Raw genomic sequence first — 52,922 nt, forward strand, 5'->3', positions numbered from 1 at the left:
AAAAGGAATGTGTTGCTTTGACGACAATGCTTGGCTATTTGCGAGGTTTGCTTCACTTTCCAGATGAGTAACATCTTTTTCCCCCCTTTTTTTGTTCTCAGGTTTCATATCAGTTTAAATATATTGTGCAAAAAGGTTATGGCCAGTGTATTTCTCAGCCAAACAAAGAAACTGCATTTCCACTTCATTACAAGTATAAAGAGTCGCAGCGGGTCATTTAAAACAAACTTTTAATGGTTTCATTATTTTAAAACACCCATATTGGTAACTCTTATACAACTGGGAGACTATTAGTACAACCAATTACAATTATACTCCATTTTCAATATACATGTTCATTGAAAATTATACACCTTTAGTTAACCCATACATCAAGCAGCTATAAGGCATGATGGTGTCTTCACAAAAACTAATGCCATTTGTTGGTTAGAGTTGATTTTAGTGTGTACATTCCACCATGTCCATTTGAATCTTACTTGCCATCAAGCCTTTAGCAATACACTTTTGAAAGTTGAACTACAAAAGTTAACGTGATAAACTCAAAAGTGAAGTTGGTGTTGCTCAACAGCACTTGAAACAATTGCCGTTTTATTGCCACACTCTGACTCTACTGTACAATGCCTCAGTTTTGTCACAAAGGTTTGCTGCTGACCAGTACTACAGTAGCAAGCATAAAAACTGGCTTTCCTGTTCAGTGCAAAACAGAGAACCATCTTTAAAACACAGAATAAATGTGCTGGTGTGATAATAATGGTATGTTCAGAAAAGTCTAAATTAATCTAGTTTATGGAACCCATACAAATGGAGAAGCTATACTTTCACTGCATTGTATCAAACAAGGATCAGGCGTTATTCTGGACTTGTCAGGTCCCACAGCTATTGCAATTTTAAAAAATGAGGCAACTCATCCCAGTTAATCAAGACTTCAGAAAATCCTTTAATTGTGCACACACTGTATAGGATTCAAACATTTCATGAACAATTAAAACTGTACTAGACATGGATGACCCACACCCCACCTGCCAAATATTGAAGCATTTTAGAAAAACCTTGAAGTAAAGCTCCGACCCACCTTTCAAAACACCCCCCCCCCCCCCAACCCAGAAAAGGCACAGTATAACAGCAGCAGGTTACCCAGCGTGCCAGCCTCCTAGATGCAAATACAGCAAACAGTACTAACCTGCATCTTAGCTAACAAGCCCGGGTTTAAAAAATATGCTGTTCCCACCATAACTATTAGCTATAGCAAAACCATAAACTTTGATTGAACTCATGCCAGCATGTTCGATACTAACCGAAGTACCTGCAGCAGCTACAAGCAGTTGCTTCACCCCAAAACAAACAGTGCAAAATGAAATGCTGCATATGGTTATTTTAGGTGTAAATCTGTACGCAGTAAAGTGTTGTGTTGCAGAATCCTTGTGCTGTACCATTTGAGTTCTCTTGTAGCAGGTCCAATTCCAGGGTTTCCTTGCAGTTACCCTGGAAATGTCATTGGGGCGAGCCTTTGGGAAAGTTGTGTGTGATCAGGTGTTGGATAGGAGGCCTTTTCAGTTAGGAGAGGAGAACGGTTTGCCACTTGTTAAAATTGAGGTAGTTGTTAAGTTACCCTGCTGCTGTGCCTCTCCCCAACCCCGGCTGCAGTCAGAGTGTGTGCACACCACCCCACTGCCGCCCTCTTCATGCTTGGTAAGAGCTGCTGTGGTCACAACAGTCCCAGTCCACCAGCTCCCGACGGTCGAACCACAGCTGAATCTCGCGCTGGGCTCCCTCCACAGAGTCACTGGCGTGGATCACATTCCTGCAAGAGCAAGGAAAACTTTACTGGGAAAGGAGCGCAGCGGTAACACTTAACCTAAAGAAAACCTTTTTTTGGGGGGGGGGGAACCCAGCAGCAAAATCTGAATCTGTCAAAAACATACACTACCGGTCAAAAGTTTTAGAACACCTCCATTTTTTCAGTTTTTATTGAAATTTACGCAGTTTGATGTCTCAATGTACTCTGAAATTAAAGCATAGAACAAACAAACAATTGGAGATAAAAAAAAAAAAAAGAAATCATGGAATCATTCTGTTTAACAAAATTTTATCTAAACTGTTTACTCAAAGTAGCCACCTTTTGCAGATATAACAGCCGAACACACTCGTGGCATTCTTTCTACAATGGAAATCAAATATTGTTCGGAATGTTCTTCCGAACACTGTTGCAGAATTTCCCACAAATGTGTTGCACTTGTAGGTTGCTTTGCTTTCACCCTTCGGTCCAGTTCATCCCAAACCAGCTTGATGGGGTTTAAGTCTGGAGACTGTGCTGGCCATTCCATGATTTGAAGCCTACCGTCTTTCTTTTCTTCTAAGGTAGTTCTGATATAGCCTGGAGGTATGTTTTGGGTCATTATCTTGCTGTAGGATGAACCCCTGACCAACTAAGCATATACCAGAGGGTACTGCATGGCGCTACAAAATGCTGTGGTAGCCGTTTTGGTTCAGGGTGCCACTCACTCATGTTTGACAGTTGGTGTCACACACCGAGGAACCATCCTTTCACCTGATCGACGGTGTACAAAAACCCTGAGTGATGAACTGAAGATTTCAAATTTTGATTCATCGGTCCATAAAACCTCCTTCCAGTCTTCAGTAGTTCACTGGCGGTGCTTCATGGCCCAGGCAAGCCTCTCTTTTATTTTGCCATCTTAGCAATGGCTTTCTTACTGCCACTCGACCTGTCAAACCTGCAGCTCGAAGTCTTCTCTTCACAGTTGAAACTGAGACTTGCTTACTTTGACCAGTGTTAAGCTGTGCTTAAAGCTGTTGTCCTGTGAGCCGCCTATCACGCAAGCTGTTGACTCTCAGAAACTGGTCTTCTGATTCTGTTGTAGCTTTGGGTCTGCCAGACCTCTTCCTGTCAGAGTTTCCTCCAGTTTCCAAGTGCCTTTTGATGGTGTAGGAAACTGTACTCACTGACACCTTGGCTTTCTTTGCAATTTCTCTAAAGGAAAGACCTACACTTCTAAGGGTTATAATGGTCTGGCTGTCTTCCTTTAATTGCCTTTTTCTCGCCATTATGATAGTAATATACTACTTCCAGCAGTACAATACTGTCCAAATAATGCTTAAGAGGGTGTAGTAACACAGTCTGTTCCAACACTGCTTTTATACAGACAGAGGGTTTGTAAGTAATCAACAAAAGTTGGGACACCTGTAGGAATTGTTAGCATCAACTTTCAAGGCTTAATTTACTTTCATTGCTGCAGAACAGCTGTAAGTTGTTAACCCATTACTGCTTACCTTTGTACCATTTCAGGTTATTCACTGGACTTGTACTGCTTAAATTTCAATAAAAACTGGAAAAATGGGGGTGTTCTAAAACTTTTGACCGGTAGTGTATAATTTAAACATTTTTTTTTATTTTCCAACAAAACGTTAACATTATTTTATGATGACTGTGAACAAGACAGCAATCAATCAAGAAACAGCATATCCAAACACTTATAATGTAACAATTACTCAGTGTTTAATAACTTGATTTAATTCATACTGAAACCTATTATAATCTTCAAATGTCACAAAAACATATCAATAGGCATTAATTGGATTTTTAAATGAATGTCATCAAGTACAAAAGTTAGCATGAAAACATTTATTAAAAGAAACAGGTCTGCATCTCAAAACTTAGCCCACAATACAAGTGTATTCAACACAACTCGAAGTAAAAACAGCATGTACTCATGAATGCGGTAACTATTAATGCAAAAAGTCCCCACAATAGGTTTGCTTCAGTTATTCAACATATCCATAACTAATTTGATTTCATTTTTTAATCAACTTACATTCAAAAGATACATTTTTTTCATTTTCTTAACGTAAATGTCACATGGCAGACTAACTAATGCAAATTTTTCGATCACACCAAAAAAGTTTACTTGTCTTGGAAGTCTACGCTCAGTTGACAGTACAACCAATGCAGACAATCTTTTCTGTTTTGCTGACTGTAGGTCATTTTTTTTTTTTTTAATCAAGACAGTTTACTGAAGGATCGCACTAGCAACTATAATTGGAATTGTATGCAATGCTTTGTTTGTCTTCAGCAAGCTCTCCTGGCAGGCGTTTTTTTGGGTTAGCACCTTTACTTCCTGCAATACTCCACTGAAGCCAGTGTATTCAAAAAGTCATTGCCACCGACCATAAAATTCAAATAAAACTGGTAAGAGCAACACCATTTTCTTTAGTTCTTACATAAAAAAAAAAAGAGAAGAACTCTGGCATTTTGGCCAGCTTTAAATACTCCAATTACAAGGAATCTCTTATTTTTTTATAATAAAATACAGAAATACTTTCTTAAAGCAGACTTTTTAGAACTAGGCCAGATGTTTTACATACAGGGGTATCTTAGAAGTGCTCTAAAAATGTGAGCAAGGAATGAAGAAATGAAACACTGTTGTGGAAGCTGATTTACACGATTCCTTCAAAAAACGGCTTGAGGTTCTTGCTTAGATCAATTAACCAAATGAGCAAGATTGGTCAAATGGACCTCCTCTTGTTTGTAACATTTCTTATGTTCCTAAAAAGTCACTACAACATAAAACACATCCATGAATCTATACCTTTCAAATATTTGAAAAAGTAAAACAAGTAAACATAATATAATGCTAAACTAGCCTGACTGGCACTATAAAGCATTTCTTTTTAAACACACACAGTAAAATGTTGCATTGGGGAATACACACAAATGCTGTATTCTTTCATTTTAAACACTGCGTTCGTTTTACAATTTTATAGTGTTACGTATTTAGAAAATCACCACTTACCAAATAATACAATTAGTTCAGCAGGATTAAAAAAAAATTCTTAATTCTGGCAAATTGCATTACTAAAAACACTGCTAACATGCGCAATTCAAGAGTGAAAAATTTAACGTTAAGCATTATATTTAAATGCTACATTTCCAAAACAAAATGGGCCACTAATGTAGATACTTTCCTCCTACATGGTACTAGAACAATTTTGCTTCAAGCCAAATGTCTCCTTCAAAACAACACCCCACTGCACATTAAATAAGAACAGAAGACATTTACTAGCGAGAGGACTCCATTCAACACATGCTTGTTTGGTTGTTAAAAATCTTGCAAAGGAAGTAAATTAGACAAAAGACTACCACTATACTTATAATAAACTGAAAGTATCTTTTACTGTAGCCATCTGCATGGGCAAACTTTTGTTTTGTGACTCGGAACCTCTGCAGGTGAGGAGTCACATTGATCCTGTTATTTGTAGGCTAACTGATATGCTGGCAGTGAAGTCTGTATTCATTCTGGTCTTTCCACCGCTCATGCATGCAACTCAAAACACAGAATTTTTCACAAAATATGGATTAACACAAAATCCAAAACATTTGACATGCGGTAGAGTTTTAATGACATGTCGGCAAATTTAATTTTTGCACTTTCTTGCAAATGCACTGTAATGACGAAGTAAACAAGCATCAATGAACTCCCTTTTGATCAGCTTCTAGCGCACTCCTGTTTTGTGTGTTATTTTTTTTGTTTTAAGTAACATGCACTGGAATTCACTTAAACTAAAATAATAACGGAAGAAACTATTGTCAAAGTAAACTTATTCCAGTTCTGAGGACAGCAAGGCATGTACACGGCCCGTTCATTCACCTGTTGTACTCTCCCTTGAACTCCTTGATGGTGTAGGATATATTCCCTGAATATGATAATACATGAACGTGTATTAGAAATGTAACTGAATTCATTAATGAAACTGGGTGTCTTGAGAAACAGGGCAAACTGCTGTATCTTGAAAGGGGCCTCTGGTTTGCAGACATACTGAAACTACATCACCTAGTGATTAGAGGACTGGCGCCTGAAGTGGATTAGGCTGAGCGGACAGTTGAATTATGTATAGGTAATTCACACATGTAACAACAATCGTTTTAATGCAAGGAAGACAAACTAGCGATGTCTCAGTGGAAAAGTACATTAAAACATCAAAGGACTTGGAGCTTAAAGAGGTAAGATACACAAATGACCTCATGAAAGTAGCCAATCAGCAAAGTGAAAAATCAAAGTGGAATTGAACATTTTGCGCTCCACATCGAATGCAAAACAAGGTGCTGTCACTCTGCTAAGTAAAGCTGCAACTCCAGGCCTCTGCCTTAACACGGAATCAAGACGGGACTCTGACTAAGAACGGACCCAAAGACGAGGAAGCAAGCTGCAAGCGAGTCAACTAGGACAGGCAACGAGACAGACGCCCGGCTGCAGGACTGCTGTAAAACTTAGAGACTTATCAGACAAACCAGTCTGGGTCTGCTGTACACCTAAAACCACAGTATCCAAAAGAAACTGTGCCCTGCTACCGGAGTAGCTAAAGATTCAGAAAAGAGGGCAGAGCGGACGGGAGCCGTTGTGGATCCTATACCGAGGACTGGAGACTTCGCTGCAGCTGTTTGTGATTCTATCGAGAACTGAAAGCTTTGTTGCCGAGTTTGATCCAAAAATGAAATTGAAGACTTCGTTGCTGAGAGGAGAGTTTTGTACTGGACACTTCAATAAATTGAGTTTCCAAACCAGAGGACCAAAAGTCTAAGCTTCAAAAGGAACCGTTGAGTATAATTCCAGTTGCATTTTCCTTTCATGGAACTAAATTAATTGTAATGCATTCATATAGAATTGAACTGTTAATTTAGTTTGCACACCTTGCGTGAGAAATAACTTTTAGTAAAACTTGATGAAGTATGTGACAAAGTGCCCACCCCTGTGTGTATTTTCTGTTATGTTGCGTGTTAAATGTTGTGTATAGGTATTGGTACACGGGATATAAACGGGTCTGTGTTTCACGTGTGTTTAGAAATGTATAATTGTATTTAGACACGGGATTGTACATCACTTCACGTGCATTTAAAGTAGTTAATATGTGAGCACGAGGTTGCACATAATTAATTCACGTGCTGGGATTCAAATGAATAATTAATTAGTAATTGAATCCCAGCACAAAAGTATATATAGATGCACGTTTTACTCACTAGGGGGTGGGTGTTCGGTGAGTAGGGAACGGGAGAGAGAGGAGGAGTAGAGCTTATTATCAATTGCTATTGCGTACTGGTGGGACCAGCATGATACTTGTTAGTCTGTCTACCAGCTCACCGTGTTTGTCTAGTATTGTCCGTTTTGTGTGTCTATTTATTGTGGCGTAAAGTGCCGTGTCCTGTTTTTCTGTTTGTTTAAACCTTTTATTTACAATAAACCGGTGCAAGCAAGCGTCTCATCATTTCAATTCACTGTCCTGTCTTTGTGTTCATTCCTTCCTGGTTCTGACGTCATCCACTCGGCCGTCTTTGTGACAAGCAACTATAAGTAATCTACCTCATTGTTTTATAAAGAATTTCTTTAAAAAGAAACTTGCCATATACTTAATCTATATACCATTAATAAGCTTAAAGTGATATATTCTTTAGATTGTCTATCTTAACACTGCCCCCTGCTGTTTTCAATTTTGATTGCATTTTTTTGAAGTCAATTTAGCAATCATTCAGCCAAAGACTCCTGCTGTATTTTCAACAGAGAAACTTCAGAAAGCACTCCTGCACTTCAACTTGGCCGCCATTGATTGCAACACAGCGAATCACTACTGATAATTGCTCCTTGTGAGAAATATCTGGAGTGCAATCCATCACCGTACTGTAGTAATCAAGCGTTCAGTACTTTGTCTCGAGTCTTTCTAGTCACAGCCAGCGTTGTAACCAGAGCAGACATTCTACGAAGGTCAAACTTAACTTTCAAGCTCTAGCTGACAGTATTTATGACTGCTTGGTATTTACTATTCAACCTCCAGACCTATGTAACCCAGCAAACCAGAGAAAATTAAGGAGTCTTTTGTACTTTACCAGAATTTTGACATGAGATTCAGCGTTGATGATGCCAAAAAAAAAAAACACACAACAACAACCGAGGACATGACCTGTGTGTCCTCATAGCTAGTTACGGCCAAGGTCACAGCTTCAGCTAACACCTGCAGAAATCTGTTCTGCTATCCCTGCTTAAATAATGAACATTGGCCCCTCTCTGAACACATTGCAAATGATCAGCCATAATAGGGTCATAGTTTGACAACTGTTCCAGCAATTAAAAACAAATCCCATTGTTTTCCCACTTAGCGACTGTCTACTGATCCACAGAAGACTAAGTTTTGTTCTGCTAAGTATAAAACACAGTCCAAAATTCTACAAAGCACAGCATGCCATCGCTCCTTTTCCTTATTTAGCTTTTACTGCAAACTCTTGTCTATTGTAGTCTCGTTCTATAACCCTAGTTCTAGATGTTTCCACTTAAAGAAATTCTCCATGTGTGCTGGGTATGCTTCATGCTGAGACAGCCTTTGACTTCTGCCAATTGGAGAAACCTTGTGTAAAACACCCCTCTATCGTCTCCAAATAAACTTACAGCAGAAACAAAATACAGCATCTGAAGATTTGGAGTAAAGTAACCAAACTGTGGATAAACTATCTGTTTTTGGGAATTCAACATCAGTTTCTTTCAGCTGCATGGGTTTATGCTTCACAGTTTCAACTCAAAGCTCTTTAAAGTAACAATTTCAGGCCAAGTAGCTGGGTCAGAATAAAAAATAAAAAAAATAATAAAATAAAAAAAATCGCACAATGGTGGCTGTGGCTGACTGGGTTCAGGGTTTATGTTACAACAGCATGACTCAATGCCTTGTATTTGTTGTTGCTGTACATTTTCAGAGTGTGTCAGATTCATGCTCCTCCTTCACTGCTGTAGCCATATCGTGCGAGGAGGTTGACAGTTGCCCGTTGCCCACTAGTACTTCCAGCGGCTGATAACAGTGTCTTTGCCGGCTCACTCAAGCCATTTAAAATATAACTTTAGCATTTTCTGCTTCTTTCTGACACAGCTGTTGCTGTCTTTTTTGCTCTTTCCACAACCCGACAACTTATTCGGCAGCGGATTCACATTTTTTAAAATACTGAATTTTTACCAGCCGTTACAAAGTCTCAAATATGCAAAGAACAAATCACGTGACCTTGACACTGACCTATTGCCAGACAGTTCTCACTCTTAGTCCCACCTACAGACAGACAATACGTTAGTTTTGGATTTGTGTTTTGATTGGACAGTCCGCAAATACTACATTGCTGACAGCACCTAATATTTGTTTAGTCAAAAAAAAGGGCTAGGGCTTTCATTTAATTCCCTTCATATATTTTCTCAGCAGTACACTTCCTAAGGACAGACCCAAGTATTTAAGTATTTCTGTGCATTCTGCTTTCTCATTTCTTAAAATGGTCAGTTTGAGAAATAAAGTTTCCCTGCAACAGCTCACCCAGCTTCAGCACAACTCACGACATGCTGTTTTACATGATGGAAACGGTACTCTTCAATTATCGTGCCTGCTTCGTGTATTTTTATTTTTTTTATTTTTCACTGTTTTTGTTCTACATTTCTTAAATGCAACTTCAATTTTTTTTTTTTTTTTTTTTTTTTTAATACAACAGTACTCACACACGTTTGGTCACCATCACATCTGTTGCAGAAACAGTGGCTCCTGTGATCTGCTGATGCTAATACAGCACCTCACTGCACTTAAGCATTTGTATTCAATCAAACTGTGAACATCCTTCTCACACTTCAGGTTTATTAAAACATACGAGATGTGTTTTTTTGTTTGTTTTTTTAAACACAGACCGAAGTCAGAAATACTGACGCATACTTTTAAAAAGGGAGAAGCAGCATTTTTGTGCTGAACCAGCTGCAAGCCTGTGGTGTCACAGTACTGGCACGCATACCACAGACTGAAAACCACTCACCTTTTCAATGCCCGACTTGAGGGACACCCAGTATAATAATGTGTGTTATATACCGACTGCCTGACTAACTATCTATCATGGAGAGAAAGAGAGAGAGAGAATTATTCTATATATATATACATATTTATATATATATATATATATATATATATATATATATATATATATATATATCTATATTATATATATATATATCACACACACACAGCTCTGGAAAAAATTGAGACCACTGCAAAATTATCAGTTTCTCTGGTTTTACTATTTATAGGTATGTGTTTGGGTAAAATGAACATTTTTGTTTTATTCTATAAACTATTGACAACATTTCTCCCAAATTCCAAATAAAAATATTGTCATTTAGAGCATTTATTTGCAGAAAATGACAACTGGTCAAAATAACAAAAAAAGACGCAGTGTTGTCAGACCTCAAATAATGCAAAGAAAATAAGTTCAGATTCATTTTTAAACACAATACTAATGTTTTAACTTAGGAAGAGTTCAGAAATCAATATTTGGTGGAATAACCCTGATTTTCAAGCACAGCTTTCATGCATCTTGGCATGCTCTCCACCAGTCTTTCACATTGATGTTGGGTGACTTTATGCCACTCCTGGCGCAAAAATTCAAGCAGCTCGGCTTTGTTTGACGGCTAGTGACCATCCATCTTCCTCTTGATCACATTCCAGAGGTTTTCAATGGGGTTCAGGTCTGGAGATTGGGCTGGCCATGACAGGGACTTGATCTGGTGGTCCTCCATCCACACCTTGATTGACCTGGCTGTGTGGCATGGAACATTGTCCTGCTGGAAAAACCAATCCTCAGAGTTGGGGAACATTGTCAGAGCAGAAGGAAGCAAGTTTTCTTCCAGCTCAACCTTGTACTTGGCTTGATTCATGCGTCCTTCACAAAGACAAATCTGCCTGATTCCAGCCTTGCTGAAGCACCCCCAGATGAGTCCAATTTTCAGCTTTGCCCAGCACCTGGTCGTTTAATGGTTAGATGGAGACCTGGAGAGGCCTACAAGCCACAGTGTCTTGCACCCACTGTGAAATGTGGTGGAGGATCAGTGATGATCTGGGGGAGCTTCAGCAAGGCTGGGATCGGGCAGCTTTGCCAAGTACAGGGTTGTCCTGGAAGAAAACTTGCTTCCTTCTACTCTGACAATGTTCCCCAACTCTGAGGATTGGTTTTTCCAGCAGGACAATGTTCCATGCCACACAGCCAGGTCAATCAAGGTGTGGATGGAGGACCACCAGATCAAGACCCTGTCATGGCCAGCCCAATCTCCAGACCTGAACCCCATTGAAAACCTCTGGAATGTGATCAAGAGGAAGATGGATGGTCACTAGCCGTCAAACAAAGCCGAGCTGCTTGAATTTTTGCGCCAGGAGTGGCATAAAGTCACCCAACATCAATGTGAAAGATAAATATTGATTTCTGAACTCTTCCTAAGTTAAAACATTAGTATTGTGTTTAAAAATGAATCTGAACTTATTTTCTTTGCATTATTCGAGGTCTGACAACACTGCATCTTTTTTTGTTATTTTGACCAGTTGTCATTTTCTGCAAATAAATGCTCTAAATGACAATATTTTTATTTGGAATTTGGGAGAAATGTTATCAGTAGTTTATAGAATAAAACAAAAATGTTCATTTTACCCAAACACATACCTATAAATAGTAAAACCAGAGAAACTGATAATTTTGCAGTGGTCGCTTAATTTTTTCCAGAGCTGTATATACAGACAGACACACACACAGGTCAGATTTACAAAGCTTTTGGTCAGCTGGAATTAACATTTTATAAACAGAGTTAATTCCAAAAGACAGACTGACTCCTCAATCACATCCCCATCCGGGCTCAATAAAATTAGACGGATCCCATGCAGGCCTCGAGTACACAGAGCTATCCTCACACAAAGCCCCACTCACCTGCTGATGTGCACACTGTAGTCTCCTCGGATGGTGCCCGGGTATGCCTCAGCTGGGTTTGTATTTCCCACCATCAGACGAGATGTACGAACCACATTGTGCCCTTCCCACACCTGCCACAGAGAGATGGGGGACCAGAGATCAGTCACATACCAACACCAAGCGCCAGCTTGGGTATCGACATTCACACAAGACTAGCATACGTAAAACTACAAGATTACACTGTTGAATTGGTAGCTAGTTTTATTCCATACATACATCATGGAATTTATTATAATTAGCAGCATGTCTAATATTCAGAATTGAACTTAATGAACTTAATTTTAGAGTTTAAAGAACCCAAACTTACACAAAAACCTGTGTGAGTGAACTGTAATGCTAAGCTCTGTCTAGGAGGATGTTGTGGCACAGAAGGTAAAATTACTGAAATGTTGTAAACTTTCCCACATTCAAAATGTGATTATAAATCTGAAAGTCACGTGGGACTTGGTGTTCGTAACTAAAAAAACGCAACTCCATTCATACTGTTATGTGCTTCCATTCATTATATAGTTCTCAAATGAGCTGTGTTACAGAAACAATAGTAAACCAGGGTTTTCATTTGAAAACATGGTATCTGGTCTACATTAAGTTAAAGAAATCTAATCTTTCGCTTCACTGGTCATTTCACATGGAGAGTGACATTCCTCAACCCTTCAGGGGCTTCTTTCCTGTCATTAACCAACAAGCTGCAGCAGGAACAGACTTCTTGCAAGTAGGCAAACAAACCGGGAACTTTCTTTAGCCTGTTAAAATGGAAATTCATATGTGCTAGAATGTGTGTTTCTTTCAAAACAAGCAGCTACAGTCACTTGGAGTCCCAATGTTAAGGCTGTGTGTGGCGTGGCGTGGCGTGGCCCCCCCGTAACAGAGCAGTGCTCACCATGGCGACCACAGGCCCCGAGCTCATGTAGCGAAGCAGGTTGGGGTAGAAGGGTTTCTTGTGCAAGTCATGGTAGTGCTGGGACAGGATGTCCTCCTGAGCCTGGGAAGAGAGGCAGACAGGAATCACGTCCAGGACATTGTACCCAGTCACAGCCCAGGGAAGAGAGGCAGACAGTCAGGACATCCAGGGCATTGTACCCAATGACACCCCAGGGAAGAGGGCAGACTGGCATGGCCCTGGACATGCCGACTGTCTCCTCCAATAGACCAGGTTCAAAAGAGCCAATTTTAACCATTTAACTACTTTTGTCAAGGGAAAATGTGTTTGAAAAACAAAAAAAGTGAAGGTACTTCTAGGCTTCTGAAGCCATGGCAACTATACTCGCTTATTTAATTTTAAAGTGTGTGAAATATGTATGCTAAAAGAAATTTTATATATATATATATATATATATATATATATATATATATATATATATATATATATATATATAAATAAATATGCCAACGGGTGCATGTGGGGGACAGCTAGGATTTAATATTTAACAATTTACCGTCAATGGGATGCATACTTGTTATATGGGCTACATATACCCATCAAGTCAATCTTGTGCAGTAGAATTAATGCAGCACCACTACCAGCCACAAGAGGGAGATAGCATACTCGCAGACAATTCATTTTGCATAAAGCTGCCCTCAAGTGTCAATCAGATTTCAAATGCCTCCTTTCTCACCTGCAGTAGCTTTATGCCGACCAGTTTGAAGCCCCTTTGCTCAAATCGCTGGACAATCTGACCGACGAGTCTCCGCTGGACACCGTCCGGCTTGACCGCAATCAGGGTGCGCTCGGACACCCCTGCAATCACTGCAGAGACACAGACAGAGTTCACAACACACAGCCAGGGCTTGCAAACTATGAGCAGAAAGTGGCATCCACAAAGTTTCACAATTTTTATCTCTGTGGCAAGAAGTTCATAACATTCTTGCAATTCCCTAATCGTCCTATAGGCTTATAAATTTTTTTTTATTTTTTTTTTTTTAAACTTAAAGTCCTCTCATCCTACAGCCACCACGCTGTAGATTCACACCTTGTGCAGCAGATAATTACATGAAACAATATAGAGTTATGAAAGTAAATTTAAGGTGAATGTTATGTTTTGTAATTTTGGCAGTCAAGAAAATGGTAAATTAATTCGTCCCAGCTCTGTTTCAAACAAAGAAACCAAAATTTCTCTTATCAGGCATGCCAATTTAATTGAGTAGCAGATTTCCATTACATGGGAGTAGATGTTGAACTTCATGCTGATTTGAACAAGGCTCTCACCAAGACAAGCTCCAACTAAGACGTAGCTTTGCAGTAAACTAACACTCCAGAATATGTGAAGGCTTTACTTTCCTCCACTGAATTAACTATAAAGCAGAGAATGTCAAACTTAATAATACACTTTCTTTCATGTGTGTATTTCAGGCAGAAACAAAAGCAGTAAATTGTTTTTTTTTTATCCCTGCCATTTTAGTTCCTTCACAATAAACAATGGCAAATAACACATTTTCATGAAGTAATAGTGTTGGAGGTTTTTATTTTTTTTTTTAAAGCTGTGCACACAAGTGAAAACTGTCAAATTTAACTTAACTCGTCAAGAAATAAATGTGGTTGCGCAAAGAAAACCAAAATGGTGTCATCCCTGCCACTACTCTCCTCATAAGAGAAAATAGGATCACAACAAAACAAAACGTTGATCCCATTTACGTAACATTTCCCTTGCTAGTTTGGCCAGTATCTGGAAAGTGATGTGCACTACATTGCACTCAATCTTGAGTAGCAGTAATTTCAGCTTTTGTAATGAAGGCCAGCTGACGCTCAAGGGGAAAAAGGAAGGCACCATTAGTAACATTCCCTGCAGCACCACCTTTTAAAATCATTTATTTACAAACACAAAGGTAAAAGCTGCTGACATTCAGCTCCTGTGCTTTGTTTCAAACTGTAAATGCAATGAGAATATAAACATTTAAAATTGGTTATTGCTTTTATCGTATATACATGTTTTGGAGTCAGAGCTGCAAGTGACAGTCTTGTAACCAAGGACTCTCTTGTTAAGCTACTCTGCAGGCTGCGATAACTATAAAAGACAGTACAGCAACCAGGCTGCGTGAGAAGCAGATAAGAGATAAGAGCCGACATACATCCAGCGAACTGAACCCATCTTACTGAACACACTACGCTGAACAGCGTTCCCTCTAAGCTTTTTAGATAATGAGAAGCTTGCAGTTTTGACTGAGAAAGGGTACATTATCAGTGAGAAACCTTCAGCCACGCATTACCCCTTTTAATATATTATATTTGTTGCATTATACAATTTTGAAACAATATTCCAGTACAAGTATCAAATGACACTTTTAAAGAGCTGTGTCTGTGACCTAGAGAGATGCTGCAGTGCTTCCACACAACTCTTCTTTATTTAATGCATTTATACAACAGTATTGCAAAACACTGTACAGTACATAGCAGAAAAAAGAAAACACAATAAATTTGCATAGCATGTCACACATACAACTGCCACAGTTATATAACTATATACAATACGAAAGCAGCAATTTTAAAGTTACATTAAAAAATACTAAGATAAGTGCGTTTTTAGTCTTGACTTAAACTAACGGTCCCAGCTTCACTGACAAGTTAAAGCAGAGCATTACATAATTTCGGAGCGCTACAGGAAAAAGCCCTACCTCTCATGTTGCTTTTGTTGACCCTAGGAGTAACTCCTGCAAATAACTAGGTGCTAATCCATTCAGGGCCTTGTAAGTTAACAGCAAAATCTTAAATCAATTCTTTACTGCACTACACTTTTAGTCAGAATTCTAGTGGTGGTATTCTCAACAAGCTTCAAGCGGGATACCACACGTTTTGGGACACCAGAAAAAAGTGTATTACAATAATCAAGTCTAGATGAAAAAGTCATGCATTAGTCTCTTGGCATCAGATACAGAAATAATTGGTCTAAGTTTGGCTACATTTCTCAAATAGTGAAAAAGATACATTAGAACTTCCCTAATATTAGTCTCAAATGATAGATCAGGATCAAAGATGACAAAGAAGTTTTGATGAGAGACTGCAATCCCACATTTCCATTTAGTTGGTTCTGTGAGCCCACTAGCATGACCACTTATCTGAAGTCCACATTAGAAAATTCTGTGACATCCAATGCTTGATGTCTGTAAGGCAAGTAGCTAATAACACCCAGGCAGATGAAATCCCTGGCTTTAGGGACAAATGTAGCTGGGTATCATCAGCACAACAATGGAAGTTCATTCCGTGTCTGTGGATAATGTCACCCAATGGTAGCATACATAATGACAACAAAAAGGGATCTTGAGATCCACAGACAACTTCTGACAATGCAAATTTTACCTCCCCAAAAAGAGGCAAACTGAAACCTATCAGAAAGAGATTTGAACCAGGATAGGACAAGGCCAGACAGTCCCACTGTGCTTTCAAGATGATTCAGTGGGATGGAATGGTCTACAGTTCAAAGGCAGCACTTAGATCTATAAGAATTAAAACTGATGGAAAGCCAGTCAGAGCTTATCAGTAGATGATTCACAACTCTAGCAAGAGCCGACTCTGTGCTATATGCAGCACGAAAACCAGACTGAAACTTCAAATATACCATTAAGAGTTAGACATTTTTGTAATTGAATTTAAACAACTCTCTAGAACCTTATCTAAGAATTGTAGGTTGGAGATTGGCCTGTAGTTATTGAGGACTTCAGGGTCCAAATTCTGTTTAAGCTTTACCACAGCTACCTTAAGTGCTGAGGGAACTTTACCAGAGAAAGTTATTGGCATATGCTACTAAGACAGTATCAGATTCTGGGGGATAAGAGGCTTTCTGTTTGCCCATGCATTAGTTCCAGTATAAATATCTGAATAAATGCTTATTAAAACTGTAAAATTGTTATTCATTAAAAGTAAAAATAATGGGAGTATGAGACTGTGGGGGTATTTGGAGGTGTCAGTGTCTCTACATCCATCCACGTCACACATTTTTATGCATTTTGGGAATACACGTTTTTACCTAAAGTATTTTTTTTTTTTTTTTTTTATTTACTCATTGCCAATGATTTTTACCTCATTTTTCACCCCAATTTAAAATTGCCAGTTGTGTTAGTATTAATTCTGGTTCACCGCTGCACCCCGGTGTCTCGGGGAATGGCGGCTGACACACACATTTCCTCCAAAATACGTCCCTGTCTAGCTGTCCTTTTTCGCACTGCGAATCCATAACAAAACCATCAGACCTATGGTCCTGGAGGACAACAAAGATATATCAGCCACAGGAGTCGCTGGTCGGCGGTGAATCATGGATTTCCCTGCCGCCCTAAGCCATCCCTACCCGGGCAGCGCTCAGCCAACTGTGTGCCGCCCCCTGGGGACTCCTGGTCATGGTTGGCAATGACATAGCCTGGATTTGAACCAGCGATCTCCAGGCTATAGGGTGCATCCTGCACTCCACACTGACTTCTTTACTGGATGCGCCACTCTGCAGCCCCTAAAAATCAGTCATTTTAATAAAATGTTACCATTATACTTCCTGACAAACTTGTATTTCAGCATTGACTAAATGCATGAGATTTAGAAAACTTAGTGGCAGTGGAGGCGGCACTATTGTTGTAAACAGTTACAAGCAATATTTGATTTGGAAGCAATTCCCTTACACACTACAAAAAGTATAATCTTTCAGTGTACAAATTCAAAATAAATGCCCCTTAAATTGCTCTTTATGGAAATTGAACTCCAAGCCCCGATACTGTAAGATGATGAAAGCATATAGTCCTGCTAATATAAGTGCACATGTTCAGACAGTCAACCTATCACACAACGTTTCAGCAACGTGACAACATAAAGCCAACAATTAAAGTTCATTCCACTCTATTCCGATTGGCTGACACAACCCACTGCACAAGCTGCCCCTCTTGCACCACCTGGTTGACCAAACATAAGTGGAACAACAAAGGATGACTTTGGACATTTCACTGCCACAGTCACCAGGCATTCAGTCGCTTCCCAACGTTAAACTGACATAAGTATATTTGAAAACCAAATGTTTTGTATTTAACTTCTGTATCATAACCACAGATTTCTACAAGAGATATTTGATTTCATTCTTACCTCTCATTAGATAAACAATATCAGTCCACTTCCTGTGTTAGAGAAATAGAACCCACCTGAGCTATCAATGCTGCACTGCATTTGTTTTTTTACCCTGAGACAATTATGCCACACAAGACGGAGAGTAGTCTTAATTCTAGGAGTTTCTTTTCAGAACTACTGCCACAAAAGAACTTGGATACAGACTGTTCCAAAATAAATAAACACACACACTGCACAAACTGGCAACTGTACTTATTGTGCTGGTCTCAAAAGGTTTACAACAACTTTGCTTTCAAAATGTCCCCAAAAGTTAGATGTTTTACAGTGTATCCAACACAGAGGCTGGAACTGTATCTTAACTCCATAGGTATTAAATAGTTTACCGGGTCATTCCATGACGAATCGCCCAACAGGTTACACCACCTCATCTCCGACTTACACTAAACCTGCCTCTGGGGTTGTTTCAGGCAAATGAGCTCACATTCTAACTGATCAGGTTATACAACCTTTTACTCAAAAACATTTTGTGCTACAGACTTGAGGGAGGAAAATAATAATAAAAACAACATTTGAAAAAAGACAAAAGGAAGTTACACCTTAACAATATTTTTCAACTTTGGCCTTTGGGTGAAACACAAAATACAAATCTCAAATTACCAAAAAAAAGGTCAAAGGTCTCAGCTTCAGCTGTCAAATTAAGGTACAGTAATATTTTTGGTTTGCTTAAAAAAAAAAAGAAAAAAAAAAATCCAAACCTAATCTGCCCCCCATCCCATTTCTAAGAAACCTCAATAATCTTCAGGCAACAAAACGTTTAATTTGAATCAGATGACCCGAGTAAATGAATAGCACAGCATCATGGGAAAAAAAGTCAGCACTTTTCATTCCATGTAAAAAACTTATTTTTTCTAACAAAGGTGAAACAATCAGTTTCTGGACAGCGATACTGCTGTTATTTCCCAACAGGGTGTATGAAACTGCATCATCTTCCTCAGCTTTGGATTCATCAGAGCCATCCCAGGAGATGCTTACAGTTTCTGAGTCACTTATGGACAGGGAAGAGACTTGAAGCTGTGCTATGCAGTGTCTGCATTCAAACCATATCTACATACACACACTCTCTATATTACACTCTGATGTATACTGACAGCCAAAGAGCCCCTAAATAAGCAAATAATGTTTTAAGACAACTACAAAAGAAAAAAAAAAAAAAACCCACACACCGAAGTATATATTCAATCAAACAACGGATGTAAATTAAAGTTGTCAGTGGAGATAGACCCATATACATTCAACACATTTTCAGATAGTATGTTTTTAGAATAGTTTGTTTGCAAAGGTTCACTTAAAAAAAAAAAAAAAAAAAGCAGGAAACTATTCAGTTTTTTTTTTTTTATTATTTATAATTAACTTTGCCCAAAATTATATGGCAGTTATTTTATTTTTTTTAAATCAATAATAACAAAAAAAGATGAACATGATCAAGCTCTTCACCAACGTCACCCACGTGCACAGCGCTAATGCAAAATGGCTACAGGAAAGCGAAAGCGAGTTGTACTTACAACTGAAAAAAAGCAAGGTAATTACCATGGATAAAATAGCACAAGATTTTAGAATTGTAAAGAGAAAAAGAGCACTCTGGAGCTCTGGGAAAACTGGAGAATGGGGTACACGAGTCTGGTAAATAGATACTTTTTCTACCTTTCAAAGTTGTGTATGAACAGCTGGTAGCACAACTAAGTTTTTCCAGCCTCGCTGTCATTGTTTTACGCATTGGCACAGTATGGCTCAACAAATTTTATCACATCTCGAAAGCCATCACCTTCTACAAAATGAAGTAGAGAAATTCAGTGGCCTGTCAAAAACAAACAAAATCCGCTTATAAAAATATTATACTTTTGTGCCAAATGTAATCTAGGTGAATTGTACAATCCAAAGAATTATATTTTGTGAGATTTATATATTTGAGAAATTACTTGTAATGACAGGTTTCATTGTCTTTCGCGAGATGCAGTAACTTTAGAGCACTGTAAACATAAAACTACTCAAAACATGCCTACATATTGCAAGATATATGTGTAATGGACAAAACATTGTATTAAATATATTCTACAATTGATAATTAGTCAGATAATCTTGCATAATTTTCAAAACTGCTGCATTCAATTCACACGCATTCTCCTCATAGGGGATAATGTATCATGCCCTGTTCCACCCACTCTACAGTAAATGTTCTGCATGCTTGCTTTTCACTGCCATCAGAAGCTCCACCCTCAGCCATTTCTGAATGTTTTCCTTTCAAATGGTGAAGCACTGAACTTGTGTTTTTGTGGTACACCAAGTTTGTTTGATATGCAAGAGATACTGTATATGATGACACATTACTATCATGGTGAAATGAGGAGTTTGGACTGAAAGAATTCCTGGCACCTATTATACCCGAAATCAATGGGAAGTTCAAATTCTGAACTTAACATCTCCATGTCACATAAAAGTCATTGTTCACCTGGAATAAAAGGGTTACTCATTTTTACACGTTACTTGTACTTTGCACAAGACTGTCTAATCTCTCAGTAGATGGAATCATTACTATTGTACAATGTATTAGATTTTTTTCCATAGTCCAACTGTTCACCAGTATCTATAGCCTACTGTATAAACTATCAGGAACAGAAGGAAAATGTTGACTAATACAGTAAGATTTATTTGTAGTTGTTGAAGGGCGTATGGGCATTACATAAGCAAATTAGATGTTCCTTTTTTTGGAATACCGTGTTACTTTTCAAAAATGTGTTTTAATATTAGCCTTTAATAAAGGAAAACATCTGCTTTAATGTGGATATATCCATTTCAGTGCAGGGTAGTTTCTTCATTGGAATAAGAAATATGTTTTTTTTAACATTTACATTTTATTTCTGTTTCTCCATATAAATTGTTTTTTCTGGGGACAGTAAAACAATACATTAACTTTGATTCATTTGGCTGTCAGATATGAGAATTCCCTTAAATATATTTCTGGAAACGCTGAGATTTAAATTTAAATTGAGATACAAGATACGTAAGATAAATACAGTTTGCTATTAAAATGCTACTAGTACTGTACTGGTAATTAAAAAAAATATTTTTAAAAAATTTACTTTGAAAGTTTGTTTCCATCACTTAAAATATGTAGATGTTGATTGAACGTCAAACTGCAGCAGGGCACAGATGATAATGTAATCAACACCGAGCTGCAGCGAGTTCCAAACTTAAAACGTTTGCTCCTTGTTTACGCAAGTGCTTTGATCAGTTCAGCAATCAAGAAAGTTGTGGAAGGTTGCAAAAGTGATGAAGAGTTAAAAAACTTGCTAGCACTCCAAAAATGGGCCAAATGTTTCGACAGGTCCAAAAACATTTAATGTCACTCAGCACTGTGAAAGACTGGAGAGTTCTTTTCTGTTCCCTCTCTCAATGCAAATGTAGAGCGAGTTATTTCACTGATGCAAAGCCAGTTTACAAAGGAAAGGGGCAGCTTGACTGGCGAGTCACTGAAAGGGATCCTGCTCGTACACCACAACTCCAGGAAAGCATCTTGAGCTACTTCACTGCTAAGAAAGTTACGCTCTGCAGAGAAATATGCATGGGCACGAAAAGAAGCAGCACAGTAGGACTGGGATGTTTAATGCACAGATTTGACAGTTATCTTGCAAAGACTTTTTTTGATTGCTAAGCAATAGATTACTGGCTGTAAAAAGTAACATGTGTGTTTGATGCAGGCCATTACACTTTTAAGAAAATAATTTTCAAATGTTCAAAGTAGAAATAAACTTTACAGTTTAAATGTAGTTTTTCCGTGTTGCACAATGAAAGATTAATCTTAAATAAAAATTGGTCCTGCCAGTCAGCAAACCCCTGGGTAGTGTCCTCTTCGAGGATCAGAAATATGGTAACCCTACTAGTGTTATTCAATGGAAATACAGAAAACAGATCGCTTCATTGATGCCCAGCCACCGAAATTAGGGCCGTCTGGCTCAATATAAGCATTTTCATTACGAAAAAAATAGTAAATGTTCTTAGTTAATTCTTAAGTCAAGATTCTGCCTATAGAAAAAAAAAAAAAGTACTGGAACGTTTTTAAGGAGCGTTTCGGCTGGAGTATGGCAACGGTGGTACTCTCCCTTCTTGTCCCTTCTTGTAAAGGTAAACAGTTCTGTATTTTGACGTTTCTGTTGTAGGGAGAGGAGACTAGCGGTAAATTATGTACGTTTCAAACTGAAATCTTATTCAGGGATATATTTCCATTTGGTAATAAAAATACTATTAACTAAAAGGCTCCCCACCCCCACCCCCATGAGACAGAAGGAACAAATCACAACAGCCGTGAAACCAGTTTGACTATGTAAAATCACATGGGATGGATGCCTGTGTGCACATTTATTACAAACCTCAAGATTAGTAATTTATATCTTTTATATACCATGTGCATGAAAACATATTGGTGAGAATTTACATTTTCGGTCTGCAAATTAGCGATATAGAAACAATAGGCACTTTGTGCTTTAACTTATGAACCTTAAACAACTTCTAAAATCTCTCGTTTTCCCATCTGCGGCGCTGTATTCCTTTTCTGTTGCAATCAATAATTTGGCTATTGTGAATCTTGGTTTGATTTCATATCCACATACAGTGGTATGCTTTCATATGCACAACAAATCAAAACCGGAGCAATGGGTATTTCAATACATTACTGTACAGATTAGCTCGGCTACATTGTTAACCTTAATTCTTTATTCTTTTTTTTAAGATCGGTACTTCGAAAGAATGTTCATTAATTTTAAAATTCTGCGTGCACTAACTTTTTTTTAGTGTGTTTATTTAAACAATATTGCTTTACCACACTCTTGAGATTAGTTGTTAATGTACAACTAAGCGTCTTGCGAGTGAGTTTATAGCTGTTAATAAAGAACAGGAACCCATTCAGAAAACACTCAGAGGACGTTATTGTGTTTGTTCGCAGACACGATAGGCTTTAAGAAATAAAAAAAACGTTCTATTGTTGTTGCAAAACGGGAAAATGCTTGAAATTAGAAAAAATAAGAGTGTCCATCGAAATAGCAACAAAAAACTTGTATAGGACTAGTCTTTACGAAATAAGTTTAGCAAATTTTGAAGGCAAATGCACTTTGCATTTGTATGTTTTACATACATTAATTTGCTACATTCTGTTTACAAATTACATAATATTCAACACATCGTGCAGCTTATGCGGTTCTCCGTTTGTGCACTAACCTGATGTGGTGTAGCACCCGAGTCTGTTGATTCGGTGGCGGCTCCTTGCTGAACACCACGCCGGAACAGAGCTCTCATTCCCAGAAAGCGGTGCACAGAGGCTCAGTTGGCCCTGTACCAGGCTTCTAATTAGACTACGCCGGAACAGAACCATGTTCAGATATAAAATTTAAAACAACCTAAAAGTAAACGAATATATTTAAAAGTGCTGAGATCTCTTCGTTTTGGCTAATAAGGCTCAGTTCTCAGACGGCAACCGAAAACTTTTTGTACTTCTACTTTTTATTTTCAGCGCTCCCAGCCAACCTTTATTTAAAGAGAACAGCTTGCTTTTCAGAAGCAGTGACCCTCCTCTCGAGTGAAACGTTAATGGTGTGGGTGTGGGGGTTTGTATTAACCCTTTCCCTCCCCGCGTTAGCAACCCCCCTCCGTGCGCCATTTTCACATTACCAAAACAAACTACTCCAACAAATTCATCGAACCACGCCCGGCACGCACAATAGAAAGTTTCAACGAAACCATCCAAACCGGTGCTGCGTTAATGTGTTGTACGAGTTAAAAAGCGGTACACCGTGTACGTGATTTCCGCTCGAAAAACAAGGAAACACCCAACTGAAACTGGTACGATGCACTGAGTTTTGCCCTTAAAGTTATTTTTAATGTAATTAGTTTCACAATTAAGTAAATGTATGTGACTTTAACGGATGTGCAACAAATTGGATTCACTAAAAGTGTAAACATATAAGATTTTGTGGGTGAATTACAGTCTTGTTTGTTGCGCAGTTGTCAATCTGCGAAAGAGCCCTAAATCCATGCGAAAAAATATATATATATATATATATATATATATATATATATATATATATATATATATATATATATAAACTCGAAATTTCGACATTTACATACCAGCTGGGTCTGGGGAAAAGCCGCAACTCTTGCTGACAGCACTGCTGCCTGAAGTCTCAAATTTACTTCCGTTGCATAGGTTTTAATAAAGTGTAAAAACTGTATTTTCTAGTATAGATTTATTTCCCCACATATATTATACAACCATCTCTGTTTGAAAAATCACATTAAGTTTGGAGTACGCATGTTTTACACGGGATTGATCAATAATTAATCAATGTTTCTCTTTGGGCAATATACAGTTTTTAATTGTCTGTTTCATCAATAAAGAGCGCCTTGCCATATTGATAGTTTTTATATTGCATACATGTCTTTTATGCACACATACAGTGTGCCTATTCGGCCACTAGGGGTCCAAATTTGGACATCTTCGTACAGCAAGCAAAAAGCAGTCATTATGTGCTCCCTCTGTCCTTTAAATAAAACGCCATCCTCCCTGTGTCATGAGCCATGCTCCTTCCACATTATTATGCTAGTTTGAAGAAATCAGCCAATAAAGAACAGTTTCCAACCTTTAGGCGTTTTCATTGGTTAGATTAAATGCCAGCCATTTTACCCGGGAAACTAGCAACCTAATGGAATGGGGCGTATCTAACTGAACATATTCAACCTTTGAAAGCTGAAAAAAAAAACTAATAATAATAATAATATATCTAAAGCCGAATAATTATCGTTTTCGTTAATTATTGTACATTTTACAATTGTACATTTTAATGCAAGTAAAGCAAGCCCCAAAAAGCACGTTAAAAAATACACATACTCGTCGCAATGTTATTTTGCGCTAAGGAGGAATATAGGAATTACACCTTTAATGACACTATAGTCATCTTTGGTGATGTAATTATAGTAATAGAAATACATCATTTGCATCGTTCCAAACATTGAAGAGCCCAGCTAGCCGCATCACAAATCTCAGCCATGGAGGCATCTCTAAAGATGGCCCACGACGTAGCTATACCTCTCGTGGAAAGTGCAGCTACCCGCCCAGGTGGGGGTAAGCCAGCACCATCATGCGCAGTCGAGACTGTGTCCACAATCCAATGCAACAGCGCTGCTTCGAAAGGGGCTGTCCCAGGGTTCGTGTCTCCTGGCAGACAAAGAGCTGGTCAGAATGAGCAACACTCTTGTCCTATCCACATAACATCTCAATGCCCGAACCAGGCAGAGGAAATTCTACTCTTTATCCTCCTCTGAAGTAAACGGTGGTGAATGAAAAGACTCCAGTTCCAGAGATTGATTCATGTGGAAGGATGTAACCACCTTGGGGAGAAAAGCAGGGTTTGCACACAGTGACACTCTGCTACCATCAACCCAAATATGCATGCAGGAGCTATGCACAGACAGCACCTGCAGCTCACTAACCCGCTTTGCGGAGGTGATAGCCAACAGGAAGGCTGTCTTCATGGACAGATACTTCAACTCAAAGGAGTATATAGGCTCAAACGGGGCCTGCGTGAGAGCTTCCAGTACAATCTGAAGGCTCTACTCGGGGAGAGTAGAGAGTAAACAGTAATGCGCACCCAGGGACACTCAGTCAATGGGGGCATGGCAAGCAGAAATTGCTGCTAGGTATACCTTCAGTGTGGAAGGTGATCAACCAGCCTCAATCAGATTTTGCAGAAACTGCAAGATGACAGGCATGGGACAAGAGATTGGCTCATGACTGTTAGTACGGCGCCAATCCTGGAAATATTTCCACTTATAGACGTACAGCGACCTAGTGGAATGCGCCCTAGCATTCTGCAAGGTACCCACAACCGCGTCTGACAGCCCTAAGGCTGACCAGTGGTCCCTTTCAGGGGCCAAACCCATAGTTGGAGCCTGCCCAGCTCCGAGTATCAAAGCATGCCTCTCGTCTGACTGAGGAGATCAGGCAAAGCAGGATGTCCCAAGGTGGGCCGTTCAATAGCCGGAACAGGGTCGAGAACCAGATTCTCCTGGGCCACCTGTGGGTCACTAGGAGAACTGACACCTTCTCTAACCGGACCTTTTTGAGAAAGGCCGGGAGTAATGGCAGAGGTGGGAATGTGTAAAGGAGTGTTCTGGGCCATACGTGGGCTAGGGCGTCAATGCCGAGTGGACCGCCTAAGCGGTGGAGGGAGTACCACAGGGGGCAATGTGTTGTCTCCGCCGAGGCGAAGAGATCAACCTACACTTTCCTGAACTGTTCCCAAATGTGCTCCACCACCTGAGGGTGGAGCCACCACTGCGACGGATGCAGACCCTCCCTCGAGAGGAGGTCCACCACCCGATTGTCAACACCCGGGACATGCGTTGCCCGAAGGGACAGCAGGTTCCTTTGGCCCAAGTCAAAAGTCTGAAGGCGAGGCAATGCACCCCCCGGGACCATCCTGGTGGTTGACATGATGTGTTTTCCGTGCAGATCAACACATGCTTGTTGCACACCACGGGTAGGACACGCTGGAGGGTAAGGAAAACCACCTGCAGCTCCAGGATATTGATATGCAGGGGATGTCCAGTGGCCCAACCAGGGCCCGCTGACTCCTTTGCCTTCTCAGACTGCGCCCCAACCTGAGTTGGAGGCGTCCATTGTCACTACCTTGCGATTGGAGACTACTCCCATTCGAACCCCTTAGCTCAGGTGAGAGGTCGTCCTCCACCAGCACAGGGCCACCGAGCATGCAAGACACACTGTCAGTTGATGGTGTCTGTCGCGCTTGGGATGCAGATGAAATGCATTGAGCCACGCTTGCAGCGGGCTCATGCACAATAAGCCCAGCTCGATGGCTGATATCGCTGCAGCCGTCAGACCCAGTAATTTCTGGCACAAGACAAGGGACACCCTCGGTCTTTGTCAAAACAGGAAGAGGTGGTGCTGGAGAGCTGCTACTCTGTCGTCCAACAGGTATGCGCGCATCATAGTGGAGTCCAGCAGGAGCCCCACGTACATTGCGCACTGCACTGGCGTCAACCGACTCTTGGCATCGTTGATGGTGAGGCCCAGCCTCACCAGATACTCCGTCACAAGTGCCTTGTGGGCCACCGCTCCCTCCCACGACTGGGAACAGATCAACCAGTCGTCGTGGTAATTCATCACTCTGACTCCTTGTAGTAGCAAGGGGGCGAGGATAGCATGTACGCACTTTGAGAACATACGGGGAGCCAGGGAGAGGCCGAATGGCAGCATGGTAAACGCTGCCTTAAAAGGCTAAGTGGAGATATTTCCTGTTCTGTGGACGAATGGGTACATGAAAATACGCGTTCTGCAAGTCCACCGTGGTAAACCAGTCGCCGGGCCGGACAGACTGGAGTGTGTGACGATGAGTCAGTATGTGGAACCTCCTCTGTTTCAAAAACCAGTTGAGCAACCACAGGTTCAGGATGGGGCGAAAGTCGCCATCCTTCTTCAGCACCAGAAAGGTGCAGTGGAGTGGAACCCTTCCCTGTGAGAGTTTGGGTCTACGAGATAAATGGCACGCTTGCCCAGCAAGGCTGCCACTTCCTTCTGGAGCATCGAGGCCTGAAGCAGATCCATCCGTCATGAACGTAGTCATGACGCCGTGAAAAGGGGGGGGTCCCAAGCGAAACTGAAGCATGTAACCGTATTGTAGGGTTGCGAGCATCCACACATCAGAGGTGCAAACACACCAGTAGTGTAGCTGTTCTGCCATAAACTGAGTCTGAGGCCGCAAGCCTTCAGAGGCCCTGCTTTGGCTGTTGAGGCTGAGGCGGGGCTGACTGAGGGGGCTGCCTAGGGCGATTGCCCTGGAACCGCCTTCCAGGGTGCTGCTGCGTGAACTGACCACGGCCTGCGCACCTTCCACGTTAAGGGAGAACCCTGTCCTTTGCCTGAGGTGAAGCCTGTAGGCGATGCCTAAGGTCACCCAGAGAGGTTTTGGGGACTGGCACCGTCCTGGTGACCGTCCGCATCGGAGGTGTGTGCCAGCACCTCGACCTACCCTGCAACGGTGCGGGGGGAGGGAGCAACATGGCCACCTGCCTAGATGCCTCGCGTTCTCGTAAAGACCGCTGCAGGATCTCCTCCACTGCTGGATCAAAGGTATGGCCTGGCGATACAGGCACATCCAAAAGTGCAGCCTTATCGGCATCAGTCACCTGCAACAGCCACAGCTGTCTGCGCGCGACCACCAGGCCAAACAGGCTTCGACCCAGGGCCTATACCCTTGCAGGCCAGAGATCTGGAGCAACATGTGCGATAATAATCGCAACTCCGTGGCCATGGGCTCTGGGAGCGGGGTGTCACTTAAAACGCCATCCAGGTATGCGACCAGCATACGGGATGTTTTCGCCAGATGGGTACTCTGGGCCCTTGCCACGTAAGCCCTATGGACATGTATCTCCATAACAGGTTTGGGCACATAGGGTCCTTGGACAGACCTCCCACTGGTGGAGCCTTCACTAAGGTTGCGATGGTGAGTCTGCAAGGGGAAACCCCACCAGGCTCAGCTTTTATGCCCCCTCCAGCAAGGCCAGTTAAGAACCATGCCTCAACTGAGTAAGCACTGTGGCTGGGCGGTCCCAAGAGGAGCGGACCTCCTCCATAAAATCTTGGAAAATGGGGAAGGGCTGGGGCCAAGGAGCCATTCATGAGGCCGAAAGACAGAGAAACATGGCTCTGCCGCTGTGGCCCTGGGAACCTGCAGTTACGCCGCCGCGCACCCCATGAGCGCGGGCTCCCCAGGGAACTCAGGCTCTGCTTCGAACTCCATATCCAGAGGGAAAGCGGACTCCCCCCCACAAGGGCAAGATAGAAAGCGCGTCCTCGTCTGAACATAGTGCCCGGTCTTCCTGCTCGCCTTGTTCTCATGGGGAGATCAGGGGGCGGTACAGCAACTCTAAGTTGCACTGGAGATGAGGGCGGAGCCACACATGGGGCCGCGGCTGGAGCCGTTGGGACCTGCTGCCTCTCCAAAACCTCCATGATCTGACCGATCTGGGCTTTCATGTCCATAGTGTTCCGTGCCTGCCGAGACTTCTTCACCCGTTTTGCCATAGGTGACGGGAAATGGCTGCGGGTGGACACAGACACCTGCGCATAAAGAATCTGCCCAGAGGGGCTCTGTGACAGTGTCGAGGCGTGGGCTGGGAAGAACCCACTACTTGGGATAAAGAACACCTCCGTGTGACTCTCTCCAGACGATTGGCAAGCACTCAGGGCTGAAAAGCCGAGCAGATGCTGCAAGAGCCTTCTAGGGCTAAAGAGGCATGTTCAGAGCCTAAGCACCGAGCACACATGATATACCTGTCTTCCTGCAGGATGTTAGTCCCACAGGCCTCACAGGCATGAAACCCAGCCCTGCCCGTCATTGCTGGGTTGCACAGTGTGTAAGGGGTGCCTACAGTGGAAGTGCGTGAAACGGAGAGTGCGTGCAATACTTGCACCGACTACCGTGGTACTAACGCACCGCATGCACCATGAACCGACAGCACCACTTGCATTGAGTACCTTGTAGTGCTGCATACCGTGCGCACTGTGTGCACCGAGCACCATGAGCGCTGCGTGCACCGAGCATATCGCTTGCACCAAGTACCGCGTGCACACCTGCACCGAGTACCACGTGCACCGAGTACCGCGCACTGCCTGTATCGAGTACTGTGAGTCAGTGAGCACCGTGCACACTGTGGTACCAAAATAGCACAGGCCGAGCACGCACCGAGTTATTTAGAAAATACCGGGGGCAGCTATGCAACAGTGCCTACCCTGATTGCGTGGTTACACACCTGGGCAGTGCGTAGCGTACAACAGGGGGACAGGGCCAAAGCGGGACTTTAGCAATACAGTAAACCCAATCCAATAATACAATAATAATAATACAGCAGTACAGAAGGGGGAGAGCACACTGTCTGTTCGATTGTAAGGCCCAACATAGTGGTAGGCCAACAAAGGCTAAAGTGTATCTCAACTTAACAATAGGGCAGGCCCTGGTGAGGAGTACACAGCTGGTTCGGCTGTAAGCAGCCACGCTGCAGCTAGTCCTCTGTGCAAGCACGGTGACGCACAGCACAATCAAAACAACAAGGCCAAACCGGCAGCCCGCAGGGGACAAGGCAGGCCTAGCCCCACGTGGAGTAACAGCGCTCTAAAAGTAAAAAATGGGGTGAAAAACACACACTCTTAAAAATACTGCTTACTGGCAGTCGACTCACAGATGACAGACACAAAGAGAAGCAGCCTGACACACGTAGCGACCAGTAATAGAAAAAAGGGCTACAATTTAGGAGCTACTGATTCCGTGAAAGCAGCAAGCCAGCTTTCAGCACTAGGTGCAGGGGAACTAGCAGCAAGCTCAACACAACGCTTAAGTAATAAAAAGGGCTCAATGCAACACAGAAGGTCTTACTTTACCAACTTGAGAAGCGAAAAGAGACAGATCCTTCCCTGCGTGATGATTCTATCCCCTTGGTAGGCGGGACCGAGGAGGTCATCGAGGGAAGGGGGCCTATCAGCTTGAAATATTTATAGTAAGAATAGAATAACCGCTCATTAACATTTACATGTGAAATGCGGGTTTCCATGCAAAACTGAGAGTGGATTTCCCGTGTGTTTCTTCATTTACACGAATAAATGAGATTTACCCTATCCCTCTCTTTGACCTTTTTTTCGGCCACAAACCTGATTTCTCCCAAACGTGCATGCGCATTGCCATTTCACGTGTAAATTGACCCTGCATGGAAGCCCTGTGATTGTGAACGGAGAGAGGGACAGATACCTGCTTTCCAGAGCCTTTCAATTAAAATATAATATGGTTGTGGCATGCTGGCGAGTGGAAAGAGGCCCAGAGACAGACTGCAGTTCAAAAAAATTACTAATTTTATTATAAATAACACAAAATAAACATGCACAAGGGCAAAATAAAAATCTTTAAACACAAAAAGAAAGACAAGAAAACAAAAATTACAAAATTCCAGTTTCCAGGCTGGGCAATGCCTTCACTGGATTCACACAACACCAACACCAACACCAACACCAACACCAACACCAACACCAACACCAACACCAACACCAACACCAACACCAACACCAACACCAACACAACACCAACACCAACACCAACACCAACACCAACACCAACACCAACACCAACACCAACACCAACACCAACACCAACACCAACCTGATTCCTCAGCTCCCTCCGCCTCAATGAGAAGCAGAGGCCTCCTTTTATGTCAGGTGGCTGGGTGCTGATTGATCTTTAATTAACCTAATCAACTAATCAACCCCAGCCACCTGAACATAATAAACCCAGGCAGGTAGGGGAAATTAACCCCATCCCTGCCAATTTAAAAAGGACAGAGCTTTGCTCTGCCACAATGGTATTTTGCTGTACTAATATAACAAACTATGACTTACTATTACTTGATATAAATGATGATGTTATGCACCAATGTAAAAATTGGTTTTCTCTAGAGATGTACTTGTTTCTTTCAAATACAATAGCATATATCTACAATCTTTTGCGTGATTTATCTTAATTGCAAATATATATCCTGTCCCATTATTACAGTTTTGTTATAGGATACATTAATTTATCTGTAATGTAATCGCAGCCTCTGACAGACAAGGACCAATCAAAACGCAAGACTCTTACCGAAAACGGAGCATGTGTCATACCTCCCTTGCTGTCAGTAAGAATTCCGAGTTCTGGTTTCCGGCTTTTATGTAGACCCAGCTGGTATGTAGAATGTCAAAATTCCGGGTTAAAGACAACATTTTTTTCTCACATGGCCCTAGGGCTCTTCCATATCAATCACAACATTGACAGCGTAGCATTTACTGACGTTACATATGTCAAGTTTTGAGCACTTTCTGGCCCTACATCGGTTCACCAAGTTGTTCTTTATCCACGTAAAATGTATGTGTGCTAAGCTCTCGCTTTCACTTTTTTGTTTCTGTTCACCCTCTGACATACCGTCTTATATTTCAATTTCTGTTTGAAAGAATATGATGTTTCATCTACAATATGTACTTAAAATTGGTGAAGCATAATTAAGTGGCCCGTGTAAATCACTGTATGGAAAGTAGAGAAGGGTTGCCATGACAATTATTTTAACCAGGCATACACGTACCCCTGGGGGTACTTTTAAGGGTCATAGGGAATCGCAGGACAACTCAGAAATGCAAAAAGTAAAAATGAAAGTAAAAGAAAATAATGATCTTGAATAATAGTATTATATATTATTTTGATTGAGCTGACGGTGGGTGAAGCAGGCACAAGCCCCCACACTCTCATCCCCTATATGCACCATTTTGTCACATGAGTGATTTACCATGGAAAAAAAGCCTAATTGATGTGGTCTGAAATGTCACAAGAGTTTGCATGTCACAAGAGTTTGGAATGGTGATTATACATGAAAGTCAGCCATATCCAATCGGCAGATTTGCTAGAGTTTGCTTCAAAAACTAATACTAGCGAATTTTAAACTCACCACAACAGTACACAAGCTTGTTCATGTACTGCTGTTACGCACAGGCTCCATAAAAAGGACCCCAGCGGTTCCCTGTTTAGCCGGACGAAATTAAAAAGTAAGTAATGGGGTTCTGAAAAATATAGTGTTATAATATGTCTCCATGTGTTTCTATTACTGTTTAAATAACTTCCCTGTAATTTTTCGTTTTATTGTTAACATCCTGACAATGTTTTACACTTATAGCTTTAAAGTCGGTTTCAAAGCTGTTTTCAAAATGCTAGCTCTAGTGCACTGGGGTTTGAGATCTGTCCTCCAAATCACTGCAGGAAGAGCTTAAAAAAAAAAAAAAAAAAAAAGAAAAAAACCCAAAGCATAACAAGTGCCCTGGCTTTTCTGTTCCGTACCACATCATGGATCGTTATTGCTGTGTCACCTGTTTGATTGTGGGAAATAATCCTGACACTATCAGTGCACTAGAGTGGACATTTTGAATAAAAAGCTTTGACTAAAGCTGTAAGTGTAAAATGCTGTCATGATGTTAACAGCGAAAAAAACATTACAGGTACATTATTTAAACAATTCAAGCAACACGTGTGAACATGTAACGCTATATTTTTTAGAACCCTGCTACTTACTCTTTAACAAAAAAAATAATAAAACACAACATTTTATTGCAAAAAAAGGCAACGAAAATTTTATTTTTAAGCTGCTTCTACCAGTAGACTACAGCTTCAGTAAATGCATTTATAACAGCCAGAGTTTTATTAACACACAAAAAGTACAAATTAACCGGTGTATTCCCTTTCAGAAAATTATTTAACACTGTTGTAAATCCTCTGAATGGCCCTTGTTACCCCAATCACAACAGAAATTGGAGAGTGCGTCAGTGTCAGGTATTAAAAGTCTACATATTGCTGTTTATAGAAGATTCCTGTGCAGACTGAAAAACATTTATTTAGATAAAATGGCGAGCCTATTCCAAAGTTTACAAACTGATAGGAGTATCGATTTTGTTGTTTAATGTTCTTTCTGTTGAAAGCCAAAACTAGTTTAAAACTAACAAACAAGCAGTAAAGTAAATGAAGGAGCAGGACTCTCAAGGCCTCCATTAACAGTAAACAAGGCAATGAGGTTACAGTACTTCTTTCTGCAACACACACTTAAAATACTTTAAACACATTCTGTGTGGATATACCGCAAGCCAAGGACTTCTTTTAGTTGGTTTTCATGTCTTCAAAAATACTGGTATCACATTGCCACAACTGAGCTGCTTGGCTGAGAGCTCTGATCCAAACCTGTGACAGCTTCATGATGGAAACTGGAAACTCAAGGTTAGGTTAGGGACCCTAAAGTCCATTCAAGTTGTTTCATACTCATTTTTCAGTATTACAGAGTTCTCCCCTTTTTATTTAAATGGTGTTATTACACCTGGAGTAAACAAATGAAGGACCGTTGTATCAATCTGGTATCAACGTCAATGCATGTAGCACAGCATTCACTTTTTGTGTCACTGGTAATATGAACCTTCCATCTTACCCCACATAAATTCATATGGACAGCATAGAACAAGTGTATGCATTGCATGGAGTCATAGTATCTGTAAGGAAGAAACAAAAGATATATATATATATATATATATATATATATATATATATATATATATATATATATATATATATATATATATATATACAGTGCCTATAGAAAGTCTACACCCCCTTTCAAAATGTTCACTTTTTGTTGCCTTATAGCCTGGAATTAAAATGCATTAAAATAGTTTTGTTTGTTTGTTTCATTTATCTACACATCCTCTTCCACAACTTCCAAGTGAAAAAAAAAATCTAGAAATTTGCAGAAAATTAATTAAAAATAAAAACTGAAATAATTTGATTGGTTAAGTGTCCTAAATTAGTTTAGGTGTTACCAATCACCTTCAAAATCACACACCAAGTTCTGCCCTCCACCTGTGTTAAATTGTAGTGATTCACATGATTTCAGGATAAATTCAGCAGTTCCTGTAGGTTCCCTCTGCTGGGTAGTGCATTTCAAAGCAAAGACTCAACCATGAGCACCAAGGCACTTTCAAAAGAACTCTGGGACAAAGTTGTTGAAAGGCACAGATCAGGGTATGGGTATAAAAAAATATCAAAGGCCTTGAATATCCCTTGGAGCACAGTGATGACGATTATTAACCAAGACTCTGCCTAGATCAGGCCGTCCCTCCAAACTGGATGACCGAGCAAGAAGGAGACTGATCAGAGAGGCTACCAAGAGGCCAATGGCAACTTTGTAAGAGCTACAGGCTTTTATGGCCAAGACTGGTCAAAGTGTGCATGTGACAATATAAAATATTAATTTATTATATATTAATATATATATTTTTTTTATCAATAAAAACTTTACATTTAACAGTGTGAAGTATGGTGTGTAGATAAGTGGAAAAAATCATCATTTAAATGCATGAAACTGAGGCACTGACAAGAAAATGATGACCTTTAAAACATTACTGTTAGAAGACACAGTTCCCTGCTTTCAGAGAGAACAGTAAAGCTTATAAGTATTCATCTACAAAAACGTCACATGCATGTTGAGCACCAAGGCACTTTCAAAAGATCTCCTGGACAAAGTTGTTGAAAGGCACAGATCAGGGGATGGGTATAAAAAAATATCAAAGGCCTTGAATATCCCTTGGCGCATGGTCAAGAAGATTATTAAGAAGTGGAAGGTGTATGGCGCCACCAAGACCCTGCCTAGATCACAAACCCAACATAGAGCATCACCCAAAGAACACCATCCCTACTGTGAACCATGGTGGTGGCAGCATCATGTTATGGGGATGCTTCTCATCGGCAGGGACTGATGCACTTGTCAGGATAGAAGGGAAAATGAATGAAGCAAAGTACAGAGAAGTCCTTGAGGAAAACTTGCTGCCCGCTGCAAGAAAGCTGAAACTGGGATGGAAGTTCACCTTTCAGCATGACAATGACCCAAAGCACACAGCCAAAGCTACACTGGAGTGGCTAAGTAACAAAATGGTAAATGTCCTTGAGTGGCCCAGTCAGAGCCCTGACCTAAATCCGGTTGAAAATTTGTGGCATGACTTTAAGATTGCTGTCCATCAACGCTCCCCAAGGAACTTGACAGAGCTTGAACAGTTTTGTAAAGAATGGTCAAATACTGCCAAATCTAGGTGTGCAAAGTTGGTAGAGACCTATCCCAACAGACTCACAGCTGTATTTGCTGCCAAAGATGCTTCCACCAAGTATTAACAAAGGGGATGGAGATCTATCCAATTATGATCTTTCTTATGACTGGGCCACTCAAGAACATTAATTATCTTCTTGTTCAACAACTCCAGTGTATCTTTGGTTTTGTGCTTCAGGTCATTGTCCTGCTGAAATGTGAATTTCCTCCCCAGTTTCAGAGTCTTGGCTGACTCAAGCAGGTTTTCCTCAAGGATTTGCCTGTACTTTGCACCATCCATGACAAGCTTCCCAGTCCCTGCTGAAGAGAAGCATCCCCATAACATGATGCTGCCACCACCATGCTTGACAGTTGGGATGGTGTTGACTGGGTGATGTGCAGTGTTGGGCTTCCGCCAGACTTAACACTTGGAATTAAGACCGAAACGTAAAATTTTTGTCTAGTCTGACCACAAAATATTTTTCCACATGTCTGCAGTATGATTGAACTACTTGTTTTAAGATGATGCTTTTTGAGTAATGGCTTCTTTCTTGCCACACGTCCATAAAGGCCAGGCTTTGTGTAGGGATCGGCTTATTGTTGATGTGTGAACACTGACTCCCATCTCAGACACAGAAGTCTGCAGAACTCTTAAGGTCCTGCTTGCCCGTCTGTTCTGTTTGGGAGGGCGACCTGATCTGGGTAGTGTCTGAGTGGTATGATGCATCTTCCACTTTTTAATGATGCCGAAAGAGATAATCGAGCCTTTGAAATGCTCTTTAACCTTCTCCTGCTCTGTGCCTCTCTACCACTTTATCCCTGACTTGTTTTGAAAGCTCCTTGGTCTTCATGGTTGCTTTGTTGGATCACTATTAGTTGCAGCTTGAAAGTCTTTATATACCTTAGGGAAATTATCTACAAGTTAAACCACTTTGAGTACACACAGGCTGAAATCATTTCACTAATTTTGTGACCTTTCAAACAAATCATTCGCACCTGAGCTGATTTAGGGCTGCAGTACCAAAGGGGTTGAATACTTATGCAACTGAGATTAATCTGTTTTTCAATGTAAATCTTACTTATTTATATTCTATATGCTTTTTTTTTTTTTTAACTTTATCAATGTGAAGTAGTTTGTGTAAATTCTACATGTAAAGTCTAAGTTGAAAGCGTCTTAGAGTACGCTTAGGTGCCAACAAAATGTGAAAACTTTGCAGGGGGGGTGAATATTTCTGCAAACAACTGTGTGTGTGTGTGTATACACACACACACATTTACAACAGTGAAAGTGTGGAACAAGTCACCACCCTTATCAATCCGTTGTATGTGAATTACATATACAGGAGCTGAAGACAGAAATGTGTAAGGTTTGAAATCTTAAAAATAAGCCAGTCTTCTTCAGGTAGTTTCAATCAAGAGTTTAGTCAGGAACAAAGTAAAAACAGGAACAAAACAATTCAATTGTAATACATGCACCAAACCCCAAGGCATCAATAGTTGGTATTCTGAGCCCTGATATTTTCATTACAAGCGTTCTATACTAAACACATAGGAAATGGAAAGCTATGTCAGTTGCATTAAGCCAATGAGCCAGATGTGTCTTTTTGCACACACACAAAACAGCCATTCTGTTATTTGCTTGCTTAGCTATATGCCATGTATGCACAGTTATAAATGTTTTCCCTTATATGCTAATATCTGAATCATCATTGGCTAACCCTCTGCCTTGCTGACAGTTTTAAGGTATATAAGAAACTGATCTAACTCTGTATGTTGGAACATTACTTGATGATTATCTAGCACAATGTGTGTTGAGAGTGTTCTCAGTTTGCAAACTTAAGAAATAAAGGTCTGTGTGTTTGGAACTCACAGTCTCTCTTCCTTTTATTAGAATTTCCACGAAACAACACGTTTGTATGGTTTCTGAAGTACTTTACAATGATGTTCTGAAAAAAGGACACCATTTCCAAGATGCTACTGTAAAAAATTAGATTTTTAGTGAATTTTTATAGCAAGTGTGTCAAATACAGTCAAAAAATGCCTGGTCTGGGGGAGCATCCCACTGAAAAGTGCTTGGTCCTAAAAAAGTGTTAAGGAGACCTTAAGATGTATGATCCATTTTACCAGAAGGTCCTTGAAAAAGGACAAACAAAACCTATCAAAAAAAACTATAAGTAAGAAATAATACAGCCTGCACACACACACACAAGTGAGAAAGCAAAATATTCCTATCATATTACTATTGAGATGGCACTTAGACAAAAGAAGAGGTCCTAAAAGTAGGGCTACTGATTTTCCGCGATGATGGAATTAGTTATTAGGGACGCAGTTTTGCTCAATTCTGAAGTGTTGTCTTTTTCTCCTTCAGGCAGTTTTTGTTTTTCACTCAACCCAGTTGAGTTAATTGATCATGTGACTTCACCCACGCTTCTCTGCTGAAACCCAACATGGTGGCTGCACCAAAAAAGAAAAAAAAATTTTTTTTTAGCAATAGACAGAGCTAAAACATGTTCTGATGATCTATATGAAGATGGTGGGACACTATTCTACAAGTTTTGCTGTCACTTTGTTGGGGCCTGTGCCTTTGATGACTGACATCCCATTTTACAGGGCTGAACCTTTTCTGCAAAGGTACTGCTCTGAAGCCGAGGCTCTCCCAAAGTAAGCTAAATTAACTATTTAATTGTTTTTTTTTTTTAATTGTATATTTTTGTAATAATGTCGATTGTTTGACGTCTATTTCTTTCCACTCTATCTGCCTTTAATAAAGCTATAACAAGCTCAAAAGATATTCTTCTAGCTATACATGCCTTAAAAAGGAAATTGATCGCTTTACTGTGTAAAAGGATGTAGTCACTCACTACACTTCGCTTGTTTCATAAAGACATTCTGTCTGGAGACACACCTCTTGTTAAACTTTGCAAATAAGGCAGAATTAGCAAAGAAACAATTGGGAGGATTAATTATGCATTTATATTAAAAGGGGCACTATTTAAATGACAAATTACATTACAATGTGAACATGTTTGAAGTGGCTTCAGATGCTGTCTTTTCGATTTTAGCAACAACAGTGATTGAAAATCTTGACCATTAACCATTTGCGGTCCAATGTCGGACCATGTCCGACATTACAATTTTCCCTTTCCAGTCCTATGACGGACCCAGTCTGACATAATCAAAAAGACAAAGCATAGGTCTCTAGTCGTTTTTTTTCTCTGGAAAAAGGTTGAGAAAACCTTTCAATGGCCGAATGAGACCGACAGGAGCCGAATTAAGCCGGGAAAAAAGGGGCGTATCGGATAGCTCCATGTATCACATAGATAACACGGACAACAAACCCAAAGGAGATTTGCAGAGCTTTTTGAGATGTTATAGTAATAAAATAATAATTTGGATCACATTATTGAGGAGTTTGGTGATGAAACGAGTGATCAGGAGAGGATTTATCAGTATGCACGACTATGAAGAGGTATGTGAAAAATACAACGAACAAGGGGTGGGGCTTGGCTGGAGATGCAGTACTGAGTGTCCTTTTGTGATTCAGTGCCTTTTAAACCTGTTTTACTCTGAAAAAAAAAAATTTTAAACAGTGCGTGTAAAATAAACAGAGCGTGTGAAAATAAATTGGACCTGACAGGACTGACAAGCGCTGAATAAATGGACCGCGAAGGGTTAAAAAAAAAATGGTGTAATATTTATTAATTTACTTATATTAGTGATCAATTATTTGTACTGTCAAATCCCAGGTTTAATTATTAATAAGTTCAGAAAAAGCAGATAAAACAGAATTGATCATTTTTGAAAAAAATAATTTGCTATTCCCCAGAACGGAAAATCCGGTCTGTTTCTATGTAGAGTAGATCCCCAGCTGCTCACCTGCATGATGGCAATGAACTGAGCTTCATTCTCCATAGGCTCCTCTGAGACACCCCGCCGCACACTGGCCAACACAGATGACTTGAAGAAGTATCTCCAGTTGAGATGAAGGACCTGGTACAGCAGCTCAAACAGCTCAGCCTTCACATCTGGAGAGGGACGCTGCAGACACACAAACACACACAGCTACTTTAACACACTGTCTGCAGAGTCTGAACATGTGTGGACCCAGGAGAATAACTCAACCTGCTTCAGCCTGTGGCTTCTTAAATACCTAACAATTCTACATTGTTCCTTAACTCCATTTACTATGCCATACTGCCACCCTCCAAGTCCTTCAGCCCTATCCACTAGGCAACACTGCCACATTCCCAGTCCTTCAGCCCTATCCACTAGGCAACACTGCCACCCTCCCAGTCAAGTCCCAACAAATAAGCCACACTGTCACAATCCCTCAGCTACAACCCCTATGCAAAACAGGCTTCTTCCCTTCAGCAATAATCACTATGCCTCCATCCCAAACCCTCAGCTCTAACCACTATGCAAAACAGCCTCCCTCCCTGTCCCTCAGCTCTAACCACCGTGCCATACTGGCTCAGCTCAGACCTGGTGGTTGGGCCTGCTTACCTCAGCCACGATGGGGTAGACCTGCTCCATGCACAGTGAGATGATGCTAGGGAGGAAGGGTTTGAAGGCCTGGCCAGGTTCCTGTACCACCACCTGCAGGATCTTCAGGAACTTCTCCACAACACGACACCCAGCACTGCCCTCGTGGAGGATACTCTCCGACAGCTGTTCTCTGCAGGCAAGAGGGCATCAGACACTCTGCCTGACTCACACACAGACAGGAGCCACTCTGGCCAACTCATACATACAGATAGTCAGGAGCCACTCTGCTAAGGGAACCTAGAGAGTCTCAGAGGACACAACCACAAGGGCAGGTCAGCAACTCTGTCCTCAAACCAGCAGGTTAGGTAAACAATTTTATATTTGTATCAAAAGAGAGGCCCTCACCATTTCATCTGTTTTCACTACCAATCTTCACAATTAGAATGTAACAAAAACTGTACAGAACTCACACACACAAAAGGTACTGTTGTAAAATCTCAAGTCAGGTTTTTACATCACTGATACAAACAAATCTTACTCAGCACAGCTCAAGATTGAGTGTTTGGCTTTATAGAAAGGTACCTGGTAAACAGGTTTAAGAAGGTCTGGATGATTTGTTCTGTAAATGGAACTCCCATTTGAACCCTCAAGCCTTGGAGCAGAGTAAGAAAGAAACTCAGCATCTCATCTGTCACATCTGGAAGAGACAGTCAGTTAGAATATACAAAGGTATTTCAAACGAATATGCCTCTAGGAATTAATTGTCCTAAAAAACTGAACATGCACAGTTTCTTGCTTTTATGGGCTTTAAATAAATGGAACAGTCTCAAACAAAATTCAAGAAACTGCATTACATTTCATTATAGAAAAAGCTCTGCATTATTCCACCTTCCTCAAATTGAAATCCTGCCTACGCCCCTGATTGCAGGTGTGCTGTACCTGGCTGGTGAATGAAGACTAGGAACAGTGCCAGAGAGATCTGCACGGACTCCTGCAGAGACTGGTAGCAGATCTGCCGCGACTTTGTCGACTCTCCAGAGATGCTGTCCACAACATCCTTCAGAACTCGTAGGGTCTGGTGGACAATGGTTTTCACTGCAAGATACACAACAGACATTAGGGAAAAACAATGGCAATCGTCATACTCACTGACTCGGTATTACCTTATCACCACCAGTTGAAAAACTGTAACGGAAGAGAAGGGAAGCACTATTTGAACAAAGGTTGTTATATACACGTCCTCCCAAAAATGTGAGGTATCAGTAACAAGTAGGGATGCCTAGTTTAGTTTACTGCAACTAAATGTTTAGCTGTGCACCAACAGCTGGTTTCACAGACCCCGACTAGCGCTTATTTTGGACTAACTTACCTATGGTAGCATTAGGTTCTCCAAGATTAGTGCCAAATCAAGGTCTGTATAACCAGACAAATGTTTAAACTAAACCTGTTTTTGTTTTGATTTTACTTGTACAGTTTATTTTGGTACATCACTGTTGTATTAGTATGTCAAAGACTGCTCTGGATGTAAATTATGCTTTGTAGCCTGTTGGATGTGTTGCACTGGTCCTTAATCTTTTAAACTGAGGTCGAGTGTATGTCCTAGCACTTTATAGAAAAACAATCTTCGATGGGTAAAGTTAAACTCAGGGTACTGTTCAAATAGATTCCTGTTCTTGTACAGTACCGGCCTTGAATGGTAATTTTGTCAAACCCTGGAGGGTTGTGCTCATGTCTATAAAAATAGTCCCTGCATTGTTTGCTTTCTAGTTTCCATTAGTATATGAAGGGTTTAGGAGAGGGAAAGGCCTTATGAAAACAGAAAATGAAAAATGGAAACTGAACCTGGCAAGTGGTGAGTTTACAGCAAAACAAGCAAGCGGGACATTATTAAGATATACAATATTAAATTATTTACTTGCAATTTATCAATAGGGCTATTTTTTTGAGGATGCATAGTTCTTTAAAAGGTCTGGTCTCTGTGTTGAAGTTGCATCTAGCACTTCACATAGCAGTTTCTAAACAGGTCCGGAAGAGGGCAAAGCACAACAGGAAATAAAGTGCCGTAGGGACTGAGGGTAAAGACCAGAGTATTTTCAGAGTAATTACCTTCAGAAATTTGAAGTAGGCAGATTAAAACGTGTTAATTGCTCAAAACAAAACAATGTGGTTCCCAAGCTTCCCTTGTTTACACAATTGAGTGTAGCAATAACAATCTGGCAGCATTATTTAATCTAGAACCTGCTGAGATCAAACTAAAAAACTAATTTGTCTTGCCTGTCTTTTGTCCTTTTGATATGAATTTAGTACTCACTTTTCATAATTTTCTTAGAATTGGATCATCTCTGCTATGAATTATGGGGTTATGTCTGGTTAAACGTGACAAAGAAATGCATATCCCGGAGGTTTAAGGACAGGTCACGTTTACGTGACAAATCAGTTGCATTTGTTAGTTTTCCAACATATTTTCATTACCAATTTACGGCTTTGGTACAGCAGTAAAATCCATTAGTCCCAGATGAGAAATTCTCTTCCAATATTTTTATCCCCACCCCCCAGTTCTGTAGATAGTGGTTTTAAGTGGAAACTAAGGCAAATTTTAGAGGAATACAATGCATGGTATAAAAACTAGCAAGAAACAACTCAAAGCAATAACTTTACTGCTCCTGCCTGCAACACTATTGTTTGTTGCTGGTATTATAATGATATAACTGTTTCAGAAAATGTGCTTATATATTTGCACTTATTCAGCACTCGAATATCTGACCCTATAAAATGTTGACTTCAGCAACGGTTAAACGCATGTGACGCAGATCTGATTATTTCATTTTGGCCCGTACACTACGACAAATAGTGAGGCATCGTGCCCCCCGCACTGAAGGACAACAGGGCGCTGTACTACTTATCAAAAGGACTGGACCCAAAGGAAACGGAGTGTGTAAAATGTATCGTGAGTGTTAAGTGTTTTGTTTGTTTGTCATTGTCACTTTCGTTATACAGCTACCACAACTAGCTTGGAAATATGTCCTCTACAAGCCAGCACCAACACCGATTAACAACTGTCCCACTGTCTCACAAACTGTTGTCTTGCACTACCCCTGCACAAAGAGCACTCACTGTCTGGAGAAGTGATAGTGTCTGTGTTGGGTGTAATTATAAAGTGTCTTATTATTTCGGGACTGAAACCCTTGTTTTGCACAGAGCGATACACATTGCTGTGTAGAGCCTGTGCTTATTATTTAAGTGTTGTTGGCACGCAACCCAGCCAAATAAAGTAGCTATTGTATTGAACTTTCACTGTCTTGTGTGTGTTATTCCTGAGCACTACACTAACTACACCTGCACTCTGCAAACTACTTGTCACAATGACTTTTTGTTTTGAAGATAATTATATGCTGGGATAAATATCCAAAATTAAAAGGCAAAAATAAAATGTCTGTGTCTGCCAGAATTTACATCACTGACAGAAAACTGAAATCTGAATCACAACGTGTTTTGTCTTGCACCTACTCACCATGTTACCAGGAGTCACGTGACAGTTTCTATATTGGCAAGTGGAAAAAGATCTGTCAGGTTGTGGGATTTCTATTTAAAAAATAGCAGACCAACAAAATGCTGTAGTAGTAAAACCTGCAAAAAACTACTCGGTTATCATACTGGTACTACCAATTTGCAGGAACATGTGAAATGGCTGCATGCTGTACTTTACAAAGAACCAGATAATGGCTATAAGAACATCACTGACTTCGCAAAAAAAAAATTAAAAAATAAAAATAAAAACATAACAACATCGCTAACCCAATTTTGCAATGACAAAACAAGCAAGGTAATCCACTTCCTTGTCCAGGCAATATGTCCACTCTGTATTTTTGAAGACCAGCCTTTCATTGAGCTGCCTCGATACTACGAACCAGAGTACAGTGTTATCGCAAAACAATTACTGAAAGGATTAAAAACCCAGCACATCAATAGAAAAAAAAGCATTGACATCCGAAATAGAAAACATGGCTTTTCTTGCTCTAGCAACAGATACCTGGACAAGTGTAGCAAACGAATCATACATCACTGACTTGTGTGTGTGAGGGTGTGTTTGGTGGCCATCTTGGTGAAGTGGCAGCCTGGAACCAAGATGGCCATCATTTCACAGCGACAGGGTTTTGATTGTTTGAGTGATTGTATGAGGGGGTAAAGTCTGTAATGTGGCGAGGTGGTGATTGACTGGATGATTCATTGGTACCACATGGTATAAAAGGAAGAGACATGTTTGTTGTTTGAGAGTGTGTAGGAAAGAGCGAGAAAAGAGGAAGACGACACCGATGGCCATAGCTTGAATGCTATTTTGTTTATTTGAAGAGTTTCTGTTTGTAGTTTATGAAAGTGTTACACAGGCATGGTTTTAGGGATAAATGCGATGGTAGGTGATGAAAACTTACTGTCCTCGAGGCCCACTTGCGTGGCTGCAGGCTGGCGCTGCCCCGCAGCAGGCGGTATTGGCGGGTCAGGGCAGACAGGAGGTTGGCATGGTTGGTGGATCGCGTGTGCCACTGCTGTTCACTCTCTGGGAGGCTGGGCCAGGGTAACAGCAGAATGTTAGAGAGAGCCCTGCAGACCAACATCTGGGCCTGGCAACATAGAAGACACCACACTGAACAAGATTCCAGGTTAAAGGTCGTCACACATCAGATGTCATGCGATTTTTTTATTGGGTGACCAGACACTTTCGCAGCAACATGACCACACACACCAGAAGCGACACAGGTTTGAAAACTGCCAGATCTATAAAACTATAAAAAATTGCTATTGACAAAACTAGGATGAAGACTTGCACATATTCGTCAACATGATGTGGTAACTGAGTGTCTTCTCTGACGGTATTTCAACATACATGGCAATAAATCACACATACCAGGCTTATCCAGTGCCTTCAAAATGGACTCCCATACATTACCTTTCAAATCTGTATCTTTATAACTGGCCAATTACAACAGTGCCGTTTCCATAATAAGGAGACAAGTAAAAACCTTTATGTTCTTAGAGTGGGTGTTGGAGTCTTCCTAGTCACGTACACTTCACACGAAGACTACCCATATTTATCAACAGTGTTCTTGTTTATTGTTTTTTTTTTTTATTTTTAACGCGATATCACGGCGTACACCCACACTTAGGCTTGTTTGTCTGTAGGTGGACTTATTAAAAGTATATGTTCTATTCATTTGGTCACATTGCTGCACAGTTTTGCTTGTCACATCGGGTCTGGAGTGTAGCAGCCTTCGGTCCCATTCTTCCAAGCATACTGTGCATTTTACTTCACTGGATACCAAAACTTGTTGGCTTTCCAGATAGTTTACATTCCCTTAAGATATTTTTAAATGCTGGCCCACAAGCCTTTTGAAGCTTTATTGCCAACCTAGAATAAGCAGGCAGGTGGTTTTGAATTTTAAACAGCAAGTTCAACTGTAGCTTAGGAAAGCAGAACTAAAAATGGGAGATGATCTAGTCTTAGACGACTGCATAAGTCAGACAAGGACAAATTCAAATGAGGTAAATCCACTAGCTTTGTACATACGTTAGAAGATCCTCAGTGTAGGCTGCTTACCTCTGGGGGAGCGGTTGAGCAGAGCTGTCTGTGATGAGGTTGAACAAGTTCTGCACTGCGGGCACCGTCACCAGGAACACTGGCCGAACCGTTGTGGAAATGGACACCAGCAAATGGCACGCTGACAGCAACAGCTTCTCCGGCACCTGAAAACAGCACAAGGCACAATCACCTGTGAGTGTTACATCCATCCTTCAGATAAGACGTAAAACTGAGGTCCTATTGTAAGTGACTCTGTAGCAGCAGTTGTGATGCATCATTCATCCCTGAGTTTCTTGGATAAAAGCTTTGGATAACAGCATCCGCTAAATTACCAATTTATTATTATTTTTATTATTATTATTGATAATAACAGCAAAATAGGGCATCTGCAAGAATGAGTTTAACCACTAGTTATAATAAGATTATACTGTACTTGTCAACTACTACTTGCGCCATCTTCCTGGAAAATATAAAATCATGTGTCTGTCGTTATGGTGCACACACTGTCCATACATAACATCCATCAGGTTTTTGCAAGTACAGTACTTGTAAATGTGAGTTAAATTCTACTCTGTGTAATTGAAGATAGTTTTCTAAAAAAAAAAAAAAAAAAAAAAAAAGACAACAAACAGTGTCACAATATCTATCTGGTCAGAAATATATACAGTGTCTGTAGAAAGTCTACACCCCCTTGAACTTTTTTCACATTTTGTTTTGTCAGTGCCTCAGTTTCATGCATTTAAATGAGGATATTTTTTCCACTTATCTACACACCATACTCCACACTGTTAATTGGGAAAAAAAGTTTTTTTATTGAGAAAAAATTTATATATTAAAAGATACAAAACTGAAAAGATCATAATTGGATAAGTCTCCAGTCCCGTGAGTTAATACTTTGTGGAAAAACCTGTGGCAGCAATTTCAGCTGAGAGTCTGATCGGATAGGTCTGTACCAACTTTGCACACATAGATATGACAATAATTGACCATTCTTCTTTACAAAACTCTTCAAGCTCTGTCAAGTTTCTTGGAGACCGTTGACGGACAGCAATCTTCAAGTCATGCCACAAATTTGATTGGATTTAGGTCAGGGCTCTGACTGGGCCACTCAAGGACATTTACCTTTTTTGTTCCTTAGCCACTCCGGTGTAGCTTTGGCTGTGTGCTTTGGGTCGTTGTCATGCTGAAAGGTGAACTTACTGTCCCAGTTTCAGCTTTCTTTCAGAGGGCAGCAGGTTTTCCTCAAGGACTTCTCTGTACTTTGCTCCATTCATTTTCCCTTCTATCCTGACAAGTGCCCCAGTCCCTGCCGATGAGAAACATCAGCCTAACATAATGCTGCCACCACCATGCTTCACAGTAGGGATGGTGTTCTTTGGGTGATGCGCTGTGTTGGGTTTGCACCAAACATAACGCTTTGCATTTAGGCCAAAAAGTTCCATTTTAGTTTCGTCAGACCACAAAACTTTTTCCCACATGGCTACAGAATCTCCTGAGTGTTTTTTTGCATACTTCAAAACTGGATTCAAGGTAGGCTTTCTTGAGTAATGGCTTCCTTCTTGCCACCCTAACATACAGGCCAGGTTTATGGAGTGCTTGGGATATTGTTGTCACGTGCACACTTTGACCAGTCTTGGCCTTAGCTCTTGCAAAGTTGCCATTGACCTCTAGGTAGCCTCAGTCTCCTTGTTTTGTCATCCAGTTTGGAGTGATGGCCTTATCTAGGCAGGGTCTTGGTGGAGCCATACAACTTTCACTTCTTAATAATCATCTTGACTGTGCTCCAAGGGATATTCAAGGCCTTCGATATTTTTTTAAGGTTGAGGGTCTAGCTTTGTCCCAGAGTTCTTTTGAAAGCGCCTTGGTGCGTGCTCATTGTTGAGTCTTTGCTTTGAAATGCACTACACAGCAGAAGGAACCTACAGGAACTGCTGAATTTATCCTGAAATCATGTGAATCACTACAATTTAAAGACAGGTAGAGGCCACTTAACTTGGTGTGTGATTTTGAAGGCGATTGGTTACACCTGAGCTAATTTAGGATTGCTATTAAGGAAGGGGGGGGGGGGTGGACACTTATCCAACAAAGCTATTTCAGTTTTTATTTTTAATTAATTTCTACAAAGTCAAAAGTTTAATTAAAAGAGTTTAAAATTTTATCAAAAGAACTGAATCTTCAACACCCCACGTCCTACATCCTGTATATAGATAAATATAAAAAATATATATATATATATATATAATATATATAAAGTATAGAATAATTATAAATATATATTATATATACTATCTAATACTAATATATATATATATATACATATATATATATATATAAATTCCAGGCTATAAGGCAAAAAAAAAAAAATCCACTTATACAAAACTTTCCCCTCCCGCATCTGAAAGATACCCGTGACGTATTCATTACACTATATGATATGAAATATATATCATGATATTAATATATAATATATATGTTGAATGGTGGGATAACACACACACACACACCACACACACACACACACACATACACACACACACACACACACACACACACAGGCTTGCAAAAGTATTCAGACCCCTGACCAATTCTCTCATATTACTGAATTACAAATGGTACATTGAAATTTTGTTCTGTTTGATATTTTATTTTTAAACACTGAAACTCAGAATCAATTATTGTAAGGTGACATTGGTTTTATGTTGGGAAAATATTTTTAAGAAAAATAAAAAACTAAAATACCTTGCTTGCATAAGTATTCAACCCAGGACACAATTACCTTACCATTGGCCTCCACCTGTGAACCATTAAAGTTGGTGTCACATTTTCTGGAAAAAAAACCCCACTGTTGAAGGATCATTGGTAAGGCTGTGAATCTGAAGGAAAATGAAGACCAAAGAGCATTCTACAGAAGTTAGAGATAAAGTAATACAAATGCATAGATTAGGGAAAGGGTACAAAATAATATCCAAGTGTTTGGATATCCCAGTGAGCACAGTTGGACCAATAATAAAGAAGTGGAAGCTGCATCACACAACCCAGGCACTGCCAAGAAAAGGCCGTCCCTCAAAAAACTCAGCACTCAAACAAGTAATGATTACCAAACGGTGGTCAGTTTGATATAGTCAGAATTGAAGCCCAGGTGTTAAACCTGGACAAAGAAAATAAAACCGAATCAATATGGGTCAGAATAACGGACAAAAATTCAAAGGGCATAATAATAGGAGCATGCTATAGACCGCCAGATTCAGACGGTGAGCAAAATAATCTGTTATACAATGACATTAGAAATGCATGTAGCAAAGGAGAAACCATACTAATGGGGGATTTCAACTTCCCCCATATAAAATGGGAAAACCCGGTGGGTAGCACGAAGGATGAAATTGAAATGGTGGAAATGACAAATGACTGCTTCCTAACACAACTTGTCAAGGCACCCACTAGAGGGGAGGCATGCCTTGATTTAGTCTTTTCAAATAACGAAGATAGAATAACTAAAACAGAGGTCAGAGAACCACTGGCAAACTCAGACCACAACATGGTCTCATTTGAAGTGTTTTTTAAATCCCCAAAAGTAAAGACTAAAGCTAAGGTTTACAATTTTAGAAAAGCAAACTATGAAGGTATGAAACAGAGACTAACAGAAGTAGATTGGAGTAAAATAGAGAAAACACCCACAGAAGAAGGATGGTTGTTCTTCAAAAATGTAGTACTAGAGGCGCAAAACAATTACATCCCTAAAGTAGACAAATCTAAATGTAAAACTAAATTGCCAAAATGGTTTAATAGATCAATTAAAAAAATATTCAGCGAAAAAAGGCACTTTACAGAGCATTAAAAAAGGACCAAAAAGAAAGTACACAGAAAGAGTACACAGAACTGCAAATGCAAGTCAAAAAGGAAGTTAGAAAGGCCAAGAGAGAAATAGAAATGAACATTGCTAAGGGAGCTAAAACCAATTCCAAAATGTTTTTCCAATATTACAACAGCAAGAGAACATTCAAAGAGGAGATTAAATGTTTAAGAGATACAAATGGCAAAATCGTAGATGAAGAAAAAAAAAATAGCAAATATGTTAAATGATTACTTTTCACAAGTTTTTACAAAGGAAGATACTGACAAGCAAAAGGAAGATACTGACATGCCCCACATGTCATCCAGTTCCTATCCAGTTTTAAATAACTTTAGCATAACTGAGGCAGAAGTGTTAAAGGGACTAGGAGCTCTTAAAATAAACAAATCCCCTGGGCCGGATGAGATCCTCCCAGTAGTACTCAAAGAAATGAAAGAAGTTATTTACAAACCGCTAACCAAGATCATGCAGCAGTCTCTTGACACAGGGGTGGTACCGACAGACTGGAAAATTGCAAACGTAATACCGATCCACAAAAAGGGAAACAAAACTGAACCAGGTAACTACAGACCAGTAAGCCTGACTTCTATTATATGCAAACTTATGGAAACTATAATAAGATCCAAAATGGAAAATTACCTATATGGTAACAGGATCCTGGGAGACAGTCAACATGGTTTTAGGAAAGGGAGATCGTGTCTAACTAACTTGCTTGATTTTTTTGAGGATGCAACATCGATAATGGATAATTGCAAAGCATATGACATGGTTTATTTAGATTTCCAGAAAGCTTTTGACAAAGTCCCGCACAAAAGATTAATTCTCAAACTGAACGCAGTTGGGATTCAAGGAAACACATGTACATGGATTAGGGAGTGGTTAACATGTAGAAAACAGAAAGTACTGATTAGAGGAAAAACCTCAGAATGGAGTGTGGTAACCAGTGGTGTACCACAGGGATCAGTATTAGGTCCTCTGCTATTCCTAATCTACATTAATGATTTAGATTCTGGTATAGTAAGCAAACTTGTTAAATTTGCAGACGACACAAAAGTAGGAGGAGTGGCAAACACTGTGGCAGCAGCAAAGGTCATTCAAAATGATCTAGACAAGATTCAGAACTGGGCAGACACATGGCAAATGACATTTAATAGAGAAAAGTGTAAGGTACTGCACGCAGGAAATAAAATGTACATTATAAATATCATATGGGAGATATTGAAATTGGAGAAGGAATCTATGAAAAAGACCTAGGAGTTTTTGTTGACTCAGAAATGTCTTCATCTAGACAATGTGGGGAAGCTATAAAAAAGGCTAACAAGATGCTCGGATACATTGTGAAAAGTGTTGAATTTAAATCAAGGGATGTAATGTTAAAACTGTACAATGCACTAGTAAGACCTCATCTTGAATATTGTGTTCAGTTCTGGTCACCTCGCTATAAAAAAGATATTGCTGCTCTAGAAAGAGTGCAAAGAAGAGCGACCAGAATTATTCCGGGCTTAAAAGGCATGTCATATGCAGACAGGCTAAAAGAATTGAATCTGTTCAGTCTTGAACAAAGAAGACTACGTGGCGACCTAATTCAAACTTCGACTATTGGGGGGACCCGAGGAAGTTCTTGCGACGAACTCTCTGAAGAACCTAGGTATTCGAGGATGTTGGTTTGCTCGTTCTACCCGGCTTACGCGGAGGGAGTAAACATTTTGAAAAGAATACAAAAGACCAGAATGATAGTTCTCGAGCCTTTATTGTGATTGCATAACACTGGCTTGTATGGGAGGTTGGCAAGAAAGAAGCCGTTACTCAAAAAGTACCACCTGAATGCATGTCTGAAGTTTCCCAGAAAGCACAAGAGTGATCTAACTGCGATGTGGGAAAAGGTTTTATTGTTAGATGAGACCAAGATAGAGCTTTTTGGCCAAAACTCAAAGCACTATATGTAGCGCAAACCTAACACGCCCATGCCTCAAGACACACCATCCCAACAGTAAAGTATGGTGGTGGCAGCATCATGCTGTGGGGATGCTTTCATGTTGTGGGGATGCTTCTTATCATCAGGGACTGGGCATCTTATCACAGTTTGAAGGAAGAATGGATGGAGCAAAAAAAAGAAAAATACTGAAAGAGAATCTGCTTCAATCAGCTAAAAAACATTGAAGCTTGGGAGAAAATTCACCTTTCAACAGGACAATGATCCAAAGCACAAAGCCAAAACCACACTGGAGTGACTTAAAAACAAAAAAGTGAATATCCTACATTGGCCCAGTCAAGGTCCTGATCTCAATCCTATTGAGAATCTATGGCATTATTTGAACACTGCGGTCCACAAGCGTCGTCCAACCAACCTGAACAACCTGTGCAAAAACGGTTCCTTACCCAGAGATGGTTTAATTACACACACCCCAACTTAATTATACGTTACGTGAAGATATTGAACAGAACGAAATTTCAATGTATCATATGTAATTCAGTAATATAATAGTTAACCAGTCTCATCACTTTTGAAAACGTTCCGGTGACATTGCTCTACGGGCCGTGCGTGCGTTGCTACTTGCCCATAAACGGGGACAGCCTAAAATCCGTCAAAACGTACAAAAACTTGGACTCAATACAACGCAGAAGTTGGATTTCGATATGTTATCTATTTTCCCCGGGACTCACACTGTCGTTTTGTGGTTTTAACAACTATGCATCAAGTAATAAATTTTTCAATTGTTGTGGGTTACGGGGGGAACCTGATTATTACTCATCGGTGGAAATCGTCGCTATTGCGTTGTTTGCAAGGACGCAATAACTAATCCGAGAGTGTCGCTGCACTCTTAAACCGGTTGAGGAAGAGTCTGGACGAAAGTGTGAGACACTTAACACCCAAAAGCTCGTGTTTTAGGACGAGCTAAATCCAGGCGCTGTTGTTGGGTTCACCAAGTCCAGAACTGAAACGGATCCGGTAGGTTTTGAAATTTAACAACAAGTTGGGTCATTCCAAAAATTTTAATTTCTTGTTCTTCAACCATTCTGACGTAGACTTCTTTGCCACAAATCCTAGTAACAAGACGACGTACCTCATGGACAGATGACCTTACATCCTCCTGTAGAATTCTCTGATACAGAGCAGTATTCATGGTTCCTTCAATGATGGCAAGTCTTCTAGGTCCTGATGCAGCAAAGCATCCCCAAAATCATGACACTACCACCACCATGATTCACTGTTGGTATGAGGTTCTTACTATGGAACTCAGTGTTTGGTTTTTGCCAGACATAACAGGGCCCATGTTGGCAAACTTTAAGGGTTTGACTCATCTGTCCATATAATATTGTTCCAGAACTCTTGAGGATTATCCAGGTGGTTTTTGGCAAACTTGAAACTAGCATTCATTTTCTTCTTAGTGAGCACTGGTTTCCGCATTGCTACTCTGCC

General features: G+C 40.4%; 1 protein-coding gene across 2 annotated transcripts; it reads right to left on the reverse strand.

Annotated features, from left to right (window-relative positions):
* Window positions 1-213: 213 nt before the first annotated feature.
* nme4 (NME/NM23 nucleoside diphosphate kinase 4) lies at window positions 214-23,651 on the reverse strand. 2 transcript variants are annotated; one of them, XM_041278127.1, is made up of 5 exons: window positions 23,109-23,644; window positions 13,423-13,553; window positions 12,687-12,788; window positions 11,765-11,877; window positions 214-1,801 (listed from the first exon to the last, which is right to left on the reverse strand). In XM_041278127.1, exons 1-5 carry the CDS (start codon window positions 23,260-23,262, stop codon window positions 1,681-1,683), a joined length of 621 nt encoding a protein of 206 aa, XP_041134061.1. In that variant the 5' UTR covers window positions 23,263-23,644; the 3' UTR covers window positions 214-1,680. The 2 variants fall into 2 exon arrangements, with proteins under 2 accessions (XP_041134061.1, XP_041134062.1); XM_041278128.1 differs by lacking the exon at window positions 12,687-12,788 and having other exon boundaries at window positions 23,109-23,651.
* Window positions 23,652-52,922: the final 29,271 nt, after the last annotated feature.

The sequence above is a fragment of the Polyodon spathula genome, chromosome 18 (assembly GCF_017654505.1).
Source record: "Polyodon spathula isolate WHYD16114869_AA chromosome 18, ASM1765450v1, whole genome shotgun sequence".
NCBI lineage: Eukaryota > Metazoa > Chordata > Actinopteri > Acipenseriformes > Polyodontidae > Polyodon > Polyodon spathula.

Coding starts and splice junctions, on each gene's coding strand:
- nme4 (XM_041278127.1), bottom strand. CDS start 23,262: ATGGTTCTGTTCCGGCGTAGTCTAATTAGAAGCCTGGTACAGGGCCAA. Junction 11,878..12,686: donor CGGGGCCTGTGGTCGCCATG/GTGAGCACTGCT, acceptor TCTCTGTGGCAG/GTGTGGGAAGGGCACAATGT. Junction 1,802..11,764: donor TACAGTGTGCACATCAGCAG/GTGAGTGGGGCT, acceptor TTGCTCTTGCAG/GAATGTGATCCACGCCAGTG.